This window comes from Dama dama, chromosome 18 (assembly GCF_033118175.1).
Source record: "Dama dama isolate Ldn47 chromosome 18, ASM3311817v1, whole genome shotgun sequence".
Lineage (NCBI taxonomy): Eukaryota > Metazoa > Chordata > Mammalia > Artiodactyla > Cervidae > Dama > Dama dama.
Window position 1 is genome coordinate 20,541,875 of NC_083698.1, and position 72,089 is coordinate 20,613,963.

A 72,089-nucleotide genomic window follows, 5' to 3' on the forward strand; every position below is an offset into this window, starting at 1 on the left:
ACAAACACACACACACACACACACATATGAATACATCTCTCTCTCTCATCTGTCAGCTGAAAGGACCTAAAAGGAATGATACCCCAGCAGCAAAAAGCACACCTAGCGCTCATATCTTAATTTGTATTATTTTTTAATAATTTTTTAAAAGATAGGACTTAGTAGAGATATATTATAGTAGTCCTAATTCCAGAATTATGGTAGGAAATAAAATAAGCCAGAAAATAAGAAATTGTAAAAAAAAAAAATCAGAACCACAATTATGGGGCTATATCAAAGGGATACAGGAGCCAACTGAAAAAGGCTATGAGTGGTCAATTGTGGACATCTATCAACAAAATATATAAAGCATCCTCTTAATATATATCAAGATATATAAAGTATACTCAAGATATTCTCTTTGCCACCCCATGGACTGTAGTCTGCCAGGCTCCTCCTTCCATAGAATTTTCCAGGCAGGAATACTGGAGTGAGTTACCATTTCCTTCTCCAGGGGATCTCCCCAACCCAGGGATTGAACCTGGGTCTCCTGCATTGCAGGCAGACTCTTTACCACTTGAACCACCAGGAAGCTCCAAGATATATAGTTCAGTTCAGTTCAGTCACTCAGTCATGTCTGACTCTTTGCAACCCCATGAATTGCAGCACGACAGGCCTCCCTGTCCATCACCAACTCCCGGAGATTACTCAAACTCATGTCCATCGAGTCGGTAATGCCATCCAGTCATCTCAACCTCTGTCATCCCCTTCTCCTCCTGCCCCCAATCCCTCCCAGCATCAGGGTCTTTTCCAATGAGTCAACTCTTCACATCAGGTGACCAAAGTATTGGAGTTTAGGCTTCAGCATCAGTCCTTCCAATGAACACCCAGGACTGATCTCCTTTAGGATGGACTGGTTGGATCTCCTTGCAGTTCAAGGGACTCTCAAGAGTCTTCTCCAACACCACAGTTCAAAAGCATCAATTAATTCTTCGGCGCTCAGCTTTCTTTATTGTCCAACTCTCACATCCATACATGACCACTGGAAAAACCATGGCCTTGACTAGATGGACCTTTGTTGGCAAAGTAATGTCTCTGCTTTTTAATATGCTTTCAAGGTTGGTCATAACTTTCCTTCCAAGGAGTAAGCGTCTTTTAATTTCATGGCTGCAATCACTATTTGCAGTGATTTTGGAGCCCCAAAAAATAAGGTCTGACACTGTTTCCACTGTTTCCCCATCTATTTCCCATGAAGTAATATATAAAGTAATATAAAATTAGAGCCCAAAATGTGAAATGTCTGTGAGTCTATAAATTATTGGATAAATAATAAATGTTGAATTAATATATGCGTGAAGCAAACCTCCTAGCAGAAGAATTTTACCTCATCACCTCAAGGAGGTAAAGCAGAATTCCTCACTGCTTAGTCTGGGCTGTCTGTAGTGTTTTCCTTCTAAAGAGCCCAGTATGGAGAGGCAGAAAAAAAGTAGGTTTACAGTGGAGATGCCTAAAAACATACCTGAAGTGTGGTTATTAGGTTAACATCAACAGAAGTAAGTTATATTGATGCTATCAACTCTTGATATGATGTAATAAGGTTGACACTTTATCTCCGGGGACATTCTACCAATAACACATTACCTCTTTCTAATTATGATTTAAAATATTAGAAACATCTGATTTAAAGCGCATTCTGACAAGTGATTCATACTAATATGTTAAAAACAGGGTAACTAGATTTGTGTTATATGGGAACTCTGTTCTATCATCACAATACTTTTGTAAATCTAAAACTGTTCTAAAAATGTATTTAAATGTATGACAATGTCTTGTTGGGTTTATAAATATGAAGAAATATACCACATGTGTGACAACAGCATTAGGTAAGGAAGAAGGAAAAGGAAGTATGCTATTGTAATGTCCCTACATTAAAAGTAAAGTTGTATATCATTTAAAAAAATAAATAATACAACAGACAAAGGCAAGCATGAAAAGTAAAAAAGACCATATGTTTCCAAAATTAAATAATAATAGCAAAATAATAGATTTAACCCAGGCATATTAATGATTATGTTAAAAGTACATAAGGAATGTAATAAAATATGAAGATTTTCTTTTTGAAAATTTTCATCCAATTTACTGAGATATAATTGACATAACATATAAGTGATTTGATATATATACATTTACAGTGAATTGATTACCACAGTAAGTTTAGTTAACATCTATTTTTTTCTTATGGTGAGAATAACTTTCATAGCAACCTTTAAATATATATTTTAAAACATATTGCCAGGTATAGTCTGGAGAAGGAAATGGCAACCCACTCCAGTGTTCTTGCCTGGAGAATCCCAGGGACAGAGGAGCCTGGTGGGCTGCCGTCTATGGGGTCGCACAGAGTCGGACAGGACTGAAGAGACTTAGCAGCAGCAGCAGCAGCAGCTATAGTCATCATGGTGTACATCGCAATCTTAAAACTTATTATCATATTATGTACCTTTGACCCCCTTCACCCAACCCCCCCGACATCAGCCCCACTACTTCTGGTGGCCACAAATCTGATCTCTGTTTCTGTAACTTTGGTTTGTTTATATTTCACATGTAAATGAAATCACGTCATATTTGTCTTTCTCTGTCTGACTTAGCATAGCGTAGTGTCCTTCAGGTCCATCCTTGTCCTCTCAAATGTTAGGATTTCCTTATTTTTTATGGCTAACTAATATTTTTACGTGTGTATGTATGTGTGTGTGACATTTCCTTTATTTCGTTATCCAATGATGGACATTTAGGTTGTTTCCATGTCTTGGGTATTGCAAAGAATTCCAGAATGAAAATGAAAAGTGCAGATACCTCTCAAGATATATGATTTTGTTTCCTTCATATATATATATATATATATGCACACACACACACAAGTGGAATTTCTGGATGATATGGTAGCTCCATTTTTAATTTTTTAAGCAAGTTCCATATATATTTCAGTATAGGCTGTACCAATTTACATACTGACTAACAATGTACAAGTGTTCCCCTTTCTATACATCCTCACCAGCATTTGTTGTTTCTTATCTTTTTAGTGAAGAGCCCTTCTAAAAATTGGGTGGTATCATATTATAGCTTTGATTTGCTTTTCACTGATGATTAGTAATGTTAGACATCTTTACATGTATCTGTTCCCTATTTGGATGTCTCCTTTGGAAAAACAACTATTCAGTTTCTCTAATGCTTTTTAGGGTTTCCCAGGTGGCACTAGTGGTAAAGAAGCTGCCCACCAGTGCAGGAGACACAAGAGACATGGGTTTGATCCTTGGGTCGGGTTCAATCCCTGGAGGAGGGCACAACAAACCACTCCAGTATTCTTTTTTAATTATTTATTTGTTGAAGGATAATTGCTTTACAGAATTTTGTTTTCTGTCAAACTTCACCATGAATCAGCCATAGGTATCATGTATCCCCTCCCTTTTGAACCTCCTCCCCTCTCCCATCCCATCCCACCCCTCTAGCTTGATTCAGAGCCTGTTTGAGTTTCCTGAGCCATACAGCATATTCCTGTTGGCTATTTATTTTACATATGGTGATGTAAGTTTCCATGTTACTCTTTCCACACGTCTCACCTTCTCCTCCACTCTCCCCAGGTCCATAAGGCTATTCTCTATGTCTGTTTATTCATTGCTGCCCTGTAAATAAATTCTTCAGTACCATTTTTCTAGATTCTGTATATGTGCATTAGAATATGATATTTATCTTTCTCTTTCTGACCTACTTCACTCTGTATAATAGGTTCTAGGTTCATCCACCTCATTAGAATGGACTCAAATGTGTTCCTTTTCATGGCTGAGTAATATTCCATTGTGTATACATACCATTACTTCTTTATCCATTCATCTGTTGATGGCCATCTAGGTTGCTTCCATGTTCCAGCTATTGTAAATAGTGCTGCAATGAACAATGGGATGCATGTGTCTTTCAATTTTAGTTTCCTCAGGGTAGATGCCTAGGAGTGGGATTGCTGGGTCATATGGTGGTTTTATTCCTAGCTTTTTAAGGAATATTCAACAATCTTCCATAGTGGCTGTATCAATTTACATTCCCACTAACACTGCAACAGTGTTGCCTTTTCCCCACACCCTCTCCAGCATTTATTGTTTGTAGACTTTTTGATAATAGTCGTTCTTATCGGTGTGTGGTGATACCACATTGTAGTTTTGATTTGCATTTCTCTAATAATGAGCAACATTGAGCATCTTTTCATTTGTTAGCCATTGTAAGTCTTCTTTGGAGAAATGTCTGTTTAGATCTTTTCCCCACTTTTTGATTGGGTGGTTTGTTTTTCTTTGTATTGAGTTGTATGAGCTGCTTGTATGTTTTGGAAATTAATCCTTTGTCAGTTGTTTCATTTGCTATTATTTTCTCCCATTCTGAGGGTTGTCTTTTCACCTTGCTTATATTTTCCTTTACTGTGCAAAAATTTTAAGTTTAATCAGGTCCCACTTGTTTACTTTTGTTTTTATTTCCATTACTCTAGGAGGTGGGTCATAGAGGATCTTGCTTTGATTTATGTCATCAAGTGTTCTGCCTATGTTTTCCTCTAAGAGTTTTATAGTTTCTGGTCTTACATTTAGGTCTTTAATGCATTTTGAGTTTATCTTTGTGTATGGTGTTAGGAATTGTTCTAATTTCATTCATTTACATGTAACTGTCCAGTTTTCCCAGCACCATTTATTGAAGAGGCTCTCTTTGTCCCATTATATATTCTTGACTCCTTTGTCAAAAATGGTCTATATTTCTGTTTTTGTTCCAGTACCATACTGACTTGAAGACTGTAGCTTTGTAGTATAGTTGAAAGTCAGGAAGGTTGATTCCTCCAGCTCCATTCTTCTTTCTCAAGACTGTTTTGGTTATTTGGGGTCTTTTGTGTTTCCATATGAATTGTGAAATTTTTTATTCTAGTTCTGTGAAAAATGCCATTGGTCATTTGATAGGGATTGCATTGGTATCTGTAGATTGCACTTGGTAGTACAGTCATTTTCACAATATTGAGTCTTCCTACCTAGGAACATGGAATATCTCTCCATCTGTTTATGTCATCTTTGATTTCTTTCATTAGTGTCATGATTTTCTGTACGCAGTTCTTTTGTCTCCTTAAGTAAGTTTATTCCTAGATATTTAATTCATTTTGTTGCAATGGTAAATGGGGTTGATTCCTTAATTTCTTTTTCTGATTTTTCGTTGTTAGTATACAGAAATGCAAATGATTTCTGTGTATTGATTTTGTATCCTGCAACTTTGCTAAATTCACTGATTAGCTCTAGTAGTTTTCTGATATTATCTTTAGGGTTTTCTATGTACAGTGTCATGTCATCTGCAAACACTGAGAGCTTTATTTCTTCTTTTCCTATCTGGAATTCTTTTATTCATTTTTCTTCTCTGATTGCTGTAGCTAGAACTTTCAGAATTATTTGAATAATAGTGGTGAAAGTGGACACCCTTGTCTTGTTCCTGATCTTAGAGGGAATGCTTTCAGTTTTTCACCATTGAGAATAATGTTTGCTGTAGGCTTATCATATATGGCCTTAACTCTGTTGAGGTAAATTCCTTCTATGCCCATTTTTTTGAAGAGCTTTAATCATAAATTAATGCTGAATATTGTCAAATGCTTTTTCTGCATCTATTGAGATTCCCATATAGTTTTTATCGTTCAATTTGTTAATATGGTATATCACATTGATTGATTTGCATATATTGAAGAATCCTTGCATTCCTGGAATAAACCCAACTTGATCATAGTGTATGAGCTTTTTGATGTGTTGTTGAATTCTGTTTACTAAAATTTTGTTGAAGATGTTTTCATCTATGTTCATCAGTGATATGGGCCTGTAGTTTTCTTTTTTTGTGTTGTCTTTCTCTGGTTTTGGTACCACGGTGATGGTGGCCTCGTTGAGTGAAATTGAAGTGTTCCTTCCTCTGAAATTTTTTGAAAGAGTTTTAGAAGGATAGGCATTAGCTCTTCTCTAAATGTTTGATAGGATTCTCCTTGAAGCCATCTGGTCCTGGGCTTATGTTTTTTGACAGAATTTTTTGATCGCAGCTTCAATTTAAGTGCTTGCAATTGGGCTGTTCGTAATTTCTTTCTTTTCCTGGTTCAGTCTTGGCAGATTGAACTTTTCTAAGAGTCTGTCCATTTCTTCCAGGTTATCCATTTTAATGCCATATAGTTGTTCATGATAGTCTCTTATCATCCTTTGTATCTCTGAATTGTCTCTCCTTTTTGATGTCTAATTTTGTTGTTGTTGTTTCTAATTTTCTAATTTTGTTAATTTGGCTCTTCTCTTTTTTTTCCTGCTGAGTCAGGCTAAAGGTTTGTCAAATTTGTTTTGTTTATCTTCTCAAAGAACCAGCTTTTAGTTTCATTAATCTTTACTATTGCTTCTTTCATTTCTTTTTCACTTATTTCTTATTTATTATTTCACTTATTTCAGATCTTTATGATTTCTTTCCTTCTACTAATTTTGGCGTGTTTTTTTTTTTTTTTTTGTACTTCTTTCTCCAGTTGTTTTAGGTTGTTTATTTGATGTTTTTCTTGTTTCTTGAAGTAGGATTGTATTACTATAAACTTCCCCCTTAGAACTGCTTTTGTTACATCCCATAGGTTTTGAGCAGTCATGTTTTCATTGTCATTGGTTTCTAGACATTTTTTGATCTCCCTTTTGATTTCTTCAGTAACCTGTTGGTTATTTAGAAATGTATTGTTTAATCTCCATGTGTTTGTGTTTCTTACAATTTTTTTTTTCTTGTAATTGATATCTAGTCTCTTAGTGTTGTGGTCAGAGAAAATGCTTGATATAATTTCAGTTTTCTTAAATTTACTGAGGTTTGATTTGTGACCCAGGATGTGGTCTATCCTAGATAATGTTCCACATGAATTTGAGAAGAAGGTGTATTCTGCATTGGATGGAATGTCAATGAAATCCTTCTCATCTAATGTATCATTTAAGACTTGTGTTTCCTTATTAATTTTCTGTTTTGATGATCTGTCCATTGGTGTGAGTGGGGTGTTAAGTCTCCTATTATTATTGTGTTACTGTAAATTTCTCCTTTTATGTCTGTTAGTGTTTGTCTTTTGTATTAAGGTGATCCTACATTGAGTGCATAGATATTTACAATTGTTATGTCTTTCTCTTGGATTGATCTCTTGAACACTATGTCGTGTCCTTCCTTATCTTTTGTAATCTTCTGTATCTTAAGGTCTATTTTGTCTCATTAGGATTGCTACTCTAGCTTTCTTTTGCTTCCCATTTGAATGGAATATATTTTTCCATCCTCTCACTTTCAGTCTATGTGTCTGGAGATCTCAAGTGGGTTTCTTGTAGACAGCATATATATGGATCTTGTTTTTGTATCCTTTCAGTCAGTCTGTGTCTTTTGGTTGGAAAATTTACTCCAATTACATTTAAGGTAATTATTGATCTATATGTTCCTGTTACTGTTTTCTTAATTGTTTGGGGTTGATTTTGTAGATCTTTTTTCTTCTCTTTTATTTCTTGACTATATAAGTCTGTCTAACGTTTGTTGTAAAACTGCCTTGGTGGTACTGGATTCTCTTAACTTTTGCTTGTCTGAAAACCTTTTCATTTCTCCATCAGTTTTGAATGATATCCTTGCTAGGTACAGTAATCTTGGTTGTAGATTTTTCCCTTTCAGTCCTTTAAATATATCCTGCCATCCCCTTCTGGTCCGCAGAATTTCTGCTGAAAGATCAGCTGTGAAGCATATGGGGTTTCCCTTGTATATTACTTGTTGCTTTTCCCTTGCTGCTTTTAATATTCTTTCTTTGTGTTTAGTCTTTGTTAGTTTGATAAGTATGTATCTTGGCATGTTTCTCTTTGGGTTTATCCTCTATGGGACTCTTTGTGCCTCTGGGACTTGATTGACTATTTCCTTTTCCATGTTGGGGAAATTTTCAACTATAATCTCTACAAAAAATTTCTCATATCCTTTCTTTTTCTCTTCTTCTGGGACCCCTATAATTTGAACATTGGTGCATTTGATATTGTCCCAGAGGTCTCTGAGACTATCCTCAGTTCTTTTCATTCTTTTTTCTTTATTCTGCTCTTCAAAAGTTATTTTCACCATTTTATCTTCCAGGTCACTGATTCATTTTTCTGCTTCAGATATTCTGCTATTGATTCTTTCTAGAGTATTTTTAATTTCAGTAATTGTGTTGTTTGTCTCTGTATGTTTATTCCTTAATTCTTCTAGCTCTTTGTTAATTGATTCTTGCATTTTTTCCATTTTGCTTTCAAGGTTTTTGATCGTCTTTACTATCATTATTCTGAATTCTTCTTCAGGTAGTTTTCCTGTTTCCTCTTCATTTATTTGGACTTCTGTGCTTCTAGTTTGTTCCTTCATTTGTGTAGTATTTCTCTGCCTTTTCATTATTATTTTTTTTTTTTAACTTATTTTGCTTGAGGTCTCTTTTTCCCAGGCTTCAAGGTTGAATTCTTTCTTCCTTTTGATTTCTGCCCACCTAAGGTTGGCCCAGTGGTTTGTGTAAGCTTCATATAGGGTGAGATTTGTGCTGAGTTTTTTTGTTTACTTGTTTGTTTGTTTTTCCTCTCATGAGCAAGGCTGGGTGAGGTGGTAATCCTGTCTGATGATAATTTGGTTTTTATTGTTTTATTTGTTGTTTAGATGCCAAGACACAGGGTGCTAATGGTGGCTGGGTGATGGCAGGTCTTGTATTCAAGTGGTTTCCTTTGTGTGAGTTCTCACTATTTGATACTCCCGAGGGTTAGTTCTCTGGTAGTCTAGGGTCTTGGAGTCAGTGCTCCCACTCTAAAGACTCAGGGCTTGATCTCTGGTCACAAGCTAAGATTTCACATGTGGTTTATTATGGCATTACGTGAGAGTAAAACAAAAACCCAAAAGTGAGAAGCCAAAGATGAACCCCAGACAAATGGCAGTTACAAAATCAGTCAAATAATAATTAAAATAATGGAATATACACATACAGCCATAAGCAAAGTCAAAACAGTCCAAAACATGTTAAGCACAGTAGATTGACCCAAGGAACAAAGGGAATCAAAAATTATATTTACCAGTTAAGAACAAAACTAACTAAGGCACAAACTGGAAAACAAAACTAAAGCAGGGTGCCAAGTGGGAAATAAAGCAATTAAAACAAACCTAACAAATATGTTGAAAGGAAAGGTAAGAAAGAAAAGAAAGAAAGAATAGATATGCAATATTCAATAGAGGTAGATGAAGAAGACTTATATACATTAAAGATTAACTGCAAGGGGGAAAAAACAGTAGGAAAGGCAAACAAGGAAATAAGTGTAGAAAAATATAATAATAGGTTTAAAAAAATTAAAAATATAAAAAAGAGAAAAGAAAAAGAAAAAAGGAAAAAGAAACCAAAAAAGAAAACAGAAAACTTCACAAAACTGCAAAAGCCCAATGTAGAGGCAGAGTTTTATAACAACAATAAAAAGTGTGACTGAATATACACATATACGTATACACCCATAAACAAAATAAAAACAGTCCAACAAAAATAAAGTACAATAGGTTGACCCAGCAAAGAAACAAAACCAAAAATTATATCTACCAGTTAAGAGCAAAGCCAACTAAAGCACAAACTGGAAAACAAAACTAAAGCAAGGTGCCAACTAGGGAATAAAGCAATGAAAATAAAACTAACAAATATGTTGAGAGGAAAGGAAAAAAAGAAAAGACAGAAAGACTAGATATGCAAAGTTAAATATAGATAGTGAAGATTCGTATACATTAAAGAGCAACTGCAAGGGGAAAAGAACAGTAGGAAAAGCAAACAAAGGAATAACTATAGAAAAAAATAATAATAGTTTTCAAAAACTAAAAGTTAAAAGTAAAAAAAGAAAAAAAAAAAAATAAGGAAACTCCACAGAACTGCAAAAGCTCCAAAAGAGGCAGAGGTTTACAGCAGCAATAAAAAATGTGACTTGGGAAATAAAAAAAAGCTCAAAAGCTTAATTAGATTTCATAGTGCTAATAAAATCAACAAATACAACAAAGGGCGGGGGGAGAAAAATATATCCAAACAAATCTACAGAGCAAGTCAAAACATAAGAATAATAAATGCTTTTTTTTTCCCTTTATTTTTATTAGTTGGAGGCTAATTACTTCACAACATTGCAGTGGGTTTTGTCATACATTGACGTGAATCAGCCATGGAGTTACATGTATTCCCCATCCCAATCCCCTCTCCCACCTCCCTCTCCACCCGATTCCTCTGGGTCTTCCCAGTGCACCAGGCCCGAGCACTTGTCTCATGCATCCCACCTGGGCTGGTGATCTGTTTCATTATAGATAATATGCATGTTCTCTCGAAACATCCCACCCTCGCCTTCTCCCACAGAGTCCAAAAGTCTGTTCTGTACATCTGTGTCTCTTTTTCTGTTTTGCATATAGGGTTATCATTACCATATTTCTAAATTCCATATATATGTGTTAATATGCTATAATGTTCTTTATCTTTCTGGCTTACTTCACTCTGTATAATGGGCTTCAGTTTCATCCATCTCATTGGAACTGATTCAAATGAATTCTTTTTAATGGCTGAGTAATATTCCATGGTGTATATGTACCACAGCTTCCTTATCCATTAGTCTGCTGATGGGCATCTAGTTGCTTCCATGTCCTGGCTATTATAAACAGTGCTGCGATGAACATTGGGGTGCACGTGTCTCTTTCAGATCCGGTTTCCTCGGTGTGTATGCCCAGAAGTGGTATTGCTGGGTCATATGGCAGTTCTAGTTCCAGTTTTTTAAGAAATCTCCTCAGATTGGGAGAAAATAATAGCAAACGAAGCAACAGACAAAGGATTAATCTCAAAAATATACAAACAACTCCTGCAGCTCAATTCCAGAAAAATAAATGACCCAATCAAAAAATGGGCCAAAGAACTAAATAGACATTTCTCCAAAGAAGACATACAGATGGCTAACAAACACATGAAAAGATGCTCAACATCACTCATTATCAGAGAAATGCAAATCAAAACCACAATGAGGGACCATTACACACCAGTCAGGATGGCTGCTATCCAAAAGTCTACAAGCAATAAATGCTGGAGAGGGTGTGGAGAAAAGGGAACCCTCTTACACTGTTGGTGGGAAGGCAAACTAGTACAGCCACTATGGAGAACAATAAATGCTTTTTTTTGAGACTGCTGTCCGAGTCCCTTCCCTCACTGGGAGTCACAGTCCACCTCACCTCCCTGGGATGCCCTCCAAAACTCTGCCTATCTCTAGACCTGCTGTGGGGCCATCTCAGATTCTCATCTGGTCCTACTCCTGTGTGTTCTTGCCTCCGATGTGCACAGCTATCAGAACTAGTGTGTTTGCATTTGTGGGAGTTCTCAATGACCTTTTATATATTCCATAGACACACAATCTGCCTAATTGATCATGCAGATTTAATCTGCATCTTGTACAGCTGATGGGAAGGTTCGGGGTCTTCTTCCTTAGCCACACTGCCCCTGGGTTTCAACTGTGGTTTTATTTCCACCTCTGCATGTGGGTCATCCACTGGGGTTTGCTCCTGAGGCTGCCCTGGAGGACTTGGGTTTGCCCCTGTGAGGGCCAGGTGGAGGTGGTGCAGCTGCTGGGGTCACAGGGGCTCTGGCAGCACCAGGTCCTCAGGGGGGTTGGCGGCTCGGGCAGCAGGAAATACAGGGCTCTAGAAGGGGATGACAACCAGTATTGTCCAACACGCTTCAGTATTCTTGCCTGCAGAACCCCCCTGACAGAGAAGTCTGGCAGACCAGTCTACAGGATTGCAAATAGCTGGACACGACCAAAGCGACCCTGCACGCATAGATGCAAGCCTTTCTGTGTCTGTAGCAGCTCTTCCCCAGTGAGCGTTGACTGTCCAGGTGGTGCAGCTGCTTGGCTTGCAGGGACCTTGTTGGCACCAAGAGTGCCAGGGACATGGACTGCCTCCATCGCAGGAGTTATGGCCCTATCAGAGTCTGTTTGAGCCTCTTGTAGCTGGTGATCAGAAGGCCTCTTTGGCCTGTCTTTCTCCATAGCTCCACCCATTCACTCACTGTCTAATAGAGGGTTCCCTTGTCTGGGGTCCTTCTCTGTTCAGCACATCAGGCACATAGAGGGGCCCCCTCTGGGTGGGTCCTACTCTGTAGTTCACTGCGGTCAGGTGTTTGATGGGCCAGACTCTCTATTGTTCAGCTGCCAATGCTGGCGTGTGGGGAGAGAGAGGTTATGTTGATGCCTCCACCCCCTCCATGTGACTCAGCAGTATTGCCTTGCTTCCATGACTGCCCAGCCTTCTTCCACAGGCATTTCCCACCACAGCCTCCCCCCTCACATCCCCTAGATTCATCTCTCTGCAGTCAATAGCAGCCCTCGCCCTGGTGCTCCACAGTCCCTAAACTCCAGCTCCTGCTGCTGTGCCTTCCAGGGGACCTGCATCCCTGTCCGGGGTATGTATGGCTGCGGCAAGGACTGTCTGATTCTCATTCCATTTAGGTTGCCACAGGTCAGCCCTTTCACTCTCAGCCTTAAATGTTTCTCCTCTGACTCAGACATTTAACCAGAAGTGGGTATCGGACCCCTGCTTCAGTTCCTCCACCCGCTGAGGGCAGGTCCAGTCCTACTAACGCTCCTGTTTCCCCCTAGTTCCTTCATCCTACTGAGTTTTGTGTGGGTCTATATATTCTTTTCCACTGGTCAGGTCCTCCTGTCCGCTCCCAGCTGGTCTTCTGTATGCACTTCTGTGTCTAAAGGTGTATTCCTGATGTATCCATGGAGAGAGATGTACTCCACTTCCACCTACTCCTCCACCATTTTGTTCTCTCCCCAACTCCAGTATTCTTGCCTAGAGAATTCCAAGGATACACAGAACCTCACAGGCTATAGTCCATAGGGTCGCAAAGAGCTGGACATGACTGAAATGACTTAGCATGCATGTACAAACATTTATAATTGGATTGTGTGGGAGTTTTTATATTGAATTACATGAGTTTGTGTTATATTTTTGGATATTAACCCCTTATATGTGGTTTGCAAATAATTTCTCCTATTTCACAGATTATCTTTCCATTTGGTTGACTTTTTTCTGTAAAGAAGCTTTTTAATTTGAGCTAGTCTACATATTTATTTATTTTTTATTTTGTTGCTTTTGCTTTTAGTGTCACCAAGAATCACTGCTAAGACCTATCTCAAGGAACTTTTCCCCTATATTTTCTAGGAGTTTTATGAAATTAGATCTTCCATGTTAATCTTTAATCCATTTCCAGTTTTTAAATTAGTTTTTTGAGTGGTGTAACATTCAAAACAAGGCTATCCACTTTTGCCAACACCATTTATTGAAAAGACTATCCCCATTTTCTATTCTTTGCTTGTTTGTCATAATTAAATGTCTTATTTTTGGACTGTCGATTCTGCTCCATTTACCTGAGTCTGTTTTTCTGATAATACCTTGCTATTTTGATTGCTAGAGCTTTGTGTTACAATTTGAAATCAGGTAGTCTTCTTTTACTTCAGGATTTCTTGGGCTATTCAAGGTCCTTTTTGGTTCCATACAAATTTTTTAATTACTTGCTCTATTTCTGTGAAAAATGTCACTTGCATCTTGAGAGGGATGACAATGCAGCTCTAGTTTCAGGTAATACGTACATTTTTAAAATGCTGACCTTTATAAACAATAGACTTGGAACTTCTTTCTGTTTCCTTTGTTTTCAATTTCTTTCAACAATATCTTATAATGTTTAGTATATAGACTATTCACTTCCTTCATTAAATTTATCCCTAGATACTTTATTCATTTTGTTGCATCTGAAAGTGGGATGGTTTTTTAATTTCTCTTTCTGCTTTTGTTGTTAGTGTATAAAAATGCAACAGATTTTTGTATTCTACTTTTTTTATTCTGAAATATTACTGTATTCATTTATTTCTGAGTCATTGAGTAAAATCTTTATAAAATTTTCTATGTATAATATCATGTTTTACATAAATCATGACAATTTTACTTCTTCCTTTCCAATTTGAATTATTTTTATGTTTTTCTTGCCTAATTGCTCTAGCTAGGACTTTCAATATTATGCTGAATAAGAGTGGTGAGAGTGGGCATCCTTGTCTTGCTTCTGATCTTAGAGGAATAGCTTTCTTTTTTCACTGTTGATAATGATGTTAGCTGTTGGCTTGTATCATATGAACATTATTATATTCCTTCTATATCTATATTATTGGAAGTATTTGTCGTAAATGTGTATTGAGTCTTGTCAAATGCTCCTTCTGCATCTTTTGAGATGGTTATATGATTTTTATCTTTCAAGATTTGCAGATGAGGAACCATAGTTGCATCCCTGAATTAATCCCACTTGATCATGGTTTATGGTCCTTATAATGCATTGTTGCTTTTGGCATGCTAAAATTTTGTTGTGGATTTTTGGATCTATATTCATCAGAGATATTGGCCTGTAATTTCCTTTTTTGTGTGTCTTCATTGTCTAGTTTTGGTATCAGGGTAATATTGGCCTTGTAAAATGATTTAGGATGCCCTCATCTTCAATTTTTAGAAAGGACTGAGAAAGGTAGGTACTAAATTTTATTTGAATATTAGATAGAATTTATCTGTGAAATTTTCTGATCCTGAGCTTTAGTTTTTGAAGTCTCTGGTTACTGCTTTTATCTCCTTAGTAGTGATCAGTCATTCAGATTTTCTGTTTCTTCACAATCCTCTCTTGAAAGATTGCATTATTCAAATAATTTCTCATTTCTTCTAGATTGTCCAATTTGTTGGGGTATAGCTGTTCATACTTTGTAATTTCTCTTTTTTTCCTTTCTAATTCTATTTGCTTGAGCCTTCTTTCTCTTTTTTTTCTTAGTGAGCCTAGCTAATGTTTTATGTTTTTAAAAAAACATTTCTTAGTTGCATTGGCCTTTTCTGTGCTCTATTTAGTCTCCATTTCATATATTTCCACTTTGAGTTTTATTATTTCTCTCCCTCTACTGACTTTGGGTTTCATTTGTTCTCCTTTTCCTAGTTCTTTTAAATGTAAGATTAGATAATTTTATATTTTTCTTGTTTTTTGAGATAAATCTCTATTGCTATAAATGTTCTTCTTAAAACTATTTTGCTGTATTCCATAGGTTTTGGTAAGTCATATTTCATTTTAGTTTTTCTTCAGGTATTTTGAATTTCTTGTTTGATTTCTTTGTTGACCCAACAGTTGTTCACTGACATATCATTTAGTCTTCATATATTTCTAATCCTTTCCAGCTTTCTTCTTGTAGTTGATTTCTATTTTGATTATGATCAGAAAAGATGCTTTATATGATTTCAATTTCCTTAAATTTATTGAGACTTATTTTGTACCCGAGTATATGGTATATCCTTGAAAATGTTGAAAAGAATGTGAATTCTATATTCAGGTGGAATGTTCTTCCCAGATAGTTCAGTGGTAAAGAATCCACCTGCCAATGCAGGAGATGCAGGAAACACAGATTCAATCCCTGGATCAGGAAGATCCCCTGGAGAAGGACAGGGCAACCCACTCTGGTATTCTTGTCTGGTGGACTGCAATCCGTGGAGTCACAAACAGTTGGACATGAGTGAGTGAGCACACATATATAGTTATTTTTGCTGCTTTTTCCCCCTCTTTAATCTTTTTGTTATAGTTATTTAACAACATATTCTGATATAGGGTTGCAATTTTTTTTTATTCTATTATCATCTTACTTAAAGTTTTATGTGTTTTTGCCTTTTCATTTCAGATAGAAGAACTTATTTTAATATTTCTTGCCAGGGAGGTCTGGGATACCTATTGTCTTTACGTTGTCTTTCCTAATGGAGTTGAAGAGTTCTGATAAATTCAGGTGTTGTTGTTTTAATTAGGTCTCTCTCTTTTATCTGAATCATTTCTAGATTTATATGTTAGAGTTCACTATCTTGGTGAAAATTTGGTCTCCTCTTGCATTTGGCCATCTCTATTTCCAGTGCTTTCCAGTGCATTCTTCATCTCATTTATTGAGTTCTTCAGCTCCAGATTATTATTATTTTTTTTTTTTTGAGAGAGGTTTAATCTCTTTGGAAAATTATTCCTTCTATTCATTTATTCCTGAGCACATTGAACTACCTTTCTGAGTTTTCTTGTAGCTCATTGAGCTTCTTCATGATAGCTCTTTTGCATTCTCTATCAGTTAGACCATAATCTTCCATGAATGTAACTTTGGTTACTGAAGAATTGTCATTTTCTCCTTGTGACACTGTGTTACCCTTGTTTGCCATGGTTCTTGGTGTGTTGCTCCTCTACTGGCTCACTTGAAATAGCATACATATTTCTTATTTAGGTAGAGCTTTTTTGTTGTTGTTGTTCTTTGTTCTGATAACTCAACATGTTAGTAATTAGAGGCCTTTCTTTTGTTTTGCAGTAGATGATGCTAACTCTCACTGTCCCTGCTTGAATCTCTTTGTGGTTTGCGGTTGCTAGTGTTGCCAGCATCATCATCAGGTGCACCAAGAAGGCAGGTTCCTTCTAGTGTTGCCTGAATCATAGGCACCATCACCACCACAGTGGAGGTGGGGTATGGAGTCAGAGTCAGAGACATCTCTGCTGCATCCAGGGTTGTTATGTTTGCAGTTGGGGTAGATAGAGTTGCAGACCTTTCTGCCACTGTTGCCTGGGTTCCTGAGTCTGCAAGCACCATTGTAGTTAAGAGATCACAGTGTGTTCATGTCCTCCCCCGCTGCACTGGTTTATCTTGGGGTACAGGTTCATGTACCATAGCCAGGAGGGCAGGATCATGGGCATCACCTTTGCTGTCCCTCATTTCTGCTGACCTTATGTGTTCCAATGCACCAACCTTTAGACGTACAGGTGTGGATTTCTGCACACCCTGGTGTCTTTGACAGAGGAACTTAAGAAAAGTTATGGCTGTTTTACTAATAGTACCTTGAAAGGGAAAGGGAAAGGAAGCATTTCACACTGCCTTCATGCTGATGTCAGTCTCTTTGTATATTGAATTTTTTGGGGTGCAACTTTACAGAGTCATTGGTGTTAGATCTAACAGTTTTTTGAAGGAGTTTTGGATTTTCTATATTGAGCAACTTTACAGAATTTGTTGATTAGATCTAACAGTTTTCTGGTGAAGTCTTTGAGATTTTCAATACATGAAAGTATAGCAGCTATAAATAGAGGAAATTTTACTTCTTCTTTCCAATACTGATGCCTTTTATTTTGCTTTCTCGCCTGATTGCTCTGGCTAGGATTTTCAGCACTATCCTGAAGGAGTAGCAAGAGTCGATACTCTTTTAAAACTCCTTTTCTTTGAGGGAAAGCCTTCAACATTTTATCATTGAAGGTATTGTGGACTTGTCATAGATGGATCTATTTTATGTTGAGGCACATTCCTATACACCAATTTTTCAGGTTTTTTTTTTTTTAACATGAATGGATGTTAAATTTTGTCAAATACTTTTTATGTATCTGATGAAATGGTCCCATGACCCTTGTCTTTCATTTTATTACTATGATGTGTTTATTGATTTGCATATGCTGAACCCATCTTGTGTCCCAGGAATTATTTTCATGTACACAATACTATATATAAAAAGCCCTGAAGACTCCACTCAAAAACTCTGAGAAATAATAAATGAATACAGTAAAATTGCAGGGTTAAAAAATCAATATATAAATTCTGTTGCATTTCTATACACTAACAGCAAACTAGCAGAAAGAGAAATTAAGAAAACCATCCCATTTTCAATTGCAACAGTTGGATAAAATATTTTGGAATAAATTTAAGGACTGTGATCCATTTAATGTACTGGGGAATTCAGTGCGCTAGTATTTTCTTGAAAGTTTTTGTATCTATATGCATCAAGGATATTGGCCTGTAATTTTCCTGTAGTATCTATCTGATTTTGGTATCAGGGTAAAGTTGGCCTCGTAAAACAAGTTTGAGAATGACCCCTCCTCCTTAGTTTTTGAAAGTATTTGAGAAGTATTTGTGTTAATTCTTTAAACATTTGACAGAATTCACCAGTGAAAACTTCCAATCTTGAGCTTTTCTTCATTGGGAGGACTCTGATTAGTGATTCAATTTCCTATTCATTATGGGTCTTACATTTTTATTTCACCCTGTTTCATCCTTGGGTTGTTGTATACTGCTGGGAATTTGTTTCTTCTAGATTTTCTAGTTTCCTGGCATACAGTTACCTATAGGAGCTTTTTTTTTTTTTTTTTTTTTTTTTTTGATTCTTTGTATTTCTGTGGTTATCTGTTGTAATGTCTCCTTTTTCATTTACAGTGTTTTGAGTCTTCTTTCTTTTCTTGGATAATCTGGCTAAAGGTTTGTCTATTTTATCTCTTCAGAAAATCAAGTCTTAGTTTTATTGATTTTTTTCTATTGTTTTCCTGTTCTCTAATTTGTTTCTGATCTAAACTTTATTATGTTGTTTCTTCTATTAACTTTGGGCTTAGCTTATTTTTCTTTTTCTAGTTAATTTAGGTATCAAGTGAGTTTACTTGAGATCATTCTTCTTTTAATGGAAATATATTTGATTTATAATGTCATATTAGTTTCAGATATACAACATAACAGCTTAATATTTCACAGGTTATACTCAGGTTAAAATTATTGAAAATATGGGCTTTGTTCCTTATGATAAATTGTATCCTTGTATCTTATTTTATATCTAGTAGTTTGTACCTCTTAATTCTCTTGACATATCTTGCCAACTCTCCCCTCTGCTCTCCTAACTGGAAGCTACTAGTTTGCTCTCTGTATCTATGAGTTTGTTTCTGTTTTGCTAGTCTCCCTGAAAGTGTGAAAGTAAAAATGATAGTTGCTCAGTTGTATCCAGCTCTTTTTGACACCATGGATTATAGTCTGCCAGCCTCCTCTATCCATGGAATTCTCCATGCAAGAATACTGGAGTGGGAACCATTCCCTTCTCCAGGAGATCTTCACGACCCAGAGGTCAACCCAGGGTCTTCTGCACTGCAGGCAGATTCTTTACTGTCTGAGATTCACCAATGTCTGTTAGGTTAATTTGTTCAACAGTGTTCAAATCTGAAGTTCTTTATTTATTCTCTGTCCTGATAATATATCCACAGTTAAGAGTGGATTAAGTCTTAAACTATAATTGCATTAATGTATATTTTCTCTTTTAGTTTTATTTATATTTGCTTTACATATTTAGTTGCTCCATTGTTGGGTATATTTACAATTGTTCTATTTTCTTGATGGCTTGAGCCCTCTGTCATTGCAGAATGACTTTTTTGCCTCTTTTGACCATTTTTATTTTAAAGACTGTTTTGTATGTAAGTGTAACTACTTCTGCTTCCTTTACTTTTCTTAGACTAACCTTCTCCCATCCCTTTACTCACAATCCTTTGTGTCATTCAAGTGAAAGTGGTTATCTTATAGGCAGCATATCACTGGATCATGTGTTCTTTTTTAATCCATTCAGCCATTCTGTGTCTTTTGATTAGAGAATTTAATCAGTTTACATTTAAAGTAATTACTGATACTTAAGAAGTTACTGTTGTCATTTTAGTTGTTTCTGATTATTTTGTAGATTCATTGTTCCTTGATTCTTATATTGCCTTTCTCTGTGATTTGATGACATTTGTAGTGCAGTCTTTGACTTGCTTATTATAATTTTTTATTTAACTACTGTACAAGCTCACTCTGCTCACCACACAACAGGCCAATTAACCAATATGAGGTGTTGAGGAAAGGAATAGGACTTTATTTGGAATGCCAGCTGACTGAGAAGATGGCAGACTAATGTCTCAAAATAACCATCTTGTTGGGGTCTGGATTCCAGGTTGTTTTATAGAACAGAAAGGGGATGGGGTGGGGGAGAGTTGAGGAAGTAAAGTAAAAAAGGCCATTATCTTACAAATATCTCAGTCTCAGGGAGGGCAGGATCAGATTACCTGATATGAGCTGAACAAAGGAATTTTTATTTTAACAGTTTCCTCATAGCTCAGTTCATAGATAATCTGCCTGCAATGCAGGAGACCCAGGTTCGATTCTTGGGTCAGGAAGATGCTCTGGAGAAGGAATGGCAACCCATTCCAATATTCTTGCCTGAAGAACCCTATGGATAGAGGAGCCTGGGAGGCTATAGTCCATGGGGTTGCAAGAGTCAGACATGACCATTTGAGGAAGATCATTATGTTTAATTATAATAACAAAACCAACAAAAAGCAAAAGATTAAAGTCAAAGACACAGATCTAGTAAGGAGTCAAAATTGGCTCTTCCCTGCAACAGTACTACAGGTTTTCCCTTTGTGGTTACCAAAGGCTTATATAAAATATATTATATTTATAGCACCCTATTTTATGTCAATAACATTAAGTTCTATAGCATTTTAAAACTTTACACTTTTATTTGTCTCCCTTCATATTTTAGGTTATTGATGTCACAAATTACATATTTTTATATCATGTATCTAATAAAAAATTTTTGCTATTTTTAATCCATCTGGTTTTTTTTTAATTTTAAACTAGAGGTATAAGTTATACAGCACCATTACAATATTAGAAAATGCATCTTTGACTACATATTTACCATTACTATTTATATCAACCTTCATCTGCTTTTACAATATTAATAGCCACCATTTTATTTCCACTTGAAGAGATCTCTTTAGCATTTCTGGTAAGGCAGGTCTAGTGATGATAAACTCCCTAAGCTTTTGTTTGAGAAAGTCTTTATCTCTTCTTCATTTCTCAAGGACAGTTGTGTCACGTATAGTATTCTTGGTTGACAGTTTTTTCTCTTTCAATATTTTAAATACATCATCATATTGTCTCCTTAACTAAAGTTTCTTTTGGGAACTCAATGAATAACAAATTACTGTTTAAAGAAAAAAGTACAAAGCAGCAATGGGGTTCCTCCATGGTAAAGAATCTGCCTGCAATGCGGGAGACCTGGGTTCAATCCTTGAGTTGGGAAGATCCCTGGAGAAGGGAATGGTAACCCACTCCAGTATTCTTGCCAGGAGAATTCCATGAACAGAGGAGCCTGGCAGGCTACAGCCCACAGAGTCACAAAGAATAGGACATGACTGAGGACTTCCAGTTTCACTTGGCAATGAGAATGATGTTGTATTGAGTAATGTTCTAGGACAGCTCCATGAAGTTGAGAGAACAACATTATCTACTAGAGACAGAAAGTACACATCAGTGGACAGTCTCAACTTTGTGTGATCTTTAGGGTGTTTGGTTTGTCAACATCAGATTATGGATTGGTATAGCTTTGAGATCGAATCAAGTCAATATGGGACCACAGATCATCATACCAGCAGGAAATGGGGAGACAGGACACAAAATCATTTTCTTGTAATATGAGGTCACGTATACCTAATGCTGGAAAAAAAGAAAGTGAACATATTTAGCCTCTGGAGGCAGAAGAAAGGGGAAATGTCAGCCTCACTTCTCTCCCCACTATACAAGAAAAATACAGATCTCTGTATTTCTTTTCTTCATTATAATATGCTAGAAAACGGATTTCTTTTTGATTCTGCTTTTTAAAAAATTAATCTCCATATCCAAACAGTTCCCAGATACTAAAGTTTATACAAAATGTCCTCTCTATCTTAATTACTATTTGTTCAGGTCTTTATAATCTCTAACCTATATGAATACATTCCTTCATTCACCCGCTAATAATTTTTGATCACCTAACTCTTGTTTGGACCCATGGTAGTCATGAAAGGAGCACTATGATGAAAAAGGATAGACACCATCTCCTCCTCATGATGATTGTGTTGTGTTAAGAATGTTGTGTGTTGTGGTTAAGAATGTTAAATGTTTAGGCAATGAGTACAATGGTGATGAAGAACAGCCTTATAGCAGTCCCTGCAAGAGTCATCTATTAGGTTATCAGGATCTTTAGAAGAGTTGGTTCTAAATGAAATTCAGAAAGCCACAGTAAATTAGAGAGAATGAAAATACCTGAATGTAGAATATTGTGTGAGAAAGAGCAGTGAACTGAAAATTATCTTATAGTATATGTCAAAATAAAATCTTAAAATATGAAATACAAAAATAAAATTAATGTCATTTTTTTCTTCGAGTGTTGTGTGTGTGCATGTATATACATCTCCACATACCTATAGATGATCATATATATGAATATATATGACTATATAGTCATCTATGGCTTTAGAAATATGTATATTTAGATGAATACTCACTGAATTTTATATAGCTGAAACATTCCTTGATAGCTAGAAAGGATTTTGGAAGAAAATGAACACAAATTATCCACTTGGAGGGACAATTCGGGACTGTATGGAAAATCAACAAGGTAACTACGGCAAAGTTTTTCCTGTGTTTGCTGCCGAGTAAGAGGGCAGCGCCATATGTTTCCATGTACACTACCCCAGGAAGGCAGTGCCATATGTTCACACATATGTCACCCATTTTGGCCTTCTGTATAAGTTAGTGTCCCAAGGGGTGTGCTGAAAGAGGAAAGAGAAAGCAGCCACACGATGAGGGAGATGTGGTGTGTTTTCTCTGATGACAGATTTTGTTAGACCATCACTTCAGTTGGCAAGCACCCAGAACAGCTGCTTTACCCTGGAGCAAAGGTTTTTGTTATATTACAAAATCTCTGCAATGAGTGAGACAGTGCGGTGAAGACGATGTGCCCCTTGGGAGTGGACTTTTCCTCCCTGGTGTGACATGTGGAAAAGGCAGTAATTACATCTAAGACTTAACACTCACAGAGTTTTGTTTTCACTCTCTCTCCTTAGCCTCTAAGTTTTGTAAAATGGTTGAACATCTATTTGCACATAAATGAAATTCTTCATATTTAGAAGAAGCAGACTGAAAGAATGAGAAATTTAAAGCACTCTGTTGTGGATAGTTTCTTTTATTATGATTAGGTAATTAAATACTTGTGTTGTTTAAGTATCAAAGTTGATGTCTGACTTCTTAGGTATATATGTTAAGGCTGTATGTATGTTACATTTTGCAGAGCTAATCCAGGGGCTCAGTGGTAAAGGATTCACCTGCCAATGCAGGAGACTCGGAAGACACAGGTTCGATCCCTGGGTTGGGAAGATCCCCTGGAGGAGGAAATGGCAACCCGCTCCACTATTATTGCCAGGGAAATCTCATGGACAGAGGAGGCTGGTGGGATAGATGCCATAGGGTCACAATGAGTCAAAGGCGACTGATCATGCACATTCAGACTATGTTTACCCTACCAGAAAGTGTCAAAAGTGAGGGAAAGGGTTTCACAAACTCGTAGAAAACAACTCACAATGATTAACAGGCTCTGTAGAGCCTAATGAAAAGTTAAATGGTTTTATTTATCTTGAATACAGACATCAGAAATAGAGAACTTATTGTAGAGCCAATCTCAAATGCCTTGGTCTCTTAACCATATTTCCTTTATAGAATTTATAGATATATTAATATATCTATATTTAATACTATATTTGGATTTTTCTAAAATTGTCATTCAAATACTTTTATATAATTAATAAAACACTATTTCGTTTTATATTTACCAGTCGATGTACATGGAGAAAATCCTAAAAAAACTTCATAAATCCAGTTGCTGCCACTGAAGCTAATGAAATGTAATTAGTTAGTATCATTTTTTTCATGCTTTCTTCTACATTCCTACTTCCATCAAAAAGATACAAGGCTAAAGCAGTAATAAAGTTAATAACTGTGTTCAATAATTGAATTCAGGTTTTGTGTCACAAGAGAAAAGATTGAATCTCAAAGTAAAATATTTTCCTCTTTGCTACCCTTAGGCAAACTTAATTTGAGATCTACATTTAGAAGACTCTTTCATTGTTGGAAATCTCTGAAGTAGCTATATGGATTTTATCAGGGGGAAAAAAAAGATGTTATTATCCCTTGTTTTAAACATATAAGATAAAACTCTCAGGAAGGTTTTAAAACTATTTCACATAGCTAGTGAGCAAGCAGTACCAAGCCATAAACCCAGGCCTATTTTACTCCAAAACATTTATTTTCCCACCACATTGTTTTGTGTTATGTAAATAGATCAATGCTCCCTCTTTTGTTTTTTCACATAGACAGAGGGACAGATGTGAGGTGCATCTAAGGAGACTTCTTAGAAGGTCCTGAGATACTGAGCCCAGTTTTCCGTCCACCTTAATAATAAATTCTGTTATTCTTTTCTCCTTCCTGTTTCACTCCACAGTTCTTCATGCCTACTCTTAGTGATTACTTCTCAAAGTACCTTCAAGGAAGCTTTAGTTTCTGGCCCTCCTGTCTTACATACTTTCTCTTTCATTTTTCACTCCCTATTTTCTTTCTGGAGCCTCCCAAATTATTTCCTCACAAGTCAACTACTTGCACATGAATCTTTGTCTCAGAGTCTTTCTGGGGAAAGCTCAAATCAAGTAACTATTCTTTTTAAAAACCCCTTTCTTTCATTTTTCTCCTTCTCTTCCAACCCCATTTCTAATTGGCAGACTTTCCCTTCTTAATAGGCACTTAGAGTCCTCATGGGTTCTATCAAAGCCTTAAGAGGCTATGTTAATCTGATTTATTCTGGAGAGTAAATTACTAGTAAGACATAGGGTCTTATACATCTTTGTGGTGTTGCACTTTGGCATAGAGACCAGATTGTACTCAGTGTTCTAAAATCTGATCATAGAATTTGTTATCTTTAATACTGGAGATAGAAGCTTTTAAAAAGTTGGTGATAAGAGTAGGAATTTGTCTAAAATCATAGCTAACAGTCATCTATCTTCCTTCTTGTAAAACTCTATAAAGTATCTTAAAATAATATATATTTATATGACTTTCCTCAATATACATATACCTATAGTTTAATTTTTATAGTCAAGAACAATTTATAAACTCAAAATGCTGTGAAAGATATCTTACTTAATCCCCCAAGCCATCTTTTCTCAGCCAACATGGTAAGTTTGTTCTGAGTGGTTACAGTTTTCACTAGGTAAAGTTAGTCCTTTTGTGATATATGCCCAACTGTCTACCATAATATTAATTTTGAAAAAATACAATAAAAGTACTGCAAAAAGAAAAGCGAGTCACTCAAGTGGACAAAAAACAGACTCCTTGGAACAGTCAATGTGATTAAATAGCAATAAAAAAAGATCATTGCAACTCATATGAAGAAGCTCAGATGGCCAATCTGATGGCGCAGTCTGTATACTGTATCACAACTCAAAAACTGAGTGGTAAACATGGCATCAATTCTGTTATTGGCAAGAGTTTGAGAACATGGAAGAGCTGTTAGATCACACAGCCTGTGATGTTTCCCCACTGCAGTCTGACTTGCTCAGTTATCGCTGTGCCAGAATAAACAGGAAATCACTCCAGACAAATATCACCAGAGCATCCTGTTCCCAAAATGCCTAGCCGAGTTTAGCAAATAGAAATAATACTTTGATAGGTTCCATGTATTGAAAGTCAAAAGGCTTTGACAATCGCTCAATAATCTCTATGTGGTCTCTCAATAAACCAAAGGGAATTCAATTTTCTAAGTTAGAATTTTCTCTTAGAGTTCAAAGAAACATGACACAGATGCTTAGGAAACAAGTTCACAAGAGGGAAAGAGGAATTTAAATAACTTGAAGATCAACAGGTTCAAATGCTTAAAGTAATTTGCTGTGGCAAAAGTAAGTTTTTATAAAACTAAATCCACACAAGGCAAATTTTAGAACACCTTATGCATCCTTGCTCTGACTCTGACAAATAAAAGAGATTTAAGAAGGCCAACGTTATTTTCTCAATGACTGTTACAGCTTTTATTCTTAAAATCAAGTGTATAAATTGATGCAAAAAAGTTGAATTTATCAATGTTAATTTGAGAATTCCTTATTTTAAAAGAAAACTCCACCTGAAAAAGTTGAAAACTTATGTCCACACAAAAACCTGCACACTGATGTTTGTTCATAATCGCCAAAACTTGGAAGCAGCTAAGACAGTCTTCAGTAGGTGAACAGATAAATGCAAGTGGAAATTTCGTCGCTCTGTCATGTCTGACTCTCCGACCCCATAGACTGTAGGTCACCAGGCTCCTCTGCCCATGGAATTCTCCAAGCAAGAATACTGGAGTGGGTTGCCATTTCCTTCTCCAGGGGCTCTTCCCAACCCATGGATGGTCCCAACCCAGGTCTCCTGCATTGTAGGCAAATTCTTTACCATTAAGCCACCTGGGAAGCCCATAAAGTGGGATATGTACAAATATTGGAATGCTATTCAGCACTAAAAAAAGAAAAAAAAAAAGAGTTATCAAGCCATAAAAAGACGGAAAAAACATAAATACATAGTACTAAGTGAAATAAGCCATCTAAAAGGGCTCAAATTGTGATTCCAACCACATAATCTGGAAAAGACAAAATGATGGAAATACAGAAAGACAGCTGGTTATCAGAATTGGCAAGAGGTGCATAGGCAGAGCTCAGAGGATTTTGAGGGCAGTGAAAATACTTTGTATGATGTCATAATGGTGGATGTATATCATTGTACATCATCCAAACCCAAAGAATGCATAACACCAAAAGTGTGGGCTTTGATTAAGTGTGATGTGTTGATGTTGGCTAAGTCTTAATAAAAATGTACCCATTTTGTGATTGACTTGGTAATGGAGAGGCTATGCATATGTGGGAGCATGAAGTATATGGGAAATCTCTGTACCTCCTTCTGTTTTGTTGCAATCTTCAGCTTCCTTTAGAAATCTCTTAGAATACTGAAAACTACTTGAATATTCAAAATATGGGTTTGATAAGTTAATTATACCACCGACCACTTAATGCAATGTAAATTTAGGTATTAAAATGATGATGAAGATGTACATTTGCCGGCCTAAAAATATGTTCTCTTAATAGTATAAAGGAAAAATTTAACTGAAAGTGAAAGTTGTTCAGTTGTATCCAACTCTTTGTGACCCCATGGACTGGGGCCTGCCAGACTCCTCTGTCCATGGTATTCTCCAGGCCAGAATACTGGAATGGGTAGCTGTTCCCTTTTCCAGGGGATCTTCCCAACCCAGAGATTGAACCCAGGTCTCCCTAATTGCAGGTGGATTATTTACCATTTGAACCACCAGAAAACCCCAAGAATACTGGAGTAGGTAGCCTAACCCTTCTCCAGGGGATCTTCCTGACCCAGGGATGGAACCAGGGTCCCCTGCTTTGCAAGCAGATTCTTTGCCAACTGAGCTAGCAGTGAAGCCCCTACCAAATACATGTAGTACATAATTTTCCTTAAAAATATGGTGGTGTATGTCTAGGGGAAAAATATATTGTATTTCTACATAGTATGGTTATAGGCTGTTGTCAGATTTTTCAGCATGTACTTCTGTGTTAACTGAATTTTTATAATGGCATATTATTAAAAAATGTTATGTTCTTCTAGGATGTCTATAATTGGAAGAACAAACCTATTTTGATTTTTAATTTTTAAAATTAGTGGTTCCTGAGAGGAAAAAGAAAATTCCAGTTTTTGAACATTTGAAATCTTTATTTATAAAGTCTCTGTATTTTTTCTAATTCATTTTTTTTACATATACATGTATCTATTCTTTTAAAAATTCCTTTCCCATTTAGGTTATTATGGGACATTGAGCCAAGTTCCCTGTGCTATACAGTAGGTGCTTGTTGGTGGTCTATTTTAAATGTAGCAGAGTGTACATGTCATTCTCATACTCCCAATCTATCTTTTCTCCCCCCTTTCCCCCTTCCCCGCCATAACCATAAGTTCATTCTCTGTTTGTGAGTCTGTTTCTGCTTTATGTATCAGTTCATTTGTATCATTTTTTGAGAATCCCCATATAAGTGATATCATATGACACTTGTCTTCTTCTGACTTATTTCACTCAGTATGATACTCTCTAGGTCCATCCATGTTGCTGCAAATGGCAATATTTCATTCTTTCTAATGGCTGATTAATATTTCCACTGTATATGTGTACCACATCCTCCTCATCCATTCATCTGTTGACGGACATTTAGGTTGCTTCCATGTCCCGTGTATTGTAAACAGTGCTGCAATGAATTTTGGGGTGCATGAATCCTTTTGAACCATGGTTTTCTCTGGATTTATACCCCGAAATTGGATTTCTGGATCAAATGTAGTTCTATTTTTAGTTTTTTTCTATTCTCCATAGTAAACGTACCAATATACGTTCCTACCAAGGGTGTAGGAAGTTTCCCTTTTCCCCACACACTCTCTAGCATGTATTGCTTATAGAGTTTTTGGTGATGGTCATTCTGATCACTGTGAGGTGATATTTCATTGTAAAGTTGATTTTCATTTCTCTAATAATTAGTGATGCTGAGCATATTTTCATGTGATATTTAGCCATCTGTATGGTATGTCTTCTCTTGAGAAATGTCTATTTAGGTCTCCCAGCCATTTTTGATTGGGTTGTTTGATTTTTTTATGTTGAGCTTCATGAGCTGCTTGAATACTTTGGAAATGAATCTCTTGTTGATTTGCTGTGTTTTCAAATATTTTCTCCCATTCTGAGAGTTGTCATTTCATATTATTTATGGTTTCCTCCATTATGCAAAAGCTTTTAACTTTAATTAGATTCCATTTGTTTATTTTTGTTTTTCTTTGCTCCAGAGGGTGGCTCAACAAAGATCGTTCTGTGATTTATGTCAAAGAGTATTCTGCCTATGTTTTCCATTAAGAGTTGTATAGTATTCAGGCTTATATTTAGGTATGTAATCCATTTTGAGTTTATTTTTGTTTATGGTGTTAATATTTTAATTATATTATTTTACATGTAGCTGTCCAGTTTTCACAGCATGATTTATAAAAAAGACTGTCTTCTCTCCATTGTATATTCTTTCCTCTATCATAGATTAGGTGACTATAGATGTGTGGGTTTGTCTCTGGGCTTTCTGTCCTATTCCACTGAACTATATTCCTGATTTTGTGCCAGTATCATGAGCTTCCCTGGTGGCTCAGTGGTAAAGCATCCACCTGCCAAAACAGGAGATGCAGGAGACACAGGTTCTATCCGGGGTTCAAGAAGATATCCTGGAGAAGGAAATGGCAAGCCAGGCTGGTATTCTTCCCTGGAAAATCTCATGGACAGAGAAGCCTTATGGGGTATAGCACATGGGGTGCCAAAGAGCCACACATGACCTAGAGATTGAGCATGCTGATCACACCAGTACCATGCTGTTTTGATTACTGTAGCTTTCTAGTACAATCTGACATCAGGGAGCCTGATTCCTCCAGCTCCATCTTTCTTTCTTAAGATTGCTTTAGCTGTTTATGGTCTTTTGCATTTCTATGGCAATTGCAAAATTTTGTGGAAAATGTCACTGGTAATTTGAAAGCAATTGCATTGAATCTGTAGATTGCCTTTGGTAGTGTAGTCATTTTCACGATATTGAGTCTTCCAATCCAAAAACATGGTATATCTTTTTCGTTACTCTAAAGATATAAATCAATTAACCAATACACCCAGTCACTGGGCTACTATGAGAGGCTGTTTTGAGTGCCTGAGTCACTTGTAACTATTTACACTGTCTGGAGAGTGCCTGATCTTTTATCTATCTCAGATAATGTCCTAGAGAATGATGCTGGTAAGCCCAGTTGGGGTTATATGTCCTCCTCTGGATTCATCAGTTATAGCAAGGGGGAATTTTACCATGAAAGAAACAAGACAGTTAAGAATTGAATACTTTCAAGAGAGGCAGGATGTTTTCAGAGTATAAGTGGTAGCAATTCACTTGTTGCCCAGGGCATATAGTAACTCTTTCATTTTTGACCCTGTACTTGTTACAATGGGAGGTAAAGAATAGAACACAGTCTCTGTTTTACAGAAGTTTGTAATCCTATTAGGGAGAGAATAACTTAAATATAATTAGAATATTAATCTAAATAATAGGTTTTTATAAAGAGCTCTAAAAACAAATTGTTATGCAATAATTATCTGGTATTTTGTCATGTGTGACAACCTCATTAGAATATTGAAATAGCAGATCTTACCATTTCTCTTATCAATAGTATTCAGGAAATGTGAAAGGTTTTCTAAGTGTAACTTTCTGATTTTAATGGGAATTGCATAAAGATGTAATTAGCTATCTAATGAAATGAAATGACTCTGATATTTGAAGCTATAAAGTTGTAGACATGTAAGGAGGGATTTAGTTTATGGCCTTCATATAAAATATACTAAAGGTTGAAGAAGTATGACCACTTATTAATCAATTTCTTAGCCAGTGAAATAAAAATTGAACAATTTACATCCTTTAATGTTTTCCCTGGTTTTGATTTTGTAACCATTAGCCTTGACTACACATGTAATAAAAACCCCTGTATAGTGCTACTTTGCAAATAATTTCAACTCTAATACAGTTTGTGATCTCTTCCCTGTCAAAGGAAGAAAGGTGTGTGAAAATGACTTCTAAAACTTCTGTCCTGAAGCTCAGCCATCATCTTACATGATGGAAGTGTCTGCTGTAGTTTAGGAATAGACTGATCTAGGATTTCTGTATATAGAGCTGATTGTCCCTTACCACAATGAGCTGTACATCAGTATCAATTCACGAACAAAGGCACCGCCCTTCTCTCATAGTAGACTAGGAATATCTTGCCAGTTGGGTCTTTCTTTTCCCCTGTTAACTTCATGTGTAGCACAACAACTGCTCAATATGGGTTCAAGAAATGATTGTTGAATTTTCAATAAAGTGGTGAGAGTACACTCAATGAATGTAAATAATTTCTACTGATGATTTTTTGAAATGCCACCTTTTGTTACACATTGATTCCATATTGGCTTATCTCCTTCTTTAGGGTAAAAACATTAAGGAGGTGATATCACATACTAGACAAAAGAGAATGCTATCATTTGCTTACAGCTGTTTCATAGTAAAATTATAGCTCTGCAGATTAGAAATTAAAATTAAAGAGGACCAAAGAAAGCATGGATTACTGGTGTTCAAAATTGTACAGAAACATGCTAAGAACATGGCTGGGAGAATTGGATTCAAAATATATATTTTACTTTATAATAATCCTTGGAAGCTCTAATATATGCATATATAATATATTATAATATTCATATATACTAAATTAATTTATGTTGATATATTCAAAATTGCTGAGGTCAGGTATAAGTAAGTAGGCTGTTTCATTGGTCACCTATGGTACCATAATGATACTTTGTATATTCCAAGATTTTCTTCCATAAAGTTGAAACTCTTTTAAAAACCAAGATTTCTCAGGCATAGTAAATAACAATCATAACTTACCTTCAGCTTGCTAATGTTGAATTGCTCAATTTAAAATTGAATCACAACAAATTCAATTTGTTCCAGCTTTTTTCCCAGTATCAGTGGCTTGATATTGGGCCAACCAATGAATTGTTTACTTGTGCCAATTAAATATGAAAATTTGACTGTGATCTTAATTGTAATAAAGTGAAAGTCACTTGGTCATCTGACTCTTTGCAATCCCATGGACTATACATTCCATGGAATTCTCCAGGCCAGAACCCTTGAATGGGTAGCCTTTCCCTTCTCCAGGGGATCTTCCCAACCCAGGGATCTAACCCAGGTCTTCCACATTGCAGGCAGATTCTTTACCAGCTGAGCCACAAGGGAAGCTGAAGAATATTGGAGTGGGGTCCTTCTCCACTCCTGGAGTGGTCCCCTTCTCCAGGGGATTTTCCCGACCCAGGAATCGAACCTGGGTCTCCTGCATCGCAAGGGAAGGCCTTAATTGTAATAAACCAAAGGTTTTCTGAAGCATAGCTGGTCTGCTGACATTTAAAGGATAATATATTGTTACTTTACTGAAGCATCAAGAAATGAACTACTTCACTGAATCATACAAATCATTCTGTTCCCTAAAGAGGGAGCAAACATTTAAGATTAGTAGAGTTGACAAAATAGGCAAATGTATTTTTAAGGACCTGAGATTATAATAGTGACCTAGTGATAATCTAAGGAGATTCTAGTTATGAAATATGTCATATGCAGACTTCTCAGGTGCAATTCGCCACTGGAAACAGGGAACAACAAAGAAAATAGTCTTTTCTTGCAACTGCATCTGTTATTAAATCCTCTGTTTCCATTTATAAATGCTTCAAAATCCCTTACTCAAAACTCTTTGTTCATATTTTAATCCAGGCCATGATAGTCTTTTAGTTTAAATATTTAAATAGACTATCAGCAAAATGAATCTTTGCTGTCAATCTATCAAAGCAATTTTTGTGTCACTGTCAAAAGCCTCAAATAATGTATGACGAGAGTATATATCACACTAGATCCTGCCTCTATTTTAAGGCAAGAGTAGTGACACCAGCTGACTTCATTTTAAGCTGCACTTTTACTGTACCTGATAGTGTTGGTGATAAAATCTAATATGACTTAGCAGAGCTTGGGGGAAAGACCCAGACTCTGCCATTAGGCCCTCTGGCTTAGATGCATGACTCCTTCACTTATTAGCCATGTAAATTTGGACACATTTCCTAGGTTCTTAGTCAACTTCTTTAGAGAGATTATATTAAGTACTTTATAGAGTTTCAATAGGTTTAATAAATTAATCTATTTACCTAAAGCATGTAAAATAGTACCAGTCATATAGTGTTACATAACTAAATGTTCAGTAATATAATTAAGATGTTATTTCTTCCCTAAAGTGTTAATATTTCTTATTCTTATAATTTCTATAAAATGGCTATAAAATTCATTGGTCAGATGACCTTTACATCAGTTTTTAGTCTTACAACTTGAAGTTTACATAATAAGCATTTCATCTGTTTTTAGACACTTCTGAATTTTGAAAAAAAATATGTTTTTGACATAACCAAGGGTTCTGACTAAGCCTTACTGTGGTATAATTTCTTGGACTTTTACTAAATTCAGTCATCATCTGAATTTGAAAATTTGTCTATTACTGAGTAAGAAGCCTCAGAACATAATGGCTAAAACAACATTTTCATACTTCTCATGTTCAGATCTGGGCAGTTTTTCTGCTAGTCTTTTCTGAAATCATTTATGGAACTGTAGTCATCTGACAGCTCAACTATGGTGAGTGGATACCAGATGACCTCACTCACACATCTGGTGCTATAAGTGGGATTTCTCAGATGGCCAGTAGCTGGCAGGTTTTCTCTTCTACTTCCCTTTGTCTCTCTCTGTCTCTCCACTTCTGTTTTACTTACATCCTCCACTTTATTTCCATGTGGACCCTCATCTTCAAAGAGACTGACATCCAAGGCAGTCTCAGTCACTTCTGCAACCTTCTCTCCATTAAAACAAGTCACAAGGTCAGACGTAATTCAAGAGCAGAGGAAATAGGCTGTAACATTTTATAAGAATGGTAAAGTCAAAAAGTGGCATAGTAGAAATTATTATGGCTATTTTTTAAAAAATCTGCCTTTGGAGCACAGATGTTTGCATGTTTTCATCTTTCCTACTTGCAAAATATACTCTCTTCTAACACACTGCCTCTAATCACCTTGTATTCAATTATGACACCAGGATTGAATCAGGTCTGAATGTGGATGAGAATCCACAGGTACAGTTGCTCATGGTGGGTCCTCTTGATCTAGAGACCTGTGGGGTTAAAAGACGAGTGAGCTAACTCTCAAGCACCCAGCATGCAATAAAGAGATAGTATAACCTCAGTAACACTCTATTCAAAAGAGGAAGGAATAAGGAACACATAGTATATTATCATATGTGAAACAGATCGCCAGTTCATGTTCAATGCATGAGACAGGGGGCTCAGGGCTGGTGCACTGGGATGACTCTGAGGGATGGGATGGGGAGGGAGGTGGGAGGGGAGTTCAGGATGGTGAACAGATGTACACCCATGGCTGATTCATGTCAATGTATGGCAAAACCCACTACAATATAGTAAAGTAATTAACCTCCAATTAAAATAAATATTAAAAAAAAAAAAAAAGAACACATAGTAACCAGAGGTCTACAGCAATTCTGATATACAGAAAGGCACATGCTTTCAGATTTCCATACTTAAAGGCCAAATTTTCTTTCCTCTGACCCAGAAAGCCTTTTCCAGCCACTAGGACACTCCACTTGTAGGCTCTTGTGCCTGCAGATTTCTTTGCCGAGATCTTCATGGCTACCATCTTCCCAATCTTGGTTCAAAAGTCACCTCTCCTTAGAGGTTGATGCTAACAACCCTATTACAGCTTACCTCTCCTTCTCATATTTCCTTCCTGGAATTTATAACATTCTGTGATTATCCTCAATATTGATGCATTTTCTCAAATGCTATATAAATTATAGTATACATTTGCTGTTAGTCGCTCAGTCGTGTCCAACTCTCTGCGGCCCCATGGACTGTAGCCCGTCAGGCTCCTCTGTCCTTGAAATTCTCCAGGTAACAAAACTGGAGTGGGTTGCCATTTCCTTCTCCAGGTGATTTACCCAGGGATCAAACCCAGGTCTCCTATATTACAGGCAAATTCTTTATCATCTGAGCCACCAGGGAAGCAGTATATATTTCACTATATATGTATTAAATACTAAATTTAAAAGCTCATAAGAATACAAACTCTGTTTATTTCCTATATACTAAATTATTCCCAGAATAATTAACACAGAGCTTGGTACTAGAGAGATAAAGAATAAATATCTAGTAAATGAGTGGATGAGATCTTACAACCACCCTATAAGATTGATGTGTTGCTGCTTTAATGATGAAGAACTAAGTGAGGCTTGCACAAGTTAAATAACTTGCCAAAGGTCACACACATCTGGTCAAGAGTAGAACCGAGCTTCATGCCAGCAACATGTTATCCTGCATTATCATTCTTTATAAATAGATAAGAAGTGCATGTCCTTCTGAAGGTTGACATTGTTTTAGAATCTTCTCTTCTTGCATCACTTCACCATTTCATGTAGCATCAGGTCATATTATATCAGACAGCTCAAGAAGAATGTCAGTGACTTTCACCTTGTTCTCTCTTGCTGTTTATAACCTTTTACAGACACTGTGTATTATTTAATAAGTGAGCAAATAGGAACTGGCAGATGAACCCACCCTACAGTGAAGAAAAAGACAGTGAGCACATGTTGTCTGCCTAATTTCCAATGTATTGGAGTCGTCTGTGTCCTCCTCTCAGAAAGAGTGTATCTTTCTTTCTTCATTCTCTTTATACTTAAAGTTCACCCATCTCACATTTCAATTCTGATTTCTAACTCTACAATGTGTGAGGAATTTCAAATGTGAAAATCAATTTTTTATATTAGTCTTTCCTTAGAGATGCATCACCATTTAAAAAAGAAACCAGAACCAGAAACACCATTGGTACAACTGCAAAAAGGTTTTAGGAACGAAAATCCTATCTTTTAAGGATTAGCTAAAGTTTCAAGAGCAAATAGTCTCACCTGAACACACACAAGACACACACATTACTATGGATGCAAATATATTCAAATCTATTGTCATCATTATTAAGTATAAGTGAGCACCTACCATGATCTTAGCACTGTTTTTGGTAATTCTTACTGTTTACTTGGGCTTCCCAGGTGGCTTGGTGGATAAAGAATCTGCTTGCTAATGCAGTAAATGCAGGAGATGCAGGTTCAATCCCTGGGTCAAGAAGATTCCCTGGAAGAGGAAATGGTAGCCCACTCCAGTATTCTTGCCTGGAAAAATCCCATGGATAGAGGAGATGGGCGTGCTACAGTCCATGGAGTCACAAACAGTCCAACACGACTGAGTGACTCAGCAAATTGTTTACTTAACTTTGCTACAAATCTGTCAGATAGTTATTTGCAGTTATATTTTAGAGGTGAGGACCATGTGTCTCAAGGGCTAGTAAATGTTGGCAAATTTCAGTATTTTCTAAAGTTCATCATACCATCCTTGGAAGTTACTTTCATCCTATTACATGAAAACTAGTGAGATAATAATAATTTAAGGCAATAAAGGAAAATCAGAGTGCTAGTGTATACCAGCTCTAGTTGACAAAGATCAAAGCTTTGTTATTTGTAATATATTTGACTTTTTCCTCTTCTTTTCCCAAAGAGGGGAGTGACAAAGTCCACTCTTCTAAAGGCATTTTTAGGGTAATTACTCATTAGATAAATAAATTATTTAATTAATGCCTGCTGTAAATGCCAATATCTAATTTTTATTAGGTCCACTAAACACTTCACATATAAATTAACAAAAATTACAGAATATTTTTTCCCATTCAATCTAAGTAAGCATTTCCACCATTTATGCAAACAGTGCAGCACCAGTTAGGATAATTTTAGCATCAGTTACAGACTCATCAGCTCAAATTTATTTTTTTAAATATTTGTACACTTTATTTAAAAACAAATAATATACATAGAGCCACCAAAATGGATATCTTGATTAGCTTATCCATACCCCGGAATTACAAAAGAAATATATTGCACTGATTGCCTTTTTAAATGAAGGGAAATTCTTTATCACATACTGGAAGGTCCAGAGGTTAGTCTGGTGATGGAATCATAAGTATTGTATAATTAGTTACTTAAAATGTTGTTAAGGGCTTCCCAGGTGGCTCAGATTGTAAAGTGTCTGCCCGCAATGTGGGAGACCCGGGTTCGATCCCTGGGTTGGGAAGATCCCCTAGGGAAGGAAACAGCAACCCACTCCAGTACTCTTGCCTAGAAAATTCTATGGACGAAGGACCCTGGTAGGCTACAGTCCATGGGGCCGCAAAGAGTCGGACATGACTGAGCGACTTCACTTACACTTAAAATGTTGTTAAAAACAGCCAGCAAATTACTTTGCTTTGACCTGCACTGAAATAGTCTAATGTAGTTTGAATAGTTTCTATGCACTGTGACCGTATGTATAGGAAGGATATATATTTTTAGTAGTAGCATTGAGTATTTGTATCATATTGGGTAATATGCATAAACTTTCTGCCTATTGATTTCCTCATTGAAAAATACTAATGGTACATACCTTATAGGTCATTGTGAGTAATTAATAACACAATCCATGAAGATCATTTACCACAGAGCCTGGCAAGTGGTAAACAGTATACAAATGTGAGATATTATTATAATTTCTTCCAATTTGATTTTTTTAAAGCAACTCTATTGAGGTATATTTTACTAAAATAACATTGAACCATTTCAAGTGTATTGATTTTAGTAAGTTTACTGAGTGGGTGCCACCAGCACCATAATCCATTCATTTTTAATACTCTCATTTGAAAACTTGTGATTCACATCAAAAATCTATAAAATGGAAAAACAGGGTGGTTGCCAATATTAAAAGAAGTTTAGTATAGAATATATATATATATATATATCTGTGTATGTATACAGTTAGCTCAATATAAAATATACAAAAATATTACCTAGAACTTAGAAGAGTTATGCAAAGTTTAGTTTTTGTGGTATCTAAACTGACTTTGTGAAATAATTAATAGTTTATTCAGTGATTTAAGAATTTCTCTGTTCTGTGAAATTATAAACATGATTTCCAGTAAGATATATTCAAAACCCTGTGTGTGTGTGTGTGTGTGTGTATGTGTGTGTGTGTGTGTGTGTGTGTGTGTGTGTGTGTGGCAACAGCCGCCAGCATTTCTTTCCAAAATGAATTAATGTACTTCACACAGGAGAAGCCAGAGTTTAGGGTTGTCTCCCTTGCAGAGGATTCTGAATATGTATGTTACTGCATCCTGCTCCCCACTCTTCACTTATTATTACATAAATAATTTTGAGAAGTGGGCATGGAAAAAACAGGAAATTTAGGTGTTAAGTTTAACATACATATGTAGGATATATGTAGTCATTTCTTATATATTTTATTAATATCATTCTATACACTGTTTTATACAAAATGTATATAATAATTATTTGTAAAATGAAACAAATGAGGCTGGAAAAGTAGCTATTCAGAACCCAAAATTTATAATAAAAACTAAAAAATACTGCTGTTTACATAGTTTTCTAAGGTTAATAATTCTCACTATTTTATGAGACTGTATATTTTTTATACTATTACTATTGCTTTATTGAAATAAGAATATTGAAAAGAGAACATTCAGCGCCTTTTTTCCAATAAACAACACATAATATGTTCTAAAAAATATTAACTATAATAGTAAAATAAATAATCTCACCCACCACCCCCACCTCCATCATATATACCCCATTAGAGTTTGATTTTACTGCCTGTTTAAATTTTCTTTGCATTTTTCTTTGCTCTGTTTTAAGTTTCTTCTGCTGCTATGGTCAAAGTCACTAGTTATATTTAAGATTGTCTTGCTCAGGGAGGGATTGTAATTATAACTTTGAGTATGTTAAGTAAGTGCCAATTACATATTAAGGACCAAATTCTGGCCTTGAATTTAAACAAAGAATTTATATTTTAATTAAATCTGAACATTTGACACATTTATTACAAAGAATCTTTAATGTTGAGATTCATATACACATATAATGACAAAACTATCTATAGGAATGAAACATTTTGCTAAATATGATTTAAACTGGGCATTAGGTATCACTAAAACAATAGTCCATGACTATTTTTCTATTTTATTTTTTTTTTAATTTTTCTATTTTATTTTTCTATTTTACACTGAGCCTCTCAATACTAAAATTCAAAGGTTAACAGAACAGACTTACAGAGACCTAAATATGAAATGTCAAGATTTTTTAAATATTTTTCCCTTTCCTTCATGTCCTGAGATTCCTTTAGAAAGGGTGAGAGATTAATTCTATAGACAGGATTAATATATACAAAAAAGGATAGAAAATTTTACCAAAAGAAGTTGGCCTTGTCATTGGAAATGCTGCAAGCCATTTGGGGATTAGGAGGGAACAAAAATAAAAACAAATATTATGAAACTCTAGCAAATAAGGTTTAAATATCTACTTGTTGATAATAATCTTATAGCAGGATATTTATATAAGATGATAGAGTTTTAGTTTTCAGACACAAAACTTTCAAATAGAAAGAGAGATTCTCTTTTCACAAAGCTTAGACTTCAAGAAGAGAGTGAGGCTGAATAGAAGTGAAAACTTGTGTTCACACACACACAAAAACCATACATTAATGCTCATAGTCACACTATTCATAATATTAATATTCAAGAGCTATGGGAAAATGTTTATGAAATGATGACTGGATCCTCAAATATGGTATATCTATAAATGGAATATTCTTCAGCCCTAAAAAGAAATGAAGTACTGATGCATGCTACAACATGGATGAACCTTGAAAATGTGCTGCGTGGAAGAATCCAGTCACAAAAGACTGCATGTCATATTATTCCATTTATATGAAACTTCAAGTTGGGAAATCTATAGAAACATAAAGTAAATTAGCAGTTGCTTAGGACTAGTGGATGAGTTAGAAGATAATGGGCAATAGCTAAAAGATGTAGGGTTTCTTTTTAAGGTAATGAAAATATCCTGCACTGGCTGTGGTAACAATTACATGCATCTTTTTCCTTCGAAAAAAAATCACTGAATCGTATACTTAAACAGGTTAATTGCACAGTATGTGAACTATATCCCAACAAAGCTTTTACAAATAAAAAGAGATTAGAAAAACAGAAAGTACCAAACAACAGTCTATTCTAAGATGTTTTATAAGAATATCCCAAGACAATAAATGTAGCTCTAGAGATATTATATGTGTGTATATTGTTGTTTATGCTTTCCAGAAGTCTAATATTTTGAATTAGTTTAATATTGAGTTTCCATGTGATAGTCTTCTATTTTTAGACTAGAATCCATTGAAAAATGACTTTAGATAGTGAATTACACAGAAATAGCCTAAAATGCTTTTCATATATAAATATTCGTCAAAATGTGCTTCTTTCTATGTGATAAATTATCAGAATTTAATGCTCTGATCAGTTACACCACACCAGCTATTTAAAGCTTGAGGCCCAGCAGGGATTTTTTTTTAATTTAGTATAATTTTAAACATTACAAAAATAGCTCTCTTCCAGCTCCCCTGCTGTGTCTTAGATTGTTGCCAAGGTTTTTTGTAATATGTTATCATTAGAGTAACATCATTCTATAAATATCGCATCCTTGATTCTAATGTCACCCAAAATAGCAGCGTGGTATAAAAGGATACAGAGGGAAGAAACTGAAATAATTGCACTTTTCTTTATTTTCTAATCATTACAACTTCCATATCATCATGCCTTCACATTTTTCTGCATACCTTCTAAATGTGGATGTCTCCAAGGGGTTTTAGGAATTTTTTTTTAAAGCTCAAAAGATGACTTCTTAGAAAACTAAGCTCAGTTGGGTATCTGATGTGTCAATCAAGAAAAAAAAAAATGCCACTGAACTTGGTTAAATACTTAAAAACCTACTAAGTCTCAAATACTTGCAAATTGCTCATTTCAACGGCCCATTCTACAAAGCAATGTCTTCACTATACAAGTTTTACTGATATAAACAAAGAATGTTTGGATATAGCCTGAGTCTTAACACGAATTCCAAAGAGAATGGGATTAACATAGTTTTTTGTCATTTTTTCAAATCTGAAATTTTAATGCTATATGTATTATGAAAGAAATGTGGTTCACATGTGACTATTTGTCAAGCATATTTCATTCATCAAAACTATATTTTAAAAGACCTACTTGAGACTCTAATTCAATAACTTTTGAAATTGACTTTGCAAATTGTTTTTTAATAAGCTATTAAAATATTACTCTTGAAAAAGAGAAAGTCATTATTCTGAGCCCAGTGTAACAAAGGCTCAAGTCCAACTTGAAATATTGAACCCAAAATGTTCAATAAATCCTACATTTAATAAAACCAATTTGAGCTTTCACTCTAATATTCTGACTCTTTGAAACATCCCCAAACATATGAGGCCATGAAAACTGCCAACTTTTATATGACAAGATTAGTGTTTCATGGTGACTATAAGCTGACTTTTAACCCCTGGCTAATAACCTACATTTTCTAGGGGATGATTTTGATCACTGTCTCCTGTACTATATTACAAACCTCTGTCCATAGTTCTTCAGGCACTGTGTCTATCAGATCTAATCCTTTGAATCTATTTGTCACTTCCACTGTATAATCGTAAGGGATTTGATTTAGGTCATACCTGAATGTGGTTTGCCCTACTTTCTTCAATTTAAGTCTGAATTTGACAATAAGGAGTTCATGATCTGTGCCACAGTCAGCTCCCAGTCTTGTTTTTGCTGACTGTATAGAGCTTCTTCATCTTCAGCTGCAAGGAATATAATCAATCTGATTTCAGTGTTGACCATCTGGTGATGTCAATGTGTAGAGTCTTCTCCTGTGTTGTTGGAAGAGGGTGTTTGCCATGACCAGTGTGTTCTCTTGGCAAAACTCTGATAGCCTCTGCCCTGCTTCATTCTGTACTCCAAGGCCAAACTTGCCTATTACTCCAGGTATCTCTTGACTTCCTAGTTTTGCATTCCAGTCCCCTATGATGAAAAGGACACCTTTATTTGGTGTTAGTTCTAGAAGGTCTTATAGGTCTTAATAGAACTATTCAACTTTGGCTTTTTTAGCATTAGAGGTTGGGGCCTAGATTTGGATTACTGTGATACTGAATGGTTTGCCTTGTAAATGAAAGGTGATTATTCTGTCATTTTGAGATTGCACCCAAGTACTGCATTTTGGACAATTTTGTTAACTATGAGGGCTACTCCATTTCTTCTAAGGGATTCTTGTCCACAGTAATAGATATAATGGTATTTGAATTAAATTAGCCCATTCTAGTCCATTTTAGTTCACTGATTCCTAAAATGTCAATGTTCATACTTGCCATCTCCTGTTTGACCACTTCCAATTTACCTTGACTCATGGACCTGACATTCCAGGTTCCTATGCAATATTGTTCTTTACAGCATTGGACTTTACTTTCACCACCAGACACATCTACAACTGGATGTTTTTTCCTCTTTGACTCAGTCTCTTCATTCCTTATGAGGCTATTTCTCTGCTCTTTTCCAGGAGAATATTAGACACCCATTGACCTGGGGATTTCATCTTTCAGTGTCATATCATTTTGCCTTTCATACTGCTTATGGGCTTCTCAAGGCAAGAATGCTGAACTGGCTTGCCATTCCCTTCTCCAGCAGTCCATGTTTTGTCAGAACTCTCCACCATGACCCTTGAATAGATTCAAAGGATTAGATCTGATAGACAGAGTGCCTGAAGAACTATGGATAGAGGTTCCTAACATTGTACAGGAAGCAGTGATCAAAACCATTCCAAAGAAGAAGAAATGAAAAAAGGCAAAATGGTTGTCTGAGAAGGCCTTACAAACAGCTGAGATAAGAAAAGAAGTGAAAAGCAAAGGAGAAAAGGAAAGATATACCCATTTGAATGTAGAGTTCCAAAGAATAGCAAGGAGAGGTAAGAAAGTCTTCCTAAGTGATCAATGCAAAGAAATAGAGGAAAACAACAGAATGGAAAAGACTAGAGATCTCTTCAAGAAAATCAGAGATACCAAGGGAACATTTCATACAAAGATGGACACAGTAATAGACAGAAGCAGTGTGGACCTAACAGAGCAGAAGATATTAAGAAGAGGTGGCAAGAATACATAAAAGAACTATACAAAAAAGATCTTAAAGACCTGGATAACCCTGATGTTATGATCACTCATACCATCTATAGAACCAGACATCCTACAATGTGAAGCCAAGTGGGCCTTAGAAAGCATCCCTATGAATAAAGCTCATGGAGGTGATGCAATTATAGCTGAGCTATTTGAAATCCTAAAAGATGATGCTGTTAAAGTGCTGCACTCAATATGTCAACAAATTTGGAAACTCAGCTGTGGCCACAGGACTGGAAGAGTTCAGTTTTCATTCCAATCCCAAAGAATATTCAAATTACCACACAATTGCACTCATTTCACATGCTAGCAAAGTAATTCTCAAAATCCTCCAAGCTAGGCTTCAACAGTACCTGAACTGAGAACTTCCAGATGTTCAAGCTGGATTTAGAAAAGGCAGAGGAACAAGAGATCAAAATGACAACATCTACTGGATCATAGAAAAAGCAAGAGAATTCCAGAAAAATATCTACTGTTGCTTCATTGACTACACTAAGGCCTTTGACTGTGTGGATCATAACTGTGGAAAACTGGTAAAGAGATGAGAATACCAGACCAACTTACCTTCCTCGCGTGAAATCTGTATGCAGATCAAGAAGCAACAGTTAGAACTGGACATGGAATCTAGAACATGGGCTGGTTCTAGATTGAGAAAGGAGAATGTGAAGGCTGTATGTTGTCACCCTGTTTATTTAACTTACATGCAGAGTACATATGAGAAATACCGAGCTGGGTGAAACACAAGGGAGAATCAAGCTTGCAGGGAGAAATAATAATAACCTCAGATATGCTGATGATATCATGCTTATGGCAGAAAATGAAGAGGAAGTAAAGAACTTGATGAAGTTGAGGGAGGAGAGTGAAAAAGCTGGATTTAAAACTCAACATTCAAAAAACTAAGATTATGTTATCCGGTCCCATTACTTCATGGCAAATAGATGGGGAAACAATAGAATCAGTGACAGACTTCATTTTCTTGGGCTCCAAAATCACTGCAGATGGTGACTACAGCCATGAAATTAAAAGACGCTTGCTCCTTGGAAGGAAATCTATGACAAACCTATACAGGTTTTAAAAAGCTGAGACATTACTTTGCCAGCAAAGGTTCATATATAGTCAAAGCTATGATTTTTCAGGAGTCATGTATGGATGTGAGAGCTGGACCATAAAGAAGGGTGAGTGCTGAAGAACTGATGCTTTTGAACTATGGTGTTGGAGAAGACTCTTGAGAGTCCCTTGGACTGCAAGGAGATTAAACCAGTCAATCCTAAAAGAAATCAATCCTGAATATTCATTGGAAGGACTAATGCTGAAGCTGAAGCTCCAATAATTGGCCACCTGTTGCAAAGAGCTGACTCATTAGAAAAGATCCTGATGCTGTAAAGATTGAAGGTGGGAGGAGAAGGGGACGACAGAGGATGAGATGGTTGGATGGCATCACCGACTCAATGGACATGAGTTTGAGCAAGCTCCATGAAATGGTGAAGGACAGGGAATCCTGTCGTGCTGCAGTCCAAAGGGTCGCAAAGAGTCAAACATGTCTGAGCGACTAAACGACAACCAATAACCTACTGATTATGTTCACTTTATTAGGCAGCCTCATAGGACAAAAATATTTTCCTCAAGATCTCATGGAGTTCGTAATAACTCTTTCTGTGGGAGCCCCTAACAATATATTAGCAGAGGCCGCCCCAAACCTGCAGTCAGAAAATTCTTACATGACACCATCATTCACTCACAACATTAGACTGAATCCCAGAAGCAACTTTTTGCTTATTTGAAATCCCATCACCACCATCCTTATACACTTCATGAAGAATGGTAATTTTTAAAGGACAGGAAATGAAGGCACAGTAGACGGGGAAATTAGGGGAGAGAAGGGAGAGTGTTGAAAATAATTTTGAGATTTAAAAAACACTTCAACTGTAGGTATAAGAATAATCTAGAGCTAACTGTGAGTTGTAGATATATTACACAGTGTGGATGTTTTGAGATTGATAACAGCTTACTTATAAATAGTAAGGAAGGATGTTTCTTGGTTATAGATATAACTGTCATCTCTGAAAGATCTAATCTAGCTCTTAAAAGCAGCAAACCTCGTTTCTTACATTTGCTTGTACCACACTCCCACTTTCTCAACCAGCTGACATTTTCACATACATTTCTAAGGATCTTAATTCCCATGGCATTGCAGTAGATTTTTTTCACTTCTATTTTCCCCTTACTTTTATGCTCTTATTGTTTTTACAACTCTTCTACCATTTACTCACTTTAGCTACCTGGACCTCTCATCTCTGAAAGTTTCTTAGTTTCTCTGCATATCTGCACTGCAGGGAACCCACAGTGCAGACAGAAGCACCTTGGTAATCCCATTGCATGTGCAAGAATGAATTTAATTTCTAAAATTCCATGACTTTTATATATTAGTATCAGTATCTCCAGACTCAACCTCATTTCCAGTACTACCTTCAGCTTCTAATTTGAAGTATAGAAGTGAATGTACAAAGTAAAGAGAAAGAATAATGCTATTAGGTTTATGTTTCTTTGTGCTTTTTGTGAAGAGTGACACTTGAGAAAAGTATTTTGTACTTAAGGAAACTTTAACTCTCACAATTATTGTTGTGAGATGTGGAGGTACAAAATGTGACTTAAAGAAACTAAAAATGCATTTTGGATATGATTGTTCTTGTCTTCATGATATATGCAGCTAGTGTCTTAGCTCAGGTTCTCCTCAAAAAATTGAGCCTGAGACAAAATTCACATGCTGATATTTTATTGGGAAGTAGTAATCTCTGTGACACAAAGATAAAAATAGCATTGAGATAAAGCAAAAACAAAACGAAGTCTGTGGAAACTATGGTCCACTCCATGAGTGGGCTGCTCCATCACAATCTTCTCATGTCTACGGTGAGGTGGTATGGAAAGGCTATTTCTTACAATGTCCTGTTAGGAATGGGAGTTGGAAGTATTTATTCCAGGAACATTTCCACACTGGTCTTTCATTGATCAAAATCATCACAGGGCTGTTAACTCCCCCAAAATTGTCCAGTGTGTTATCTGGCCCCCTTTGGGCTATGGAGGCAACATCCCCTGAAAGCAGAAATGCCATTTTCTTTTTATTTTCCATTTTTAATTAAAGTATAGTTGATTTACAGTATTGTGTCAGTCTTTGCTGTACATCAAAGTGGCTGAGTTTTATACATTCTTTTCTTTAATATTCTTTTCCACTGTGGTTTACCCTAGGAGATTGGATATAGTCAGTTCCCTGTGCTACACAGTAGGGCCTTATTGTTTATCCATCTAAATGTAATAGTTTGCATCTACCAACCCCAAATTCCCAGTTCATCCTTCTTTCTCTCCCTCTCCCCCCTTGGCAACCACGAGTCTGATCTCTATGTCTGTGAGTTTGTTTTGTTTCATAGATAGGTTTATTTGTGCCATATTTAACATTCCACATACAAGTGATATCATATGATATTTGTCTTTCTCTGTCTGACAACTTAGTATGATAATCTCTAGTTGCATCCTTGCTGCTGCAAATGGCATTGTTTCATTCCTTTTGACAGCTAAGTAGTGTTACATTGTATATATGTGCCATATCTTCTTTACCCATTCATCTATGGAAGTACATTTAGGGTATTTCCATGCTTTGGCTATTGTGAACAGTGCTCCTATGAACAGAGGGGTGTATGTGTCTTTTTGAATTATAGTTTTGTCTGCATATATGCCCAGGAGTGGGATTGCTGGATCATATAGTAATCTTATTTTTAGTTTTCTGAGGAACCTCCACACTGTTTTCCATAGCGGCTGTACCAACTTACATTTCTATAAACTGTATAGGAGGGCTCCCTTTTCTCTGCACTCTCTCCAGCATTTGTGTTTGTAGACTTTTTACTGATGGCTATTCTGGCTGGTGTGAGGTGAGGTGTCATTTTCCTTACCATGAGTCATAAAGATGCAGCGTAAACCAGCATGTGGCCATGAGTCAATAACGTTACTAGCCTCCATGGAGCCTGAAGTTTGATGCAACAGAAAAGCATTGAGGCTGGAGGCAAGGTGCTGTGAGGTCATGATCTAGGCGCCTGCTTCAGCAGGTCCAACAGATGTACCAGGTAGAAAACTGCAATATATGCTCTCCATGAAGACAGAGATGTCTCTGCATGAACTTCTCTAACAAAGCTGAAGCTGGCTTATCCCAGGTGACCTTCCTAGAAGGCCATAAGCAGAATTACCAGAAAAACATGACCATAACAAATCTAGAAATTGTTTGGGGAAAGATTTTAGAAATAAAATATGAGCAAAAATATTTTTAGAAGTTATTCTCCCTTTCCTTGTTTTTTTCATGGTCTAAAATGCCTGAAATAGGTCCTCACAAATTCCCAGATCCAACTCCACTGTGAAAGAAAATGCTTCTTTGGTAATACTCAAAAGTCCTAGGATTAGCTATGATCCAGGCTTAATCTAGCCTTGACCTTGCCTCTAGCCTTGACCTTGCCTCTAGCCTTGATCTTTTGGGGCTGGGACAGTGTCGTCAGGTCCACTGGCAGAGGCCTTGGCCACATGCCAGGGAGAGGCATGCTCATCAGAAATGCATGGGTTAAGACTGGTACATCGTATATTTCAAGTGTTTTACATAAAGTAATGATTAAGAACATAGCAGTTCAGGAAATGCTCTCCTAGTTAAAACAAATTACAATTTATTTCAGAGATTGAGCGGAAATACCATGAGAGCAGTGCACAAACAAGAAGGCCTCAGCCAGCCCAACCTCCCCTACCCTGCAAGCCTCACATTTAATTTGTAGTGTCATCGCATTCATTTTCCTACAAAAGTATTATGTTTGCACTATCAAAATGAAAAAGAAGTTGAAGAACATAAGCAGTTATAAATCAAAAAGGAAAAAGTTCTATTCAACCTAGTGTTCTGCCTGAGTATATGTGTTTGGCCTCAAATATGCTGACTAATGTTTATTGACATCATGCTCTTGGGCCTTCTGATAATTTGTTAATCAAGTATTTATTTTAAAAAAAGAATTCCTAATTTAAAATGTATGAATTTTAATAAAAATATATAAATGATACATAAGATAAACTTTTCCCAATTCATATTTCGTCCATTTACTATATTTACCTTTTCCTAATAAAAACCTTAAAATATTTTTGAACAAAGCAAGATTAAACAAACAGCCTAGATAATGCTTAACTTTCTGATATGATTCCTTACTCCTTTTAAGGTTTTTCCTGTTCTGAACATCTGTAAGTGTGCCTGCAAAGTTAGAATTTCACCCAAAGATATTCTATTTTAAGGCAATATAACTAGGAATAGATTGCATCTAAATACAGAGAACAGTTCTATTATATTATCTTTAGCTTAGCTTTAAAACAATCATATTAGAATTAAGAATCAATTAATTTACGTGAAAATAATATCATATGTCAGCTAAAGAGTTTTTCCTATGTAATTATCACATTATAATCAGTCAAATGAGTATTAATTATTTTAGTATTATCTCCCACAGTGAATGCTTAAATGTAAACCTGTGTTTAAACTTATTACCCTTGTTAAAAGATGGGTCTCTGTATATCTCAGTCAGCACAGGAGCCCTGGAGTGGACCCACAGATTATCTTACTGGAAATTAGTCATTTGACATATAGACAAGCTGCACTCACCTCTAACAGAACTAGAGCTAGAAGCCACTTCTTATGATCCAAGGCCATTCCAGTGAACTATGCATGCTGAGTTGCTTCAGCTGTGCCCGACTCTTTGCGACACTGTGGACTACAGAGCCCACCAGGCTCCTCTGTCCCTGGGGTTTTCCAGGCAAGAATACTGGACTAGGTTGCCATTTCCTACTCCAAGGGATCTTCCCGACCCAGGGATTGAACTCACATCTCTTAGCTCTCCTGCACTGGCAGGCAGATTCTTTACCACTAGCGCCACCTGGGAATCCACCCCCCAATAAACCATGTTTCCTTCTATTTTTACATTCTATCCAAATATAAATAAGTATAAAACATACAGAGTTTGTTCATCTCTATCCTTTTTATTGAAATGTAGTTAACTTACAATGTCATGTTAGTTTCAGTTGTACAACAAAGTGATTCAATTATATATGTAATGAAAAAGATTATTTTCCATTACAGATTATTACAAGATATTGAGTATAGTTACCTGTGCTATGCATTAGGTCCTTGTTGTTTACCTGTTTTATATATAGTAGTGTGTATATATAGTGTATATAGTAATATCTATAGTAGTAGAGTTTGAGATATGTTAATCCCAAACTCCTAATTTATCTCTCCTCTTCTCTCCCCATGATCCCCTTTGGTAACCATAAATTCGTTTTCTATGTCTGTGAGTTTATTTCTGTGTTGTAAATAAGTTCATTGGTATTGTTAATATCTATAGTAGTAGAGTTTGAGATATGTTAATCCCAAACTCCTAATTTATCTCTCCTCTTCTCTCCCCATGATCCCCTTTGGTAACCATAAATTCGTTTTCTATGTCTGTGAGTTTATTTCTGTGTTGTAAATAAGTTCATTGGTATTGTTTTTTTTCTTAGATTCCCCGTATAAGCAGTATCATATGATATTTGTCATTCTCTGACTTACTTCACTTAATATGATAAATTCTAGATCCATCCACTTTGCTGTAAATGGCACTGTTTCACTCTTTCAATTAGGCTAATTATTTAAAAACAAAAGTAAGTATCTACTTGATTGACATATAATCAAATATAACTCAGAGTTTTTTAGGCCTCTCTAGACCAGGCATCCTAAATAGATCATGCTTCAAAGTGTATAACAGAAGAATTTCACTTGCTCTAAAATCTCAAATACTATTTGGGTTCCCTGAGCTGTCACATATAGCCTCTTCACAGCACAAAGACCACTGTGCTAGATGGCCACCTCCCCAGCACACACACAGACATACGCTAAGTTCTCCCTCACCTTGCGTTACTCTCAGTAGCTTTAGAACTTCTGCTTGAATCAATGTTGAAAGTTCCTTCTTATGTTTACATTTATATTCTTACCTGAAGTATATAGCATACTACACTGATACCTTTCTTAGATGAATTTACCCAAGAACAAAAATTTTAAAGTATCTTCTATTGAGTACAGACATACAGAAAATCACACATATTATAAGTACTTATCTCAGTGAATTTTCACCAGGCAAACACATCTGAAAACACAGAAGCTGTATCAAGAAATGTAAAATTACCAGCATCCAAAAAGACTCCTCATGTCCTCTCCCATGTATCACCACCTCAGAAATGATAGTATTATAGTACCTTGACTTTTAACATCATTAGTCTATTTTTTTTTTAACTTCACATCAATAGGTTTATATAAAAGGCACTCTTTTGTCTCTGGCTTTTTTCACTAAACGTTACCTCTTTGAGTCCTATTTGGTGTAAATATACTATATATTCCATCAAATACATATGCCACAATTTATTCATTTCTACTCTTGTTATGTTGATTGTTTCAGCTTACGCTATGACAAGTAATACTATTCTGTCGGTTATATATCTAGGAACAAAACCAAGGTCAGAGGGTTTGTGTAGGCTTGGTTTTGCAAACACTGTCAGTTTTTAAGTGGCTGCACCAATTTAAACTTACCCATGTATAATAGTCAATAACTGGTGTCTTCCTAGCTTTTCTTTTTCAATTTTTGTTGGAGTAGAGTTGATTCATAATGCTGCTAGTCTCAGGTGTACAGCCGCAGAGAATCAGTTATACAAATATCCACTTTTTTTTTGGATTCTTTTCTTGTATAGCTGGTTTCTTAATTTTATACATTCTGGTGCATTTATAGCAGAATCTAATTTTTTTTCTTGAAGTATGGTGAATGTATAAGTTACAGGTGTACAAATAGTGACTTACAGTTTTTTTTTTTTTTTTTTTTTATCATGGTTTCAGTTTTATTTATTCAAACATTTAACCTGTTCTTAGTTCTTGGCTTCTTTTTTTGCAATTTGATATTTTTCTAAAACTTCTCTCAGATTTTTTTATCCAAATAACTGCCTTTGTAGTCTTTTTTTTTTTTAATTATTATTTTTTTTATTATTTTTTTTTTCCAGTGGGTTTTGTCATACATTGATATGAATCAGCCATGGATTTACATGTATTCCCAATCCCGATCCCCCCTCCCACCTCCCTCTCCACCCGATTCCTCTGGGTCTTCCTGGGGAGAGTGCGCCCATCAAGCCCCTCGCTGCCTGGACTGACTTACAGTTTTAAAGGTTATATTCTATTTGTAGTTATTAGAAAATATTGGCTGTATGCCCTGAGTCATACAATATATGATTTATATTATACATAATAGTTTGTATCTCTTAGTCCCATTCCCCCAGAATGCTCCTCCCCCTTCCCTCTCGACAGTAGTCTGATCTATTTTTTAATGTTTATATTTGGTTTGATTTTACTTTGTAAAATTTTTTAATGTTTTTCATTTTACTGGAGTATAGTTGTTCCACACTGTGTGTTAGTTTTCTCTGTACAGCAAAGTGAGTCAGCTCAACATATACTTACATCCTTCTGTTTTGGATTTCCTTCCCATATGGGTCACCGCAGAGCACTGAGTTCCCTGTGCTATACAGGAGACTCTCACCAGTTATCTATTTTATACGTTAGTTTGACCTCTATATCTATGAGTCTGTTTGTTATATTCACTAGTTCATTGTACTTTTTAGATTCTGCATAATAAGTAATATCATACAGTATTGGTCTCTCTCTGTCTGACTTGTTTCACTTAGCATAATACCCTCCAAGTCCATCCATGTTGTTACAAATGGCAAAATTTTCACTCTTTTTTATGGCTAAATAGTATTCCTCAGTGTGTGTGTGTGTGTGTGTGTATTCACTCATCTTCTTTATCCATTCATCAATTAGACCCTGAAATTGCTTCCATATCTTGGTTTTATAATTAATTGTTGCTATGAACATTCGAGAGTAAGACATTTTTTTAATTAGTGGGCTTTTTTTTTTTTTTTTCAAGATATATACCCCAAAGTGGAATTGCTAGGTCATATGGTAGTTCTATTTTTAATTTTTTGAGAAAACCGCATTGTTTTCCATAGTGGCTACACCAACTTACATTCCCACTAACAATATACAGATTCCCTTTTTTCCCACATCTTTGTCAATATCTGTTATTTGTGTTCTTTTTGATGACAGCCATTCTGACAGATCTGAGGTGATACCTCATTGTGGTTTTGATGTACATTTCCCTAATGATTAGCAATGTTGAACATATTTTCATTTGCCTATTGGCCATTTGCATGTCCTCTTTAGAAAAATGTCTATCCAGGTCTGCTGCCCATTTTTAGATCTCATTGTTTGTTTTCTGGATTTTGTGTTGTATGAGCTATTTCTATATTTTGGACATTAATCACCTGTCGTACATGTCATTCACAAACATTTTCTCCCATTCAGTTGGTTTTCTTTTCATTTTGTCAGTGGTATCCTTTGTTTTGCAAATGTTTTTCAGTTTGATTAAGTCCCATTAGTTTATTTTGCTTTTATTTTCTTTGCTTTAGGAGACAGATCCAAACAAATATTGCTAAGAATGTTCTGCCTATGTTTTCCCCTAAGAGTTTTATTTTTGTATATGGGACTACAGAATGTCCTACTTTTATTCTTTCATTGATACATGTAACTGTCCAATTAATCCACTACCACTTATTGATGAGATTAACTTTCTCCCTTGTATATCTTTGCCTCCTTTGTCATAGATTGATTGACTACAAGTACCTGGATTTGTTTCTGGACTCTCTATTATGTTACATTGCTCTGTGTGTCTGTATTTTTCCTGATATCATACTGTTTAGATGACTATAGCTTTGTAGTAGAGTATGAAGTCAAGGAGTGAGATTCTTCCAATTCTGGTCTTTCTCAAGATTGTTTTGGCTATTTAGGGTATTTTGTGCTTTTAGACACATTTTAAAATTATTTGTTCTACTTCTGCAAAAAATCCATTGTTATTTTGATAGAGATTGTACTGATTCAGTAGATTGCCTCAGGTAGTATGAACATCTTATCTGCAAATCAGTTAGTCTGATACACCACATCAGCAGTTGGAGAACAGAAACCACATGATTATCTCTTTAGATAATCTTTTGACAAATTCAACATCCATTTATGACCAAAAAAAAACAAAACAAAACAAACAACAGTCCATAAGGTGGACATAGAGAGACTATGCCTCAATATAATAAAGATCATACATGACAAACACACAGCTAACATTATACTAAATAGTGAAAAGCTGAAAACATTTCTTCTAAGATCAGAAACAAGACAAGGATGCCCACCCTTGCCACTTTTATTCAACACAGTACTGGAAGTTCTAATCACAATAATCAGACTAGGAAAAGAAAGAAAAGTAATCTAAACTGGAATAGAAGAAGTGGGTTTTTTTGTTGTTGTTGTTTTCATGGAGCACTATGTTTTATTCATTCCAAACAATGGAATACAACACATCGAAGCAAATGTTTGTGTGTCCTACAGAAATCAAGAACAGGAAATTACACACTAATGCTGAAAAAAAGTGTTCTAAATAGGGTGCTTATGTAAGTTATTCAAACAGGGAAAATAGGCAAGAAACCAAGATTATCCTAGATATTTATTACTCATACCCCCAAATTAGATGTTTTCTTAAAACACCTTACAAAACAGTTATTACTATGAATTTAGAAACTTATAATATATAAACCAACTTTGAAGATTAACAAAATTTCCTTAGAAAGCACTGCAGTTAATTCTAGAAGCAGATGTTCTGCCTATTGAATCAATAGCAATAGAACTATCTAAAAACAAGGAAAAACTTATTTTTCATAAAAGTGTGCTCCAACTGTGATTTTAGTATGCATTATCTATATGACAAAGTTGAACACCTTTTCTTGTTTACTGGCTTTTCGAGTACTGCCTTTTATGGAATGCAAGTTCAAGTATTTTGGATTTGAACAGGCAAACTCTAATGAATTTTCTTTCTTTATTGTTTTATAAAATTTCTGTACATTTTCCATGTGTAGTTGTCAACTATATGTTTAACAATGCTGCCCCTCAATTCTGAAACATGTTTTTCTTTTTTACTCTTTTAGTAAAGCTTTGATAAACAAAAGTTTATATTTTAATACAGTCCAACTTGTCAGTTTTTTTCTTTATGGTTCTAGCTATTGGTTTCTGTTTTGAAAATATGCTTCCAAATTCAATGTTCAGTATCTTATGTTTTCCTCTAAACACTTCATTGTTTTATCTTTCAACTTCACACTTCCATCTAAAATTGATTTTTGTTCATGGTTTGAGGTAGTAATTAGGAATTGTTTTTTGTTTATGCCTACACAATTGATAGAGAAGCAATTACTAAACAGACCATTTTTTCTCTCACTTTTTTCTCAAATAACAGATGATTTAAGTGTGACTCTACATCTTTTTCATTGATCTATTTGTTTAATCTCGTGCTGTCCTGCATTTCCTTTATCATTATAGCTTCATAGTGAGCTTTGATAGCTAATATTATATATTCTCCACCTTTCTTTTTCTTCTTCATGATTTTATTTATGCTTTTCATCTCTATATAAAATGTAAAACACCTTGCTAATCCCAAAAATAAAGCCTTCTAAATTTTTTATCAGGATCACATTGAAGCTAAGGATTGGTTTATATGTTGACATCTTTTCAATACTGAGCTGACAATCCATGAAAATTGTATATTCTGACATTGATTTGTATAATCTTTAATTTTTCTCAACATGTTTTGTAGAGTTCTTGTGAATCTCCTACTAAATTTTTTGAAGGTTTAATATTTCTGCTGTTACTTTACTTTTTAAATTTTCTACCTGTTTGTAGCTGTGATATAAATACAAAATGATTTATATTGATTAGTTTTAAGATTTTGTGTATAGGTTCTTTTATTCTTTCTACTTATACAATCACATTTATCTGTGAATAATGATGATTGCTTTGTTCCTTTTCAGCCCTTACATTTTTTAAACATTTTTCTTTCCTACTACTATCAATGACACCAGTACAATGCTGAATAGAAGTAGAGAAAGGGTATCATTTTATTGTTCCCAGAATCAGGGGAAACTTTTTCAAAATTTACTGTTAAGTATGGTGTTTTCTCCAGTGTTCTTGCCTGGAGAATCCCAGGGACGGGGGAGCCTGGTGGTCTGCCGTCTATGGGGTCACACAGAGTCGGACACGACTGAAGTGACTTAGCAGCATGGTGTTTTCTATAGAATTTTGTAGCTACATTTTTGGATTAAAAGTATTTCCTTCTTTTTCTAGTTTGCTTAAGAATTTTTATCCTAAATGGCAGTTGAAATTTATCAAGTGATTTTCTGTTTATATTGCTGTATGATTTTTCTTCTTTATTCTGTAAGTGTAGTGAATCACATTGATTTATTTTCAAATATTAAACCAACCTTACATTTCTCAAATAGACTAGACTTGTTGTGATGTTATTACTCATTTTATGTATTACTGGATTCAAATAGTTATTTTGGAGGAGGGTGTCATGAGAATAATTGGCAAACTCTGGTTTTTGTTATAATAAGCTAATTTAACATAAAATGCATATTTAAAAAATTTTTCTATATTCTGTCTGTAAAGAAGCCCTACCCATCAACTGGTTTGCTTCTGTGATTTAAAAAAAAAAAAAAAAAAAAAGCTGTCTTAAAAAAAAAGGACTTTTACCAACCCCAAAGTTACTCTTGCAAGCATAACAGATTATAAAGATGAAAATTCTTATCAGCTTTTAAAAAATTCTCTTCTCACTAAGATCCTAACAGTTATTTTAACTCTAGGACATACATGTATTTTCATCTGCAGTTGGTGAAACTAAGTATATTGAGGCATAATATAAGGTGGAATTCTTGTAAGATTTTTTTTTTTTTTGCAAGAAATCTGGTATAAAGCACTTTTAAGCTAAATTATGAAAAGGAAGCATTCCAAAGGTTAAAGTCGTATAGGAAAGACTAATACACAGTTTTTTCACTAGAAATTGGTTTAAATGTTCTCATGATAAAAACAAAAAATACCAGAATAAATGTCAAAGAAAATTTACAAACTCAAATTTATTTCCAGCATGTGTCACAGAGAAAAAGAAAATATCACTCCTAAGGGATAAACAGCTTTACAAACACATTTTAAAAATTAATCACATGAGTAGAAAATGAACAGCTGAAATAAATTAGTAAGACACAAAATAAGAAATTACATAGCTTAAATATGCATAAAATATATTTTAATCAAAGAAATATAAACCAAGGAAAAGAAACACCATTTTCAACTATCAGACTGAAAACATTATGTGTCAAACTGTTGACAAGTAAAAAAACAGAAATGAAGATGTTCAATTCTTCTGATAAAGTGTCAAAAAATTTCTTGGGTCAATTTTGGAAATTCCATAGAAAAACTTAAATTTTTATACATATACCTCTATTCAGCAATTTCAGTTAAAAAACCTGATAAGAAAAAAACCTCATTGAAACTTGTAAAAGATGTTATAAAACTACTAACGTGTATAAAGTATATGTACTGAAGTAAAAAACACAAATGCTTTATTATAGTGTTAAAAAATAAGATGCTATTTAAATTTTCTATCGCTGTGTAACAAATGGCAAAAAGTAAGCAGCTTGAAACAATGTCCATTTATTAGCTCATGGTTCTGTAGGTCAAAAGTCTGTCATAGCAGGACTAGATTTTCTGCTTAAGGTTTTTGTAAGTCAGCTATCATAGCCTTAGTTGGAGGCATTGGGGAAATAACTTCCAAGGGTCATTTTTGTAGATTACAATTCCTTTGACAATAGTACTGAGTCCTTGCTTCCTTGTCTGTCAGCTGAGGAGTAGGGGACACTCTTGGCTTCCAGAAATCAGCTCCTGCAACTTCTAGACAATATTGTATCAAATCATTCTCATGCTTTGAATTTCTGACTTCTCCCACCTCTGATCTCTAGGTTCAGATTTAAATCCCAAAAGATTAAGATAAACTCCCTATCTTAAGTTCAACTGATTTGGGATGTTAATTACATCTACAAAATCCCTTCATAGCAGTGGATACACTAGTGTTTAACAACTGAGAGGTATGTCTACCACTGGCAGAAATCTTGAGGGCTATCCTAGAATAACTACCACAGATCCAAAATAGAATGCATTATGACTCTTATGTATCTGTAAATGACAGAATACATATAAATTTTCACATATGTGCATACTTTTTGCAAAAATATATTAGCTAGATTATCAATATTTTATATTGTATATAATTTATATATTTTAATATACATATAATATATACATACATATAATGTATTTTTAAATGTGGTTTTACTGTTCCTTCTAGCTATTAGCTTGGGAATTTTAACATAATGGACAGTATTATAATTTTTAAAGAAGTAAACATATTTTTGCACCCTGTCTAGACATTACTATTTCTAGAAATAAATGAATGTTTTGTTAATATATTTATGTATCTAATGGTGTTCCAAGTGTTATGCTTCCAAATCAGAGACCATATTGACAGTATCAGAGCATGCTTATATGGAGGCACAAAAATACACTTACAAATTTTGCAGTTACTTTGAGCAGTTAAAATCCCATTTTGATGCATGCTCAATTGAGAATTAAAAGTTCAAATATTGATTTGCATAGGAAATTCGCAATTAAGTACCCATATAATTAACTTGCACCTGCCAATTGATGCACCAATTAAGTTTGCAGATACCTTAAAAGAAACTTGTTGAAAATAAAGTTTCTGACATTTTTTACAATAATTTGTAGATATTTGAAAGCAAACAATTCTACAGAAAGGTATATGTGGTGGTCATGAAAACATTACAATTACTGGGTATATAAGTGACCAAAAGCCCAATTGCTGTCCTCTGAAACTCATATTCAGGTTGGCACAGATCAGGTTTGCCATGGGCACCTCAGTGCCAAAGACTAGACACAATAGGGACACTAAGGCAGATCTGTGCTCAGGAGACCCAGGACTCCAAACTGAAGACTTTGGCACAAGGACTACCCAAATGCACCTTTACATAGCAGAATTATGTCCCCCTGCTAAAATAAGCATTGGCACCTGTGACTATGACTGTCTAGAAATACGGTTTTGTAGATGCACTCAATTTAAAATGATGTCATACCGTATTAGAGTGAATCCTAAATGGAGTGACTGGTTATAATCTCTCCTGAAAAAAGAGATACTGTTCAGACACACACAAAGGGAAGATGGCCATGTGACAGAAATTACGGACCAATTAGAATGATGCAGATACAGACCACAGAATGCCAAGGATTGCTAGCAACCTCCAGACACAGATACATAGATCCTTCTACATACTGGTTTTATTTCTTTTGGATATGTATTCAGAAGAGGAATTGCTGGATCATATAGAAATTATATTTTTAACTTTTGGAGAAACCTTCATACTGTTTTCCACACTGGCTTTCCTATTTCACAGTCTCATCAACAGTGCACAAAAGATCTTTTTTCCACATCCTCTACAGATTTTATGAATTGTCTTTATGATGGTAGCCATTCTAATAGGCATATGGTTGTATCCTGTTGTTTTGATTTGCATATGCCAGCAAATTTGGAAAACTCAGCAGTGGCCACAGGACTGGAAAAGGTCAGTTTTCATTCCAATCCCAAAGAAAGGCAATGTCAAATAATGCTCAAACTACCACACAGTTGCACTCATCTCACATGCTAGCAAAGTAATGCTCAAAATTCTCCAAGCCAGGCTTCAGCAATACGTGAAATGTGAACTCCCAGATGTTCAAGCTGGTTTTAGAAACGGCAGAGGAAACAGCGATCAAATTGCCGACATCCGCTGGATCATCGAAAAAGCCAAAGAGTTCCAGAAAAACATCTATTTCTGCTTTATTGACTATGCCAAAGCCTTTGACTGTGTGGATCACAATAAACTGTGGAAAATTCTGAAAGAGATGGGAATACCAGACCACCTGACCTGCCTCTTGAGAAACCTGTATGCAGGTCAGGAAGCAACAGTTAGAACTGGACATGGAACAACAGACTGGTTCCAAATAGGAAAAGGAGTATGTCAAGGCTGTATATTGTCACCCTGTTTATTTAACTTACATGCAGAGTACATCATGAGAAACGCTGGGCTGGAAGAAGCACAAGCTGGAATCAAGATTGCCGGGAGAAATATCAATAACCTCAGATATGCAGATGACACCACCCTTATGGCAGCAAGTGAAGAAGAACTAAAAAGCCTCTTGATGAAAATGAAACAGGAGAGTGAAAAAGTTGGCTTAAAAGCTCAACATTCAGAAAACTAAGATCATGGCATCCGGTCCCATCACTTCTTGGGAAATAGATGGAGAAACAGTGGAAACAGTGGCTGACTTTATTTTTTGGGGCTCCAAAATCACTGCAGATGGTGATTGCAGCCATGAAATTAAAAGACACTTACTCCTTGGAAGGAAAGTTATGACCAACCTAGACAGCATATTAAAAAGCAGAGACATTACTTTGCCAAACAAAGGTCCGTCTAGTCAAGGCTATGGTTTTTCCAGTGTCATGTATGGATGTGAGAGTTGGATTGTGAAGAAAGCTGAGTGCTGAAGAATTGATGCTTTTGAACTGTGGTGTTGGAGAAGACTCTTGAGAGTCCCTTGGACTGCAAGGAGATCCGACCAGTCCATCCTAAAGGAGATCAGTCCTGGGTGTTCCTTGGAAAAACTGATGCTGAAGCTGAAACTCCAATACTTTGGCCACCTCATGCAAAGAGTTGACTCATTGGAAAAGACCCTGACGCTGGGAGGGAGTGGGGGCAGGAGGAGAAGGGGACAACAGAGGATGAGATGGCTGAATGGCATCACCGACTCGATGGACAAGAGTTTGGGTAGACTCTGGGAGTTGGTGATGGACAGGGAGGCCTGGCGTGCTGCGATTCATGGGGTCGCAAAGAGTCGGACAACACTGAGCGATCGAACTGAACTGAACTGAATGATTAGTGAGGTTGAGTACCTTTTAATGTAACTATTGGCCATCTGTATGTCATCTTTGTAAAATGTCTATTCAAGTCATTTGCCAAAATTTTTATTGCATTGTTGGTTTTTACTATTGAGTTTGTTAGGTATTTATATGTTTCAGATATTAGTCCCTTATCACATATGTGATTTGCAAATATTTTTCCTATTGCATAGATCATCTTTTCACTTTGCTCATGTCTTTTGTTGTGCAGGAGACTGTTTAGTTTGATGTGGTCCCATTTGTTAATTTTGTTGTTATTGCTGAATGTGGTTTAGATGCCATATCCAAAAAATCATTGCAACGTGCACATCAAAGAAATATTCCCTGAGGTTTTCTTCAAGAACTGTTATGGGTTCATATCTTATATTTATATCTTTAATCTATTTTGAGTTAGCTTTTGTTAGTGGTATAAGATAGAGTTCTAGCTGCATTCTTTTTCATGTGAATATCCAGTTTTTCCCACCATCATTTATTAAAGAGACTGTCTTATCACCATGGACTTATTTTGGCTCCCTGATCAAATATTAATTGACCAGATTACACCATCCTAACGGCAGAAAGCAAAGAGGAATTAAACAGCCTCTTGATGAAGGTAAAGAGGAGAATGAAAAAGTGGCTTAAAAACTCAACATTCAGAAAACTAAGGTCATGGCATCCGGTCCCATCACTTCATGGTGAATAGATAGGGAAACAGTGGAAACAGTGACGGACTTTACTTTCTTGTGCTCCATAATCTCTGGGGATGATGACCAAAGCCATGAAATTAAAAGACACTTGCTCCTTGGAAGAAAAGCTATGACAAACTTAGACAGTGTATTACAAGGCAGAGACATCACATTGCTGACAAAGGTCTGTCTAGTCAAAGTTATGGTTTTTCCAGTAGCCATGTATAAATGCGAGAGCTGGACAATAAAAAAGTCTGAGTGCCAAAGAATTGATGCTTTTGAATGGTGGTGCTAGAGAAGACTCTTGAGAGTCCCTTAGACTATAAGGAGATCAAACTAGTCAGTTCTAAAGGAAATCAGTCCTGATTATTCATTGGAAGGACTGATGCTGAAGCTGAAGCTCCAATACTCTGGCCACCTGATGCAAAGAGCTGACTCATTAGAAAAGACCCCGATGCTGGGAAAGATTGAGGGCAGTAGGAAAAGAGGATGACAGAAGAGGAGGTGTTTAGATAGCATTGCTGACTCCGTGTACATTAGTTTGAGCAAGCTCTGGGAGATGGTGCAGAACAGGGAAGCCTGATGTGTTGCAGCCCATGGGGGTTGCAAAAAGTCAGACACAACTGAACAACAATATATTGCTCTAAATTATTTCAGAGCTCTTGATTCTATTCCATTGGTTTATGTGTTTGTTTTCATGCCACTATCCTACTGGGTTTTTTCTTCCTGTTTTATTGAGATATAATTGACATACAGCACTTCATAAGTTTAAGCATAATGATTTGATTTACATACATCACAAAGTGATTACCACACTAAGTCTAGTTAACATCCACCACCTTATATATTAATACTTACAAAATATGACTATTTTGCTTATGATGGGAACTTCTAGGATTTTCCCTCTAAGCAATTTTTTAATATACCATATAGCAGTGATAATTATGCTTATGATATTGTACATTATAGCTCTAGTACTTAAATATAACTAAAAGTTTATACCTGTTGACAACTTTTATTCAGTTTTCCCTCCCCTATTCACAGCTTTCTCACCCCTCAGTTCAGTTCAGTTCAGTCGCTCAGTTGTGTCTGACTCTTTGCGACCCCATGAATTGCAGCACGCCAGACCTCCCTGTCCAGCTGAAACTCCAATACTTCTCACTTCTAGTAAGTACAAATATGATCTCTTTGTCTGTGAGTATGTTTGTTTGCTTTTTAAGTATAAATTACCCACAACACTATTAGTTTTCATTACACATTGTAGGGAATCAATATTTCTATATATTTCAAATTGATCACCATAAGTCTAGTTAAGATATGTCATCATACAAAGATGCTATATAGTTACTGATTATATTCCCCATACTGCACAATTCATTGTTCTTCTCCAGTTGCTCAGTCGTGTCCACCTCTGTGCGACCCCATGGACTGCAACACGACAGGATTCTATGTCCTTCAACATCTCCTGGAACTTGCTCAAATTCATGTTCTTTATGTTGATGATGCCATCCAACCAACTCCTCTTCTGTCATCCCCTTCTCCTCCTGCCTTCAATCTTTTCCAGCATCAGGGTCTTTTCTAATGATTGGCTCTGCACATCAGGTGGCTAAAGTGTTGGAGTTTCAGCTTTAGCATCAGCCCTTCCAGTGAATATTCAGTATTGATCTCCTTTAGGATTGACTGGTTTTATCTCCTTTCAGTCCAAGACTCACACCACAGTTCAAAAGCATCAGTTCTTTGGTGTTCAGCCTTCTTCATAGTCCTAATCTCACATCCATATGTGATGACTGGAAAAACCATAGCTTTGACTAATCAGACTTCTGTTGGCAAAGTAATGTCTCTGTTTTTTAATATGCTGTCTAGTCTTTTGTCATAGCTTTCCTTCCAAGAAGCAAGCGTCTATTAATATCATGACTGAAGTCACCATCTGCAGTGATTTTGAAGTCCAAGAAAATAAAGGCTGTAACTGTTTCCATTGTTTTGCCATCTAATTGCCATGAAGTGGTGGAACTGGATGCCATGATCTTCATTTTTTGAATGTTGAGTTTTAAGCCAGTTTTTTTCACTCTCCTCTTTCACCTTCATCAACAGGCTCTTTAGTTCCTCTTTCTTTCTGCCATAAGGGTGGTGTCATCTGCATATCTGAGGTTATTGACATTTCTCCCAGCAAGCTTGATTACAGCTTGTGCTTCATCCAGCCCAGCGTTTTGCATGATGCACTCTGCACATAAATTAAATAAGCAGGGTGACAATATACAGTATTGTTGCTCTACTTCCCCAATTTAGGACCAGTGTCCGTTGTTCCATGTCCGGTTCTAACTATTGCTTCTTGACCTGCATACAGATTTCTCAGGAGGCAGGTAAGGTGGTCTGGTATTCCCATCTCTTGAAGAATTTTCCAGTTTGTTGTGAAAGTCAAAGGCTTTAGCATAGTCAATGAAGCAGAAGTAGTTGTTTTTCTGGAACTCTCTTGCTTTTTCTGTGATCCAATGGATCCACTGGTTGTTGGCAATATGATCTCTGTTTCCTCTGCGTTTTCTAAATCCTACTTGAATATCTGGATGTTCTCAGTTCACGTACTGTTGAAGCCTGGCTTGAAGAATTTTGAGCATTACTTTGCTAACATGTAAAATGAGTGCAATTTTGCAGTAGTTTGAATATTCTTTGGCATTGCCTTTCTTTGGAGTTGGAATGAGAACAGATCTTTTCCAGTCCTGTGCCCACTGCTGAGTTTTCCAAATTTGCTGGCATGTTGAGTGCAGCGCTTTAACAGCATCATCTTTTAGGATTTGAAATAGCTCAACTGGAATTCTATCACCTGCACTAGCTTTGTTCATAGTGATGCTTCCTAAGTCCCACTTGACTTCACATTCCAGGATTTCTGGCTCTAGGTGAGTGATCACACCATCGTGGTTATCTGGGTCATTAAGATCTCTTGGTATAGTTCTATGTATTCTTGCCAGCTCTTCTTAATATCTTCTGCTTCTGTTAGGTCCATACCATTTCTTTCCTTTATTTTGCCCATCTTTGCATGAAATGTTCCTTTGGTATCTCTAATTTTCTTGAAGAGATTGACAGGGTAACAGGCAGGAAGGCCAGGGGTCTCCAAATGGAGGAAAGAGGCTGCAAGTGCCAGACATTTTTATCTCTCTTAAGCGGCAGGAAGAAACAAACCAGCGACATTTTTTCTTCTCTATACAAATTTAAAAGTAGGTTTCTCTTAAAATGCTGTGTTGCCATGACACCTGGTTTCACCTGAAGCTAACTACTCTTAAACCTTGAGTTAACCAATACATTTCTTTTTCTTATGGAAATGTTGTCTTCAGCTCTGTTAATGTACCCCAGATTCTATCTTCAAGTTGGTTCCGCCAAATGGCCTAACCTACTTACTCAGATATTGTTCCCTAACCTACATAAATGAAACTATTTGTTGGTATTCTGCCCTTCTACAAGATTCAAGTCAGTTGTTTTATGGCCAGGGATGAATTATCTGGTGCCATTCTAAATTTTATGACATTCCTTTCTTTTCATTGACAGACTGTGAGTGACTGTATAACATACAGCTAAAGACTAGGAGGGGGGTACTCTTTTGCCCCCTTCTGATGCCTATGTCAGAAGCTTTCTCTATCTCCTTTATACTTTAATAAAACTTTATTACACAAAAGCTCTGAGCAATCCAGCCTTGTCTCTGGTCCCAGATTGAATTCATCTCCTCCGGAGGCCAAGAATCCCGGCGTCTTATCGTTCAGCAACAACGTTTCAAGATCACTAATATTTCCCATTTTATTGTTTTCCTCTATTTCTTTGCATTGATCACTTAGGAAGGCTTTCTTATCTCTCCTTGCTATTCTTTGGAACTCTGCATTCAAATGGGAGTATCTTTCCTTTTCTCCTTTGTGTTTCCGCTTCTCTTCTTATCTCAGGTGTTTATAAGCCCTCCTCAGGCAATCATTTTGCCTTTTTGCTTTTCTTTTTCTTGGGGATGGTTTTGATCACCACCTCCCATACAATGTTACAAACCTCCCTCCACAGTTCCTTAGGCACTCTGTCTATAAGATCTAATTCCTTGAATGTACTTGTCACTTCCACTGTATAATTGTACATAATTTGATTTATGTCATACTTGAATGGCCTAGTGGTTTTCCCAACTTTCTTCATTTTAATTCTGAATATTGCAATAAGGAGTTCATGATCTGAGACACAGTAAGCTTCCACTCTTGTTTTTGCTGACTGTATAGAGCTACTCCATCTTCAGCTGTAGAGGGTAATCAATCTGATTTCGGTTTTGACCATCTGGTGATGTCCATATGTCGAGTCGCCTCTTGTGTTGTTGGAAGAGGGTGTTTCCTATGACCAGTGCGTTCTCTTGGCAAAACTCTGTTAGCCTCTGCCCTGCTTCATTTTGTACTACAAGGACTAACTTGCCTGTTATTCCAGGTATCTCCTGAATTCCTACTTTTGCATTCCAGTCCCCTATGATGAGAAGGATATCTTTTTTTTGGTGTTAGTTCTAAAAGGTCTTGTAGGTCTTCATAGAACCATTCAACTTCAACTTCTTCGGCATTAGTGGTTGGGGCATAGACTTGGATTACTGTGATGTTGAATAGTTTGTCTTGGAAATGAACAGAGATCATTCTGTTGTTTTTGAGACTGCACTCAAGTATTGCATTTCAGACTCTCTTGTTGACTGTGATGACGACTCCATTTCTTCTAAGGGATTCTTGCTCACAGTAGTAGATATAATGGTCATCTGAATTAAATTAGCCCATTCTGGTCCATTTTAGTTCACTGATACCTAAAATGTCAATGTTCACTCTTGCCATCTCCTGTTTGGCCACTTCCAATTTACCTTGGTTCATGGATCTAATTATCCAGGTTCCTATGCAATATTGTTCTTTACAGCATCGGACTTTCACCATGAGACTCATCCACAACTGGGCATTGTTTCCATTTTGGCTCAACCTCTTCACTCCTTATGGGGCTATTTCTCTGCTCTTCTCCAGTAGCATATTGGGTACCTACTGACCTGGGAAGTTCATCTTTCAGTGTCCTATCGTTTTGTCTTTTCATTCTTTTCATGGGGTTCTCAAGGCTGAACTGGTTTGCCATTCCCTTCTCCAGTGGACTATGTTTTGTTGAACTCTCCACCATGAACTGTCCATCTTAGTTGGTCCTACAAAGCATGGCTCAGAGTGTCATTGAATTAGACAAGGCTGTGATCCATTTTTTTTTTTTTTAGTTTTAGTTCTTTATTTTTTTTTTTTCTTTTTTTCTTTTTTAATTTTTATTATTATTATTTTTTTTTCCCAGTGGGTTTTGTCATACATTGATATGAATCAGCCATGGATTTACATGTATTCCCAATCCCGATCCCCCCTCCCACCTCCCTCTCCTCCCGATTCCTCTGGGTCTTCCCAGTGCACCAGGCCGGAGCACTTGTCTCGTGCATCCCACCTGGGCTGGTGATCTGTTTCACCATAGATAGTATACATGCTGTTCTTTTCAAATATCCCACCCTCACCTTCTCCCACAAAGTTCAAAAGTCTGTTCTGTGTTTCTGTGTCTCTTTTTCTGTTCTGCATATAGGGTTATCGTTATCACCTTTCTAAATTCCATATACATGTGTCAGTATGCTGTAATGTTCTTTATCTTTCTGGCTTACTTCACTCTGTATAATGGGCTCCAGCTTCATCCATCTCATTAGGACTGGTTCAAATGAATTCTTTTTAATGGCTGAGTAATATTCCATGGTGTATATGTACCACAGCTTCCTTATCCATTCATCTGCTGATGGGCATCTAGGTTGCTTCCATGTCAAAATGTGATCCATTTTTGATTATTTTTCTGTGATTGTGATGTTCATTCTCCCTGCCCTCTGAAGAATGAGGATAAGAGGCTTATGGAAGCTTCCTGATGAGAAGGACTAACTGTGGGGAAAACTGGATCTTGCTCTGGTGGGTGGAGCTTTAACCCAATTAAAGATTTACTAAGCATTAATGACATTTAGTTAGTTAACATTAGTTACATTTTTTTTCCACCAGAAATTTGTACATCTTAATCTCCCTCACCTATTTCTTTCCTCCTTTTATCCCCTTCCCTTTGGCACATGCCTATTTGTTCTATCTATAACTCTGTTTAAATTTTGTTATGTTTGTCCATGTGTTTTGTTTTCTTAGATTACATATATAAGTGAAATCATACTGTGTTAGTTTTTTTTTTTTTTTTTTTGTCTCACATTTCACTTAGCATAATACCATCTGGTCTACCATGTTGTGGCAAATGGCATGACCTCATTTTTTTTTATGGCTGAGTAATATTATATTGAATACATATATATATGTATATATAACATCTTCTGTATCCATTTATTCATCAGTGAGCACTTAGAATGTTTCTATATTTTGGTTATTACAGATAATGCTAAAAAGAACATTTTGTTGTTGATTGATCACTAAATTATGTCTGGCTCTTGTGACCCCATGGACTGTAGCCCAACAGGCTCCCCTGTCCCTAGGATTTCCCAGGCAAGAACACTGGAGAGGGCTGCCATTTCCTTCTCCAGTGGATCTTCCTGATCCAGGGATTGAGCCCACTTCTTTGGCATTGGCAGTCTGATTCTTTACCACTAAGTCACCCATGCCCAAAATGAACATGTGTGTGTGTGCATTCTAAGTCGCTTCAGTCATGTCTGACTCTGTGTAACCCTATGAACTGTAGCCCCACCCCCCCAGGCTCCTCTGTCCATGGGGATTTTCCAGGCAAGAATTCAGGGGTGGGTTGCATGCCCTCCTCCAGGGAATCTTCCCAACCCAGGGATAGAACCTATGTCTCTTACATCTGTTGTATTGGCAAGCATGTTTCTTTTTACCACTTGTGGCATCTGGGAGTGCATATATCTTTCTAATCAGGTTTTTTTTTTTTTTCCTTCTCATAAAAATACCTAGGAGTAGCATTGATGTATCATATGGTAGCTCTATTTTTATTTTTTAGGAATCTCAATACTATTTTCCATATTGGTTGCACCAATTTACATTCCCACCAGCAATGCACAGGGTTCCCATCTCTCCACATTCTTGTCAACACTTGTTACTGGTGATCTTTCGGATACTAGTTGTTCTGACAAGTGCAATATTTCATTGTGGTTTTCATTTGCACACCCCTGATAAGTGATGTTGAACATCTTTTCATGTGTCTGTTGGCCATCTGTATGTCTTCTTTGAAAAAATGTCTACTCAGACCCTCTGCCCATTTTTGAATAGGGTTGTTCTTATGATGTTGGGATGTATGAGTCATTTGTATATGTTGTATATGAACCTCTTATCAGGTATTATCTTTCATAAATATCTCTTCTCATTCAGTAGGTGGCCTTTGCATTTTGTTGACAGTTTCCTTTGCTGTACAGAAGCATTTTAGTTTGATTTACTCCCATTTGCTTATTTTTGCTTTTGTTTCCCTTGACCAAGGAGACATACTAAAAAAATAATAATAATAAATTACTAAGATCAGAGGCAAGGAATGCACTATGGATTTTTCCACAAGTTTTATGGTATCAGTTCTTATATTAAAGTATTCAACCCATTTTAAAATTTATTTTTGTACATGGCATGAGAGAGTAGTCCAATTTGATTCTTTTGCATGTATCTGTGCAGTTTTCTCAACATCATTTATTGGAGAGGTTGTTTTTTTCCCCCACTGTACGTTCTTACTTCCTTTGTCGTAGGTGAATTGCCCATATAAAGTGTAGTTTCATTTCTGGATTCTCTATTTTGTTCCATTGATCTATGTGTCCATTTTTGTGCTAGTACCATGCAGTTTTGATCACTGTATTTGTAGAATAGTTTGAAATTAGGAAGTGTTACACATCCAGTGTATTCTTTCTTCTCAAGACTGTTTTGGCTCTTTGAGGTCTTTTGTGTTTTCATACAAATTTCTAATTCTATGAAAAATGCCATTGGTATTTTGATATAAATTGCATTGAAATCTGTGTATTTTCTTGAGTAGTGTGGTTATTTTAATAGTATTAATTCAGTCCATGAAAATGGTATATATTTCCATCAGTTTATATCATCTCCAGTTTCTTTCTTCAGTCTTTTACAGTTTTCCAAGTACAGTTCTTTTACTCCTTAGTTAGATTTATACTGAGGTATTTGTTTTTCTCTTACAGTGGTAACTGGAATTATTTTCTTAATTCTTTTTTTAAATTGCAGTATAGTTGATTTAAAATATTGTATTAGTTTCAAGTTTACAGCATAGTGACTCAGTTATACATGTATATATGTATGTATCAATTTTCAATTCTATTCCTTTATAGCTTATTAAAAGATATTGACTATAGTTCCCTGTGCTAAACAGTAAACCCTTGTTGTTTAATCTATTTTATAAATTTTAATGTACATCTGTTAATCCCCTTTTCCAGTGTATCCCACCTGACTCTCCTCCTTTAGTAATCATAAGTTTATTTTCTATGTTCGTTAGTCTGTATCTGTTTTATAAATAAATTCATCTGTATTATTTTTCGATTCAACATATCATATAATGTGATATCATATAATATTTATCCTTCTCTGACTGCCTTACTTCACCTAGTATGATAATCTCTAGTTGCATCCACATTAATGCAAATATCATTATTTTGTTCTTTTTGATGGCTGAATAATACTCAATTTCACACACACACACACACACACACACACACACACACACACACACACATCTTTATCCATTCACCTGTTGATGGACACAGGTAATTTCCATCTCTTGGCTATTGTAAATACTGCTGCTATTAAAATTGGGGTGCATGTATCTTTTTTAAAATTAATGTTTATTGGAATATAGTTGATTTGTAAAGTTGTGTTAGTTTTCAGGTGTATAGCAAAGAGAATCAGTTATATATATGTGTGTGTGCATATATACGTACGCATATGTGTACATATATACACATATATATATACACATATATCCACTCTTTTTATTTTTTCCATATAAGTCATTACAAAGTATTGAATAGAGTTCCCTGTGCTATACAATAAGTCTTTATTTTGCTTATCTAGTCTATATATAGTATGTATAGTAGTATGTATATGTCAATCCCAATCTCCCAATTTATCCTTCCCCTCCCCTTTCCCCCATGATAACTGTAAGTTTTCTACATCTCTGATTCTATTTCTGCTTTTCAAATAGGTTCATTAGTACCATTTTTTAGATTCCACATATAAGCATCGTCATGATATTTGTTTTCTCTGTATGACTTACTTCACTCAGTATGATCATCTCTAGACCCATCCATGTTGCTGCAAGTGGCATTATTTTGTTCTTTTTTAAGGCTGGGTAATATTCCATTGCATATATGTACCACATCTTTATCCTTTCCTTTATTGATGGACATTTAGGATATTTCCATGTGCTAGCTATTATAAATAGTGCTTCAGTAAACATTGGGGTGCTTGTAGCTTTTCAAATGATGGTTTTCTCCAGATATGTGCCCAGGAGTGGGACTACTGGGTCACATGGTAGCTCTGTTTTTAGTAAGGAATCCTCAAACTTTTCTCCATAGTGGCTGTATCAATTTACATTCCCACCAACAATGTAGGAGGGTTCCCTTTTCACCACACTCTCTTCAGCATTTATTGTTTGTAGAGTTTTTGATGATGGCCATTCTAACTGGTGTGAAATGATACCTCATTGTAGGCTTGATTTGCACTTCTCTAATAATTAGTGATGTTGAGCAACTTTTAATGTGCATTTTAGCCATCTATGTGTCTTCTCCGGAGAAATGTCTGTAGATCTTCCATCCATTTTTTGATTGGGTTGTTTGACTTTTTTGATATTGAGCTGCATGAGCTGTTTGTATATTTCAAAGATTAATTTCTTGTTGATTGATTCATTCACAAATATATTTTTCCATTCTGAGGGTTTTCTTGTTTTGTTTATGGTTTCCTTTTCTGTGCAAAAGCTTTTAAGTGTGAGTGGGTCCTATTTGTTCATTTTTGCTTTTCTTTTGCCTTGGGAGACTAAATATTGCTATGATTTATGTCAGAAAATGTTTTGCCTATGTTTTCATCTAGGAACTTTATGGTGTCATGTCTTATATTTAAGTCTTTAAGCCATTTTGAGTTTAGTTTTGTGTATGGTATGAGGGAGTATTCTAACTTTTTTGATTTACATGTGACTGTTCAGCTTTCTCACCACCATTTGCAGATATGTGGGTTTATTTCTGAGCACCCTATCCTGTTCATTGATCTATAAGTCTGTTTTTGTGCCAGTACCATACTGTTTTGAAATCTTTAGCTTTGTAGCATTGTCTGAACTCTGGCAGGGTTATGTTTTGTTCTTTTTCCTTCAAATTGCTCTGGCAATTCTGAGTCTTTTGTCATTTGATATAAATTTTAGGATTATCTCTACTAGTTATATGAAAATTATGTTTAATTTGATAGGGATAACATTACAATGTAAATTGTCTTGGGAATTACGGCCATTTTAACTATATTGCCTTCTTATCCAAGAACATGAGATATCTTTCCATATTGATTTCTCTTTCTGACAGTTCATTTCTAGTGTATAGAAATGTAACATACTTGTTTATGTTAACTTTGTACTCTGTGATATCACTGAATTCATTGAAGCACTCTAGTAGGTTTCTGGTGCTGTCTTTAGAATTTTTGGTGTATAGTATCACAGCATCTGCAAACAGTGACAATTTTACTTCTTTTCCAATTCTGATTCTTTTTATTTCCTTTTCTTATCTGACTGCTGTGACTAGGCTTGTAATACCATTTTGAATAAAATTGGTGAGACTGGGCACTCTGATACCAAAACCAGACAAAAATGTTATCAAAAAAGGGGGAAATTATAAGCCAATATCACTGATGAACATAGATGAAAAAACCTTCAACAAAATACTAGCAAACCAAATTCAATAATACATTAAAAAATCATACACTATGATCATGTAGATTTATCCCAGTGATTGAAGAATAGTTCAGTATCTTTAAGTGAATCAGTGTGATACACCACATTAATAAATTTAAGAATAAAAATCACATGATCATCTCAAAAAAGATACAGGAAAAGCTTTTGATAAAATTTAACTCCAATTTATGATAAAGAGTTCACTTTATGAACTCTTCAGAAAGTGGGAATAGTGGGAATTTACCTTAACATAATAAAGGTCATATGTGACAAACCCCATAGCTAACATCATTCTCAACAGTGAGAAGTTAAAAGCAATGCAGGAATATTAGGAACAAACACCACACTATCTGATTGCTTTAGTTTTATACTACGGCTTGAAATTATGAAGTGTGATTTCTTCAGGCATTGTTCTTTCTCAAGATTGATTTGCCTATTCAGGTTCTTTGGTGATTACATATAAATTTGAGCATTGTTTTTTACGTTTCTGTGAAAAGTGCCATTTGAATCTTGATAGGGATTGTTTTGAGTCTGTAAATATTATAGCTTTAAACAGTATGGATATTTTAACAATCTTAATTAGTCCAATCCATGAACATAGGATAACTTTTCATTTCTGATTATATTTTATACAAACAGTTTCACGAAATCCAATTTTCTAATCTATCATCATTAACTATTTCCTGTGCTCTCCTATACTTTCCATTCTCCACAAATTTAGTTTTGACTAAGAGACTATGATCAGACGTGACATATGTCATTTCTGGCCCCTGTTACTGAAGACTAGGTATAATTCCCCTGTGTATTTTATTTTCCTCTATACAGAAACTTTTAAGTCATATGCTGAGATATTTAATAGTATCATCCAAGTTGGTGGAAGCCTGAAACCCAGAGGCAACAAGTGGAACCAAACCTCTAACAAATAACATGGTACTTTATGTAAATGAGAAATAATCTTTTGCTTTATTAGGTCA